Below are 72,089 nucleotides of genomic sequence, written 5' to 3'. Positions count from 1 at the left end.
TAAATTATTTCGAAAGAGTTTTTTCTCTTTTAAAGGTGAACAATAGTTCTTATTTTCATCGTAATATCCTAATGGGCATATTTAGGAAAACAGGAACAAGTTGATTTAGAGTAGTGACACCTAGTATTAACTTAGCGTAGAATATAACGCGGTAAAAGGCGGGGAACTTAAATTCGTCCGTAATAGAAGGACAAACTGCTTTTATATTCCGGCGGTATGTCATTAAAGCCAATTATAAAAATATATACACTTAACATTTAAAATGAAAGCGAGTTTATAAAGGGTTTTTTATTATTTATTTCTTTATCTTTGAACGAAAAACTCAAAAACGTTTTTGACATAGTTTATATTTCATAAAAGAGGGACGCATAAAATAAAATAATAATAAATTAGGGGGAGAACGGGTTCATTTTAATTACGCCTATTTAATGATCTATTATCGAGTAATTAAAGCCGGGCCGGATGTTACATATATATGTCTTAGATATGGAAATTACATTTATTAGGGGATTTCCCCATTTTTTTTTTTTTTTTTTTTTTTACAAAATTTTGTAAATTTAAATTATTAATTTGGAAATGTGACAAAATGTTTTGGCAAACGGTTGGTTATGTTTTATCGATGAATTTAATCGTGTTAATTAGTAAAAAAGGAAAAAAACTTATTAGTCTTTGTCTATATTGGGGTAATAGCGATCGCTCAATTTTTAGCGCCATTTTCTGAGGTGCAATGCTGCCAGACACTTTTCGGTAGCCCTGGACAAATGGCCACTTTAAAAATTAGCTGGGCCAGTTTAAAAATTAAATGCTTGGGGGTCTACTGGCCTTGTGGTCATTTAATTAAATAAAAATGTTCAAAGTGTCCAGTTTATTTAATACACCACTTTGACATTACCTAGGGCGCCACAGCGGGCTACTGCGAGCTAGTACTTATTAAGATGGGCAGGGAAAAAAACCGCGTGGGGTTGCGCTTTTGCTAGTAGGGGTAACAAAGAGCAGTTTCCAGTCTTTCCCCTTGAGGCGCTTCGAACGCGGGGCATCGGGCATGCGTACAACAGAATGTCGAAGTGGTGTATTAAAGTACTTGGGCTCTACCGGCCAACACACCACTTCGTTATTCTGTTGTGCGCATGCCCGATGCCCCGCGCTCTAACATATCGTTTGTTTTTTCGGCCTTGGTCCAAACCAAGACGTTTTTATATAATTGATTAAGGATTGAGTGGATAAAAATAACTAGAAAAAAATTTCAATATCTGAAACTTCAGTCAATTGATAAACCTCACACATATCGTTTGTTTTTTCGGCCTTGGTCCAAACCAAGACGTTTTTATATAATATCTGTCACTTCAGTCTTAAAGTAATTAAATTTTGAATAATTATGTTTGCTCTACCGTCATACATTTGCACTCTAAAATATAATGGTGCATTCAAACACCATATATGCTGTTTTTTCTAGTGCCAAAAAAGACATAATTTAGGGTGTACTTTAACGCCATTTCTATGATCAATTCACGCCATTTACTAATATTATTTGCAAGTATTAAGGAAATATTAGGCATTTATGCACCATTTACAGTGGCTTTTAACATCTTTTTTAGACAATCTGTTGAACTTCTAATATTACTTAGTTTAATGGTTTTAAAAGTAGGGAAAAAGTACGCTACCTATGTCACATTATTAAACCAAGTGAAGTGAAATAATTGTTAAATATTTATTATAACCACTTCACCACAGACACATGGTAAGTCTAAGTTTTCCAAGAGATCTAATTAATTATTATGTCGTATCACGATGGTTAAAACATGTATCTACCTGGTCTCGAACCTGGGACTTTCCGCGTGTGAAGCGGACGTGATAACCACTACACCCTAGATACGTGGTAATACTGAGTTTTCCAAGAGATCTAGCTAATTCTTTTGCCCAATCACGATGGTCAAAACATGCATCTACCAGGGCTCGAACCTGGGACCTTCCGCGTGTGAAGCGGACGTGATAACCACCACACTACCGATACGTAGTAACACTGAGTTTTCCAAGAGATCTAGCTAATTATTATTATGTCCAATCACGATGGTCAAAGCCGTACTTGTAATTAACTAAAATTAACATACTTAGACTTAATTGTTTTGATCAAACTGGCTGATAGCACACCCTGAATACTTAATTGTTAATTTAAGACAATTCCGAAGAGTAACTTCGCTGTAGCTTTTAAGTTAGCGGTGGGGAAAGATCACGAAAAACCCCATGTTAATCTCCATAGGAAATTAGCAAAACTGGTGAATTTTACTTTAACGTTACAAAACGTATCAAGTCATATCTACAAGGGCAAATGCCAACTTCTGATTACAGCAATAATGAACTATAGGTTTTTTAATTCGTTTCAGCATAAGTTTATAAGATACTAGCTGTTATTTCCGCGGCGTCGCCCGCGTGTAATAAGAATTTCCATCAAAATGATATAAAGAATGGGTAGATTTTACTGATTCGACTAATATTTTTGTAGCACCCTAGGAGGGAAGGCACTCGGCGTTGCCCGTCAGCCCCTAGGGATGCATTTATTATTACTTATCACGCAGACATTATTCCATTAAGGGTTTTTAAGTTTTTGGCCGCCATTTCAAAAGATGGCAACAAATCGAACCCAAAAGACCATCCAGCCCATCACCAGTGACAAACTTACGAAACGTATCTTATGAACTTATGATATTTTGAACGACCAAAATATTAAAACTATAAATTATATTAATAAAGAGGTTTTATAATTATACATCTCTTGGCCATCAACAATGTTTGGAGGTGTCAGGCCCTGAAATAGTTTTTATTTATAATTTTTCAAGGTTAGTTTTAATTGACATAATTTAATGGAATTGTTAAGTGGGTGTATTATTTTGCGGTGCGATTTTTCCAATTTATACTTATAGACTATAGTGAACCGATCGTGGGTGTTTATATAACATTTTAAGCTCGTGATGTAGGTAGCTTAGTCCGGGGAGAAAATGTTACTACACCCACATGTAATTAAAAGTTCGTTACGTAATAATTACTGAAAAAAAGAATATTCAAAAACCTATTCCCTTTTGGGATACCGTCGTACAAAACTATAGTTTTTCATTTTATCGAAATTTGTTGGTTGATTTGAAATAATTAAGAAATTGTCCCCTCGTTCTTTTTAACGGAGAAAGTGTACCACTTTTAATGGGGGTCAAAAGTTGAGCATTCCGAGATGTTGAAGGAAACATTTTATATTCTTTACGGACCACTTTTTTAGAAACATTAGACGGTGTTTAAATTGTTTTAACATGGAAATATTAATATATCAATTGGAGTTAAGCTTAACAATGTTGCGAAAGCTTAAAAACTTGATACATTGGAACGTAGCAATATCTTGAAATAATGGAGCCGTCAAATTCGGATTTGTATATGCTCGGAACATTCAAATGATACTTAACATTATCTTCAAAAATTGGAACATTCAAATTAGGCTTAACATTATCTCGAAACAATGGAACATTCGAATTAGCCTTAACATTATCTCGAAACAATGGAACATTCGAATTAGGCTTAACATTATCTTTAATCAATGGAACATTCGAATTACTTCTTATGAAATAATTCAACATTCGAATTAGGCTTAACATCAACATGAAACAATGGAGTGCTCATTTAAATTAGGCTTAACATCAACATGAAACAATGGAGTGCTCATTTAAATTAGGGTTAACATCAACATGAAACAATGGAGTGCTCATTTAAATTAGGCTTAACATCATCATGAAACAATGGAGTGCTCATTTAAATTAGGCTTAACATCAACATGAAACAGCGCAACATTTAAATTAGGCTTAAGATTAACATGAAACAATGGAGCATTTAAATTAGGCTTAAGAATGTCTTAAATTAGTGGAGTATTCAAATAAGGCTTAGTGATTACTTAAAATAGTTGTATATTGCGCTTAAAAACGATTAGCACACTCGAAACAGGGTTATTTGAATCAGCTCTTTAGACACTATTTTTCATTCTCCCCTTAACATTTCAAGGAAATAAAATAACTATTCGAAGAAGAAGAAGCTCTTCTCACTTTTCCACACTCAGATAGATCGTCGAGAGATTTAGATCATCATAGCTCGGCTAAGAATATTTGGCCAAATAAAATACCACGCGTAGAACGTGATTTTAGTCACGTATGTATAATCCTAAACAAGTTATAATTTTTATACCCGTCTTTGATTCGAAGATTTCCATTCGAGATTATATAACTATTTACTCTTAAACTTGGCCAGGGTTACCTTATAACTCTTAATTTGAAACGCCTAAAGTTAATTAGAATACTTGGAAAGTTCAAATATCGATCCTAGAGTGGAGAATGGGTAAATTCCAAGAATATTAGTAATATTATAAGTATATAAGATATGTTCCATAAGTATGACACTTCCTATACTTCTTACTGAGAGGTAGTTCGAGAACGACAAGCGAGAATTGCAGACTACACCCGGCGGTTTTGCAGTAGTCCATCTTCCTATTTAGTCTGTACTAAGCCTTTGACAGCGACTCACCAGGCGTCGCTTTACGAGAATTTATGACTTACCTCATTCACTTCATGACAAGCTCTCGGTAGCAAACTTATGGAGCATATCAGTTATGAACTTATGGTAATATTTTAGTTTCTGCATTTTTCGATACAAAACAAAAATGCGTAAGCCTTTTGCCAATAAATCTCCTTCAACTCTCAAAAGATTAAGAAAGAATTGGCATTTTTACCTCTCCGAGTGACGTATGTCACGGAGAGGTTCTAATTTCGACGTGTGTGTGTGTGTGGCTGTTGTTATTGACTTACACCCCACGTGACCGCGTTCGCAGTTTCCAAATCGGAGCAAACGTGTTCGCCATTTCCGAACTGCTTTCAAAAGTCTCGGAAATGGCTCCTCTACTTGAGTTCTCACACCACCATCTTCTGATCTTTGTCCATCCCACACGGACACCAGTCTGTACATACTGGCTTCTAATCACCACCATCTTCTGGTCTTCGTCCATTCCACTTGGACACCAGTCTGTACATACTGGCTTCTAATCACCACCATCTTCTGGTCTTCGTCCATTCCACTTGGACACCAGTCTGTACATACTGGCTTCTAATCACCACCATCTTCTGGTCTTCGTCCATTCCACTTGGACACCAGTCTGTACATACTGGCTTCTAATCACCACCATCTTCTGGTCTTCGTCCATTCCACTTGGACACCAGTCTGTACACCTGGCTTCTAATAACCACCATCTTCTTCTCTTCGTCCATTCCACTTGGACACCAGTCTGTACACCTGGCTTCTAATCACCACCATCTTCTGGTCTTCGTCCATTCCACTTGGACACCAGTCTGTACACCTGGCTTCTACTCCATCGTCATCGTTGGGTTTAAGACATTCGCGGCGATCAGCTAGGGTTACGAGAAACGTCTAGCCTCCCTAGGGTGGGATCACCACCAAAGGTTTTCGCAATTGCGGTTGTTCTTGCTTTTAGCTGTAGATCGACACCCTTATATACTACCTATTTGAGTAAGGCAAAGCAACCGGAGTATGCTTCATTTCAAACGCCAATATTAGTCAAGTCTCTCAAGAATGTCTAATTGTTCTTTATCAACGCGATGTAACGCTCAATAAGGCGAACAACTAACGAAGAAAATATTTAATATTAATTATATTTATTTTAATATTTAAGATAATCTAGTTTCTCAACTCAAAATTAAAACGGAAAGAGTTAAAAATTAGCCTATGTTTTAGTCTGTGTGTGTCCGTCCGTTAGTGCACCGCGTTAGCAGTTCGCTTTGTTTTGTGGAAAAAAATCCTACAAAACCTTAATATTTGGTTTTCTCATAATGTATAATTAATATATGGAAATATTTTTCGTAATTTCGATGCCTTTAGTGGTTTTGTAGCTATAAAGCTCTGTTTCATTTTGATATGCCAAGAATATTTTTTATTATTATTATTTGAAATCGATGTTTATATATTACTTAAGCTATACTACATCTGTTTATAGCATAATTTTTTCTAAAGTGATTTCAAGACGAACGCATCTATATTGGTCAAATGAACTTTTATTTGTCAATAGGCCTATCGAACCAAAAAGTAAACGCTTGGGTTTGGTTTTCGTTTCTGTAATACAGAGACATTAACGGTTCAGAGTGAGCCGAAAGTTAAATACACTTTTAAATAATTAGGCTTAGACTTTATAACCATGGTGGAAATCTGGGCCGCGTTCAGAAGAGCTCAGCGCTGTTAGCAGTGTCCTACAGAACGGGATTTTGTTATTGAATTTTGACGTCACGGTGCTCAGCGCTGAGCCAGCACGGTCTTCAAGGAAAATAGTCGGGTTTTTGGATAACGTGACGTAAAACGCGTAGTTCTCAGCTTGGCGAAAAAAGCATGGAGGAATTAATACAAATAGCTCTTGCTGATTATGATGGGACTAGAGCTATTTAATTAGCGTGAAACAAGTTGATCACGCGAGAAGTTTAAGAGACATGTTAGTTTCTAATTTTAATTATAAAAGTTGTTGTTATCTATCTCTTAAAATATGTTATCATACAATTTTTGTTAAGCCTTGGTACCTTGCACGCTTTATTGCGCTAGCGTCATTTTTAAAACACCGATGACCGGAGAAAAGCTATGACGACAGAGCTCACAGGTAAACGTTTTCCAAATCCGCTGTCTTTTTTGGTGAGCTCTGCTGAACGCAGCCCAGATCAGAGAAAGGTCTGATCGCAATCGGATTATAGCTTCGTGTTTTCATGCTTTTTATGGTGCCCATTTACCTTCAGTGTGTGTGGCCACAAATTAGCTTTGGTGTTATGTAACGTTAACAGTCATGTTGACAAACTAAGAAAATCGTTGAGGTGAAACGAGAGGATAGTGTTTACATGGCAACCCTGTTGTGAATATGGCTTTGAACATAGAGGGTATACAGTTGAGGAGTAGAAAATTGGGCCCTTACAAACACGTAAAGGTAATATCACCCCAAAGTTTTATCTCTTCATTTCCCGTTTTTCCCCCATCGGATGATTTTAATGTGTACAAGTATATCCTTATTGGATGTAAAATATCGTCTGATTTACAGTATATTTGCTATGCTTTGTATACTGCTTTAATATTTCATAAATTTTAACTTCACTATTTGCTCATAAAAAAAAAGAAACATTTCCATATCTGGGTAAATAAGTTTGTAAGTAGTCCTCTTCTAGACTCGGAGAGGTAATATTTTGGTTTTCCCAACTTGTTGAAAATTAGACACACGTCGAATTTGTTGGCCCCAAATATGACCCAAAAAAATTGCATTTATTTATCATTTTGAAAATACTAATTTATTTAGTTAAAATTAAGAGAAATTCCAATTCAAACAAGAGATTGTTTATATCAGAAGTGAGATGAGACTAGAAGTGAAGGGCTCTAGCATTGATAGTAGATCCTGGCACTAGTGAACAAATTTGAGGATTTTATTCCGCTTCCCACGCGCCAACACTACTGAGAAAAAATTGGTCGAGTTCCAAAAACATTTCCTATCCCCTTCCCCTCAACCTAAAGCGTCCGAACACGGACGCGGCTGCTTGAATCTAGTTCGGCCGTCTACCACCGCGAGCGTCTCACGTTTTGGAGGGAAAATTCAGAAACCGCTACCAGAGGGCCAACCGTTCTTGTGTTATCAAGAATATTCATTTTCGCCGAGTGAAGAATTTGGTTAGCTCAATACTTCTGGTCTCATCTCACTTCTGTTTATATTCATTTCTTTACAATTTCCCCGCTATTGACATAAAACGGGGCGACCTCTGACCTCAAATATATCGGGTCACGGATGGAATTTCAATCTAAAACGTTTTTGGCAATCTTGCCTGACTATTTCCCCACTGAAAAATTTAAAATTTTGGCAACTAGGCCTATAACAACTAAATTTGGAACTATATCAATATAATCTTAACGAGATAATGAGAATTGTGTAAATTTCACCTTTAAACTTTGCACTAAAGCGGAACTTATACTTTCATCATAAATAAATACAAAATTAGAGACAACCGAAACTGACATCTAAATAAAGCGGAAGCTTATTTTCACCGTTAAATATTCCAACCCTTCTTTTCATTTCTTTTAAAAAAATTAAAATTATTTTATATTTAGGCCTATAGGCCTAAGTATAATCTATTCCATCTGTTTAAGAAATGAAATACCATCAACCAATCAAAAGCGGTTTGTTTCTCTTTTCTTACAAAGACCCAAAGACGATGTCAAAACAAAATTTTTATTTCAAACAAAACGAAGAACTTCCACTAATTTCTTCCGCGTTTTGTAATATTTCTTTTTAACCAAACTCTTCAAAATTTGAGTGACATTGAAGATAAGAAGAACGGTGTCGTTAGGTTTTTATATTCTTTGCTTGACAAATCTCGCAAATACTCTAAGAATTTTCTTCACCCCCCTGCCTCCAGATAAACAGACAAACATATTTATATTAAAGGCCGACTTCCAGCAGCGAAAAGAGTTCTAGCGAACTGAAAACCGAGCATCGAGACTAACAATGAAGCGACCGTGCCGATTTTCCAATCCCCGCTGGGTCAAAAGTTGGAAGGGTTCTAGCTAACTGAAAGCCGTGCAATGTGGTTCTAGCGAACTGAAAATACGCAATAGAAAATTTCCTTCAAGGGAAAGCAAAAATTCGAGAGGAAATAAATTTAAAAGGATTTCTATTGTTCATCCTCAGTTCGCTAGAACCACATTGCACGGCTTTCAGTTGGCGAGAACCCTTCCATCTTTTACCCCAGCGGGGATTCGAAAATCGGCACGGTCGCTTCATTGTTAGTCTCGATGCTCGGTTTTCAGTTCGCTAGAACTCTTTTCGCTGCTGGAAGTCGGCCTTTAAGATGGTGAAAAGTTTTATTCGTAATTTTTAAACAAGAAATACTATTGTCCTTACAAAGTAGATTCGATTTGTTCCAAATTGGAAATGGGAAAAAAGTAAAATGAACTTAAGTCTAACTGATGATGTAGTGGGCGTTTTATTTTTCGATTGTTTTGACAAATTATAATTGCCCCCTTTATTTGGACAGGAATTTACAACGTCTCGACAAAAATTAAAATCATTGCCATTTTAGCGAAATAATTCTAGTTATTTTAAAGGGGTTTTTTTTTCAAAACGCTTTAATTGCCGTAACTATTTAGTTAATTAAAATATTCGTTATTAGTGGGTCGATCAAAAATATTCAAGCGCAAGCGTTGTAAAGTGCAATAAAAATACCTCGAAAGTAATAACTACTTCGAACAATTTAAGAATTTATAGTTTATTGATCTTAAATTCGTAAAACTTAAGAAGATTATGGTATCTTTTTAAGTATAGTATTTGAGTGGTTTGTCTTGCCCCGAAAGACTTATAAAAAAACCAGTTCTTTTAGTTAGAATTAAAGGACCACTTGGTTTTATTTCCAAAATTTCCCAGTAATTTTCAAAATATATTTCAAGAAAAAACATTTGAGATACGAGTGTTATTTCGGAAGTACAGGGGGTTTCTATGACCGCTTAATTTTAATTAAGAAACTGAAAGGCAATGATTTCTAATTTAATTAAGGGTTCCATCCATAAACGCTCGAAACATATAACTCTAAAACGGTGACCCGGAATATAAACTGTCATTGAAGTTACATCTTCGACGTCGAAATCGCTCAAAGAACACCACTACCCTTAATTTCTGACATTCCCTTCCTGAAACACCCTGTATTTTATATTTTGAAGGCAAGGGGGGGGCAATCGAATTTCTCACTGCCTTTTTACGTATTGGTTCTAAACAGTAAATATAAAAATATAATCTTTAAGAAGTCCACTTAATCTCTTGAACCTTTTAAAATAAAAATTCCTTGAAATTCTATAAATTTCAAGTTATTTTCTCCATTTAACTTAATTGTTCGTATCACTGTTCGTATCTTCTTTAAGTGACACCAGAAGTGGATAATAGAAGAAGGGTGACACTAGGTATCCTCTTTACGCTTTAGTTACGTAACATGATTTTTCCCAGGCTTATGCACCCTTATTGTTTGCTGTCTCGCTAATCAAACTTCATATGGCCATCGCACCGTGATAGGGTGAATTCTATAACTGTTCAAATGTATGTGATTCAGTTTAGTAACCTTGCTCGAAATGTGGGGAAAAATCATGTTACAATTACCCCGCTTTGTGGTGGTACACTTCTCTCAAAGAGAAGTATTATATACTTCTGGTGACACTTATTTAGCTCCTTTAAATAAAAATAAATTTCTATCATGGCCCTTGCTTCTCTTATAAACACGATTACTCCTCTATCACGTGACATATTTCGTACATATATTCAACGAAAAACTAAATTAGAGAAATTTAAACATTTCTTTCTAGGTATTTACATTGTTTCGTATTTCAAAACAAAGGCTAGATGCGTTATTTTTTTTTTTTTTGAAAATTACAAAAATTTTACTTTCATCTGGGTGTAATTTGCGCCAAAACTAAATGTCCCGTATAACCTTAATCATACGGTATTATTATATTCTCAATTTATATATAAAAAACAATGGTAATTATTGAGAGGTATCATTTGCTTTCTCGGAATCATTGCGTTTCCAATTTCAAACTGGTTAAGGGTTTACCCTTTTTAATGACAGTTCTTCTTAACTAACGACGTAAAAAGTGGTCGAAACAAAAACCCGAAATTTCTCGGGGAAAATATTTACTTATTTATTTAAAATATAAAAATAAATAAATAAAATGAATTAAATGATACGAATGCGTCGCCTTACTTAAACGAATAAAAGAAATTATTATACGTACCTTGATGTTGAAATTAACGGTTTTATGTTAAACGGGTCAAGGATATACGATCCCTCGTATTAGAAGTTAATGATTGGAAGTGAATTTAGGTTTTAATTGGTGTAACGGTTGTCTTTTGTTGAGCGGTATTTATATTCATCGCGTTATGGATTTCTTTCGCCATTAGAAAACCATTTTCAACTGTTATTGTGTACCAAAAGCATACGTGGGAACGATCAGGCCATATTTTTATTAATGTCTTACGCGTGGTGAAGATCAGCGGAACACTTGTAGATTTACCTAATTAGAAATACCCAAGACTAGTAGTTAGGAATTTTGTTAACAAGAATTAAGGGCGCGTTACGCGATTGGTCCGAGGTGCTAATTTCAAATTATCTATTTGAAATCAGGGATAGATTTAATTTTAGAAGTAGGAATGGAGAACAGAGTAATGTGGGTGCGCGCGTCAAAGTCCCGGACCCCCTTCCCCGGGACGGGAGGGGGGTATGAAGAAAGAGGCGGGTCATAGCGACAGAAGTAAAATGGAATTACGTATTTTTCGCCGTTCCGTCAGCAACGTCATCAAAACGTAATTTAAGTGAGCCAATAAGAAAATTTAAACTTTTCGTTACGTGTTGGAGGGAGGGGATGTATACTGGGTCGTCTATGAGTCGGAATGACTGAAGTAAATACTAACCGTTCTCCATTCCTACTTCTAAAATCAAATCTATCCCTGTTGAAATCTTGTCAAAGTGGTTTGAATATTAAAAACATTCGGGGATATTTCCTGTTTAAATTAATAGAAGAATCGATTAAAAAAACTTCCCTTTAATTATCGTCAAAGTAATTACCGATAATGCAAAAATTAACGCTTGAAGCTGAAAGTTCCAAAAACCACGTAAATATTGTAACTTTCAAGCGATTTCTTCCGCCAGTAGTATCGAAATAGTCAGCGTATTTTGTGATCTCCTCCACATTGTATAATTTCTCAAATTTCAAATTATTTCAACCATTGTTTTATCGCATTGTGAATAGCGCATTCAAGCGTGTACAATTTTACTTTGAAGTTAGTTAATTCACAGCCCCTTTATACCTAAAGAAATCGAGAATTGAACATTCTTTTGTTTCAACCGTAACTTTCATCTCTGCGGTTTTAAAAACATCACCAATTTATGCGCGCGTCCGTCTGTCCGTCTATAATTTCAGATTAAGGGCGGTTTTTTTACATTGAAAGCGACTAGGTGTTTCGAGCCGGAAGAGTGGTTTCGAATGTAAAATCTTTTTCTGACGTTTTTTTCATATTTCACTCGCCCTTGACCAATAATCAGGCACCGTAACCAGAACATTCTTCATACATCATTTACACTATCCCATTGAAGTAGCGAAGACAGCCTGCAATTGTCCTCAAATGTTGGGGTTGTTTTTTTGTTTTTAAATAATTGAGTGTTGATCTTGACCATATTAGATTGAGTCATAAGAAAATAATATACAGCTCCCTATAAGTATGAAACGTAGTATATTTTCATACTACAGCATTTGCTTCCAAATTTGGCGCGCTTACGCTTTTACGCCCCGCGGGAGAAGTTTCGGTACTACGAGTAAAAGGGGGGCGAAACCGCCGCCGCCACCTAAGGTCTCCGCGAAAGGCACGATGGGCCGGGGAAATATCGCCGCGCCCGTAGAGACTGTAAGAGACACAAGATACTCCTTACCTCGTACAAGGGATAAGGGAGGTCAGATGGATTGGAAATGATGATGGGCGACCTGCGGCACCGTATCTCTCCCAGTGTACCTCACGCACGCCCCTACCTTTCCGTAGGCGATTGCTAAGTGCTGCCGCGTAGCGCCATTTTATTTGAATGAGAAAAATTGAGAACTAGCTTCTATTTTTGAGATAGAGGGAGCGTCCTTTACAATTTCGTCCGGCACGACCCTACCTAACCGCTGGGGATGATGGGAGGACTATGGTGCCGTAGGTGGGGGTACAAAGGCAACGCTTAAGGTATGGGGGTTTCCACTCCATTACTCTCTCCTTCAAGCTCGTACCAGTGTAGGCGCGAGCCTCGTTCGTCAAAATCTCGCGCCATCTATTAATTTATTATGATAATTTTGACATGTACTTAATCAGTTATAATTATCATAATAATAACGTCTAGACCTTTAACTATTTAATTACAATATAAAACTTGAAAATTTTCTAAACAAATATTTCATCTTTTTTAACGCCAAAAACTCTTAATAGGTGGCATTAGAAACTTTTAACAAATTTCAATGGAAAAAATGCTGTTTACATGGCTTAAATGTAGAGTTTCATACTTATAGGGAGCTATATATTATTTTCTTATGATAGAACTTAAGCCTCGGTTAATGAGAGCTGCTTTCTTTGATTCTTTCAAGTTTCAAGGCTGCAGCTAAGGCTTAAGAGAAGTAAAAAGAGGGCCGGTTTGCTGGTGGGGAAAAATTATTAAAAGTACGGTACAGGCCCGTAATTAAGATAACCAGGGTTTCAAGAAACTAAGTTCGATTAATTCAAGAAATTAATGTTTTAAGATTAATCCAATGCACCCCTTTTCTCCAGTCTGTTTTTCAGTCCCTTTAATATTTTTTACTATTAAAATAAGCTTCCATTAATGTGAAAATAGTCCTCGAGTAAAACATAGGTTAGTACCATAATAATAAATGTCTTTACTTCAAAATCTAGTGGCCAATATGTCTCGGCAATTTATATTTACCGAAAACACAACGGTGACGGTGCAAGTGTATTACGGGAATGAAGCGGTAAGAGGAAGAGGGCGCGGTAGGGGCGGCCGAGGTCCTGGTCGTCGACCTGGAAGGCCCCAAGTCCCTGGCCCCATACCACCAGCGGAAGGGCCCCAAGTCCCTGGCCCCGTAGCACCCCCAGAACCGCCCCAAGGCCCTGGGGCGATACCCCCACCACGTCGAAGGCCACGTGGAAGGCCCCCGGGCCGTCCTATTGCAAATCCACAAGACCGTGGTGATGGTGAAATTATACAACCACGAGGCCGTGGTATTGCCCGGGGCGGCCGTGGTATCGGCCGGGGCGGCCGTGGTATCGGCCGGGGCGGTAGTGGTATCGGCCGGGGCAGCCGTGGAAGGCCCCCACAAGACCGTGGTGATGGTGACGACAATATACAACGCCGAGGTCGTGGTATCGGCCGGGGCGGCCGGGCCCGTCTTAGATCATGTCGGTACGGAGGACAAGTCCGTGGTATAAAAATTCATTTATTGCTTAAAGGTTAAAATTTACAATTATATTATACAATTCCGATAAAAGGGGGACCGTTGGAGGTAGCGCAACCTCAAGGCAATGAGAATGAAGAAGAACGAGCTCCAAATTTAAGTAATGTATTATTTCCAAATAGAGTGGTAAGACCGAAGTACAATGGTTGTGTTTATGGGAAATTTTTCAGTCATAAATGTTCTTTGACATTTTGCCATCCAGGTGAGAATAAAAGTCGTTGACGGATGACCCCTTAAATAAATAAATAAATAAATACGCGTAAATAAATACAGTGGCAAAACTTTCATAGAACATTTTCCGCTCACGCACATAGCCCACTGTACTTTGGTTCTACCACCCTTTGGATGGGAGGGGGAAGAAATACTGTAAGTTTCTTAGCGAGTTATCGTGATTGATAACTATAGGCTTAAGGGTTTGTGTCCATCTCATGTGTTAAATAACTTTATATTCATCTATGTACAGGGTGTTTTTGAAAAGTCTGGCCAAATTTAGGTAGCGTGTTCTTGGAGTCACTCCGAGTGAAAAATTCCAAAGAACCATGTACCTCAATAACGCCATTTCAGAGTTATGAGCTTTCAAAAGTAGCCCAAAAATCAACAAAATTGTGAAACTTGTATTATGGCTTGCTCATCTTGTTTTCGTAAACACGCTCAATTGCATAAGCCAACCGTAAGAAATGAGAGACTAAAAGTTTGGAAACAGAAGGGGGCGATTGTGTGTAGAAGTGTGCTGTCGTTAAGAAACATGTTTACATTTCATTAACACAGGTTGTTTTAATGGTCATTAACACAGGTACTTTTAATTGTTATTAACACAGTACAAGTTTCACAATTTTGTTGATTTTGGGGCTATTTTGAAAGCTCATAACTCTGAAATGGCGTAATTTAGGTACATGGTTCTTTGGAATTTTTCACTCGGAGTGACTCCAAGAACACGCTACCTAAATTTGGCCAGACTTTTCTAAAACACCCTGAATATCTCTCGCTGCCATAACATCTTGTGTTAACATCTGCAATAACTAGCTAAAAAGTTACAGAATTTCCCGCAGGTCATGATTCTAATTTTAAATCATTTCCTTACAGGAGCGCCATTTAGATTTGATCCGTTTAATTGTTCTTTATCTTAAATATTTATTTAATTTATAAGCAATTTTTTTTCAATGATACATTTCTTTTTTTGCAAATATCATAAATTGTTTTTAAATATAAAATCTCTCTTATTATCAAAATGTGTCAGACCTTTTCATTCACCCTTTACTGAAACGTGTATCTATTTTACATCATGAATTAAAAGGAAACACCCAAACTTTCAACATTACATCTACAAGAAGTCTGGGAATGTCAAAAGGGATATTTCTTCAGGATATTATTGAGCTATAATCAAGTCAACTCTTCATTTGAACCATTATCTTTTAAGCACAAATTTATCGCGCAATTTTGCATTTTTCGTAAACCCAAGAACTGTTGTTTCGAACCTAAATCAAATTGCCTCGCTAAAATTTTTCAAATTTCGTGGTATTTTTTGGAGTTCAATAACAAAACTATGCATATTCCAGGGATTCAATGATACGCGGCAGTCTAATACGCGCACCATGAAACAACCATGAGTCTTCAGCCTCTCTAAACTCCGCCAGGTAATTTCACGAAAAAGAACAAGTTGGAAAAACCAGAATATTACCTCTCCGAGTCAAGAGGTCTACTACTAAAAACTTATTTACCTAGACATGGAATTATTTCTCTTTTTTATTTGAAGTAAAATTTAACGAACTATTGAAGCAGTATTCCAAACAGCGAATATAAGGAAAGAAAACGACATTTTACATCCATTAAGGATAAATCTTGGACCCACGGAAATCAGTCAATGGGGAAAAAGAACAGGAAATGATGTGTATAAATTTTGGAGAGACATAAGCTTTATGTGTTTGTAAAGACCCAATTGTCTACGCTTCAGCTATTTACCCTATATTCTGATAGCTACATTCACTACTGGTTTGCAGTGTAAACACTATCGTCTCGTCTCACCTCAACAATATTCTTAGTTTGCCAACATGAGTGTTAAAGATAAATAACACCAAAGATGATTAGTGGCTGAACGCACTGATAGTCAATGGGGTCTATTAAAAGAATGAAAACTCTGTAGCTACTACCCGTTTACCTTTAGCCCCTTTTACTAATCTAATTGCCACCACGATCTTTTCTTCTGTTTTAAAATCTTAACCTGATTATTTAGGCGTGTATTTAACTTTCGGCTCACTCTGAACCGTTAATGTCTCTTCATTTTAGACACGAAAATCAAAACCCATAGTTCACTACACCTCGGGCCTCAATTATTTCCTATATAATTCACTAGGCCATTAAAGCAGGGATTATTCTATATACAGATGTAGTATAGCTTAAGTAATATATTAACAGCCATTTCAAATAATAATATGAAAAAATGTCCTTGGAATATCAAAATGAAACAGAGCTTTCAAGCTACAAAACTTCTAAAGGCATTGTAATTACGAAAAATAGTTCGACATATTCACTTTATATTATGGAAAAAGGGAATATTATGGTTCCGTATGATTTCTTAACACATCAACACAAGGCGAACTGCTAACACCGCGCACTAGTGTAACAATGAACGGACACACACAGACAAAAACATAGACAGCTTTTTAACTCTTTCCGTATTAATTTTGAGTTGAGAAACAAGATTATATTAAATATTAAAAAAATATAATTAATATTAAATATTTTCTTCGTTAGTTGTTCGCCTTATTGAGCGTTACATCGTTTTGATAAAGAACAATTAAACATTCTTGAGAGACTTGACTAATATTGGCGTATGAAATGAAGCATACGCCGATTGCTTCGCCATACTCAAAATAGGTAGTATAGAAGGGTGTCGAACGACAGTTAAAAGCGAGAACAACCGCATTTGCGAAAACCTTTGGTGGACAACCCACCCTAGGAAGGCTAGACGTTTCTCGTAACCCTGGACGATCGCCGCGAATGTCTTGAACTCAACGATGACGATTCCAAGTGTTTTATGGGGATGAAGCTATTCGCGCAAGAGGGCGCGCTAGAGGCCGCCGAGGTCCTAATAGGGCCATAGGGCGACCCGCCCAAGGCCGTGGAGCTGCGATAGGTCGACGACCTGGAAGGCCCCAAGGCCCAGGACCCGAGGCCGTGGTATCGTGCCACCCCAAGACCGTGGGGATATCATGCCACCTCGAGGCCGTGGTATCGTGCCACCCCAAGAACGTGGGGATATCATGCCACCCCAAGACCGTGGGGATATCATGCCACCCCGAGGCCGTGGGGATATCATGCCACCCCGAGGCCGTGGTATCGGCCGTGGGAGAGGATGTCGGTACGGCCACTCGGGCTTGCTACAAGAGAACGGAAGACGAGTCCATGGTATAAAAATTCATTTATTGCTTGCAGGTTAAATTTTACAATCATATTATACAATTCCAATAAAAAGGGCTTCTGGAAGTCAACGGGGATCCTTGGAGCCTGTCCCTGGGTACGGAGTCGTTTTGTAAAGCCTTTCCCTCTCCCAATCCGTAATGGCTATGGGGGGCTCGAAAACGGGGGAATATCCTGGTAAAAAATATGACGTCATTCATTGGATACACTGCTTCGCGCCATCTCGCCCCAGAAAAATAATAATAAAAAATATGTTAAACCCGGTTGGAAAATGTTCGATTTTGGCCCTTGGTCTGTCAAAAAGACCGTGACACGTGCATTTTCCTTACCATTGGAGATGAAGACCCGATTACTCTTTAATAAAAAAAGAATAAGAGCGTTATTATGGAAATTTCGGTAGATCATAATTATATCAAAAAATACAATTCAAAGAAACCCACAAAGGCCCAACGAAAAAAGATTGAAGAAGGTAAGTGAATATTTACAAAACTTGGGAGCCAGCTTGCCAGTACCCAACTATCTATTGACAAACTTGTATAAAGCGCGTGCTAATATAATACTTTCTTATTTTTTCAGGCATTAAACTTGATGAAAAGTACTTATAAGAAAATCTAGGGGCGATTCTTTGTATTTCTTCAGATTTACAAAAGGTGACTTTTGTTGGGAGGCCGAAGCCAATTGTTGTAAGTTCTTAGGGCCATGTTATAATGTTAGCTCCCAATTAAAAATAATATCTCTTGTGTTAGGACGCTTTAGAAGAAATCAAGAAAAGTAAAATTACAGAGCTTTCAGAAGATGGATTCGACTTTTTATCAGTATTTATGGATGACAAACCGGGGCTTTTAGATAAAAAAATTTTACAGTAAAAGACACGGGCTTTTTACCAAAGGAGAATTTGCCGAGGAGTTAAAAATGTCTTTTTTACATATGGAGCCATTTAGGATGCTTGGACCAAAGGATCAGGGTGTATCGACTTCAATTTTTACTCAACGTCTTTTCAATGAACTTTATTCTAATTATTTGGAAAAAGAAAAATTCGCTAAGAAGGTCAAAGAAACACAAATCAAAAAGTCAGACTTAAGTGATGCAGCAAGAGACAAATAATTGAAAATAATTCAACAGATATCTCGGTACACAGTGAACCAATTAATTAGCCTCTACGGAAGCCCAAAATTTTCAAGAAAGTGCTTAGTTAAGAAGAGTGATGCAACCGAAGCATATCACCGGTGGACTGCAACTCAAGATAGGGGAGGGTTGTTATATTTGTCAAAACTAGCATATGATTTTTAAATATATCTGTGATAAGATAGTTCCTTTTGTGCAGTGTGATGCACCTTTAAGAGACAATGAAAATAGAAATGCTAAGATCATTGATACTTTAGAGGAAGATATATTTATAATGGAAAATTGGGAAAAACTATGGGGGGATGAGAAGAAAAATTTGAAATCGGCCAGGAGAAAATATTTTAGAATTCTTATTAACTGTCACTTGAAGGGATTAACGAGAAGCATAAAAATGTATACCAGAATGCAAAAAAGGACAGTTTAACTAGCAGCGGTATAAGGAAAGAGCTTAAAGTTCTAACCCATAGAAATTTAAATAAGCCTTTCACTAAGAGTAAAGAAAACTTGATTGATTGATAGATGTATTTATTTATTTATTTCTCCAATAAATTTTCTGATTTATTATGGGTTTGTGCAACATCTTGTGGCTCTTCATGGAGTTCCTTAGGAGCAATTGTTTTCGGTTACACCGTTTTTTTCTGGGTTGGCGTGCAATTTCCATTTTTATCTTTAGGTATTATGGATTTCATGAGTTTAAGTCTTTTAGCCCCTTGCCCATATTGACTAACGGTGGGATTTTCCCTAGAACCACCAGATCCTCTCTGACGTCCAAAATAGTTTTCAACCAAATCCTGATTTAAATTCGCTGTTAATATGTAGGGTGCTCCTTTTTCTATCAAAAATTTTACAATCTCTATAGTTGAATAAACTAAAAGAATTAAAGAGAGTTAGAATTTGGGATTATTCTAGTTTATTTTACCTGTTATTCTTATGCCTTCAAGAGTTTCCCTACCAAGTAGCATTTTATTGTTGTCGAAATCTTCTTCAACTTCAATTTGCTTACTTCAGATTCCCATTCGTCTAAGTAACCGAGAAAATCATCCTCTAGCCACTAGAAATAATTTAAAGTTCTTAAAATTTCTGGAATTATACATTTTGTTAGTTTTTGTACTTTAATACCTTAAAACGCCAGTCAGTTAAGTTCATCAATGGTTCTAATTCAGGTTTCTTCTTTGTGAAGAATGCGTAGGTGTTAGAAATATTCAAGATGTCAAAAAAAGCGTCAAAAAGTCTTAAAAACTTGACAGCCTCTTCCGCTTTATCTCCCAACCAATTGCTCGACATCGTTGGCGGTAGTACTGCTCAGGATTTGGGTTGAAAGCTTTACTCTCATACAACTGTGTGCATTAGGATACACATGATTGTATGTCAACTCAGGCGCTAACCTTAGCAAGGACTTTGAATCAATTTCATAAGCATTAACTATATGCTGCCATAGCAAATGTTTTCCATTTTTTTAAAAGTCTGATTGGTTTAACTGAACCACCTTTGTGTTTCTTCATTTTACCACTCTTGTTTAGTCCATTTTTAGATGTTTTATGTGACAAACATCCGACACGAAATACAAGGTTTCAGCGATATTGAAGGATTTTTGGTTTTATACCCCACTCTGTGATTGTTTACTTCTTTATCAATCTCCGTAGAAATTTTAATTAATTTCATATTCGTGGAAGCTGTATCACATACCACAGCGAGAATTCGAAATCCCGCTGCTTGTAAATTCTCGATTCCCTCCCAAATTAAGGAAATAACTCTTCTGCGTATAGATTTCCACAAGGAAATAACGAGAATGGATACTTAAAATTGGTCATCAGTCCTCTGACCATGTACTGAAGAATTTGATTTGCCGAGTTTATGTTTGCAATTTCAACCTTTCCTTTAATGTTATTATCTAATTCAATGAATTTATTTCGGAATTCATTAAGATTTGCAGCTCCAATTAATTCTCCTGTACTGCTGTTGAATGCCAGTTCCTGTTTTATTTGAATTTCGTCAAGGATTAACGTGAAATACTTTTGGTGTTCGTCCATATTTTCTATATCAATTTTTCCTCTCATTTCCAAGAGACTGGCATCGTTAAATCCACTTTTTGTAGTTAGGTCCACAGAGTAATTATAAAGAGTTCGCTGAGAAGGCAATGCAATTACTTGACGCACGGCTTCGTATGCACAAGGAGACCTAGATTTTATCGAAATACACCACTGTATTATTGCTGGATGCCATTTTCTTGGCCTGGATTTTTTGGTTTGGAGTAATTTCAATTGTTCGCTCATCAATAACTTTTGGAAAACCGATTTGCTCTCAAATGGATTTTTTCTGATTATTTCTTCAAAATCAAGACTTGCCTCTACAACATAAAAATTGCGTCCTTTTTAAAGCTCTTCTTTACCTTCAATTCCAATACATTATTCCTTTTTTTAACGCCTTATTTTTTATTTAATATTTTAACTCTGTCTTTCATCTGTCCTCCCGTGATGTAACGAAAATTGGCACGTTTTCCAAAGAATTTTACTTTTCGTTTTCGATTCTCTAAAACAATCTTCGGCCAAATTGTCATTTGGATAGCTCTTTTCCCCATTTTCACCCCGTTTGTGGCCGCCATTTTTCTTTAAGGGGAAAAAATTGAGAAAGGGTCCTTTTTCGTTGTCAGTTTCATATTTTTTGAGAATTTGCACATGGCTGGATTTTAAATATAATATAAATTAGGTTTCAAGCTTTAATATAAGCCTAATTTCATAATTTTCCACCTATAATCTATTTCTAAACTTCGCACCGTCGATTTTTGGCATTTAATAAAAAATATTTTTTTGCCCCTCGTTTTAAGGCCCGATACTTGTCCATCTCGTAGCGTCGTATTTTTAAAGTTTAGACTTAAAATGAATGCTTTGTTTTCTTAAATATTACCAGAAGTATATAATACTTCTGTTCGAGAGAAGTGTACCAAAAAGCGGGGTAAGTGTAACGTCATTCTTCTCAACATCGGAACATTTGGAGCAAGGTTACTAAACCGAATCACATATATGATAAATAGTTCCATCATCATTACTCTATTAGCGTATAAATATTTGGCAAGACGCGCTTGTGGATTTTTGTCCCACGTTAGGGGACGACGTTAGGGAGTGGATTTCTGGGGATTTAGTTCCAAACAGTTAAAAAATTCATCTTACGGTGCGATGCCCGTCTGAAGTTTGAAGAGCGGGAAAGCAAACGAAAAGGGTGAGCCTGGGAAGAATGACGTTACATAACTAAAGTATTAAGAGGCTACAGAGTGTCGTCCTTCCTCTATTATCCCCTTCTGATATTACTTAATTGTATAAAATTTCAATATTATAATTGCGTAAAACGTCCGCATTTACGAATTCAATGTTTTTTGTTGAAGGCACGCGCCATGAATTTGAATTTCGTTCCCTCGAAACTACCCCCTTTAACGGGCCGGAGGGTTTTTCTTTATCGCCGGCTGTTTTCGGTCGCTTCAGCCCCGAAAACCGTTGTGGTGAGAAATTTATTAAAAATGTATGCGGTCAGTGTTTTGTTTTTACATTTTAATGCTTCTAATCGTGCTGCGCGTCGAGGTTTACGAATCCAACGTGTGTTGCGAAATGAAAATAAAGGGTTGATACTATATGATCTATGCTTTAAAAGGAATTTGACGGCGACAGTCAAGCAAAACGGTATTAGGCCTTGCCAAAAGTTGACTGAGCAGTCTGAGCTATAGTGAGCCTTCGTCAGATTATCAAATGTCAATGATATAAGAAATTGACCCTCGGATATCCTGTGATGAGGAGATGGTTATAAAGTTAACTTTCGATTTTGTAGGTAGATACTGTCTAGTGACACTTAAAGTAACGATTTAATCTTATAAACAGACTACCATCATAAGCCCATATCTTAAATTAACCGATGTTGATATCAAAGCTTAATTGAAATACCAATACCAATTTTTTTTAACTCAATAAATCTTTAATATCAACATCAAAAATTATCTACTGAAAGAGATATCTACTTATATTCAATTTAAATTTCTCGCAACATTTCAAATTAAAGACTAGAAATGTGCAAATTAAGTTCAAGCCGATTAATTGGGAAAATTGCTACATTGGTCACCGTTACCTATCACAGATAGATTTGCATCCTTCAGTAGTGTTTATTATGCTTGTGAAATGGTAAGCGAAATCTGTGATTAAAGTTTAAAATAGACATGGGCAAAAAGTTCTTTATTCATATCAACTCGATTACCTAATTTCTAAATTTGACCTAAATTAACAAAATATTCTCTTCATGATTAAAAATCTTGTTTGAAGCAGCAAGCCATCTAATCCTTATTTACCTTCTTTTTAAAAAAGTAGGTTGGTACCTCTTTCAGTAGATGATTGATTGATATTTCAGTTTCATTGATTTTTTTGGTTCAGTGTCCTTCCTCCGCCAACTAGAATCATATAGAATATCGTGGTCGGATTTAAAATACTAACTGTAAAGTCAGTTGGAATTTGGAAGGGTATTAAAGCTCCTTGCTTGTGTTTTTGAGCTAAGCCTTGGTTTTCTTGAAATTTCAAACTGATATTCGCCGTCGCGCGCCAACATATAAAAATTTTGTAATGGCACGTGCAGCCTTTTACTGGGCTAAAGTCTCGTGACTAGGATCTTCCCAACAATTCTTAAGCCTATTTAAAATTAGATTTTAAACAGCGCAGACAGTGAACGAAACCAACCCGCTTTTTTAAAAACCAAGTTTTAGTAAACCGCTTTTTGAGCCTAGAACGACTGATAGCAGTTTATACAACCGGTGAATACACCGATATGATACTAGCTTTAGGCTATTGTGAAGGAAACTACGAAGCCGCATCGCGTCGTTACGCGGAATTGTTTCCATATAATAGGCGTCACCCAGATTCTCGCGTGATATCAAGAACACAGGAAAGATTGCGGGCAACTGGAAGCGTTTTGATTCAAGGGGTGGATCGTGGACGTCCAGCATTAAGAGCAGTGGCAGTCGAGGAAAATGTTTTGGATATGGTGTCAAACGACCCCACTCTCAGCACTACACGTGTCAGTAGGATGCTCAACATTCCCCAGCCGATCGTTTGGCGAACCATTCACGATGATAATCAACACCCATACCATTACCAAAGAGTGCAGCAATTGCGACCCCTCGATTTTCCAAGGCGTTAATTGTTCTACCAATGGCTCTTGGAACATCATGATGTGGACGACCATTTCCGTGGCCGTATTCTCTGGTCGGATGAGGCACAGTTCACAAGGAAGGGCATTCTAAACTTACACAACTTGCACTATTGGGCTCACGAAAATCCGCATCTCATTCGCAACGCAAGTTTTCAAGAAAAATGGCGTATAAACATTTGGGCCGGTATGCTAGGCGACACCCTGATTGGTCCATTTATCCTTCCGTTTCGTCTTAACGCGGAACGTTATTTGGAGTTTTTGCAAACGGATGTTCAAGATGTGTTGGACGAACACTACCATTGGCTGATCGTGCGCAACTATGGTTTCAGCACAATGGGGCACCGCCGCACATTGGCCGTCAAGTGCGGTCATATCTAGACGAGATGTTTGGCCCAAGATGGATTGGCCGAGCGGGACCCACGCCTTGGCCTGCCAGATCGCCAGACCTTACACCACTCGACTACTTCCTTTGGGGCCGCGTGAAGGATTTAGTTTACGCAAGTCCCTGACGAAGAAACCCTTCCCGCGAGGATCTTTGGTGCGTTTGACATCATCAGACAAAGTGGTGAGACAAGGAGAGCATGCTTTTCCATAGTCCGACGGTCACGGCTATGCGTAGACCATGAAGGGGGACATTTCCAGCAATTCCTATAATAAGAATCCGCGAGAGGTATGCTCGACCACTTCACTTCGCCCTCGCCTGGGAAATGCTTTGGTTCATTCCTAGCTTCCTGCATTACTTCTGATTGCTGCGGTTACATTGCGCCCGATGGTAGAGAGTAAAAAGCGATTCGAGGGCGCTGGTATGGCCCTCCACTAATTACAGCGCTTAATCAAAAACTAAACTGATAATGGCCACTTGTCGTCAAGGTCGTTGCGATGCTACTTTAACTCTTGGATTCACCACAGAAAAGAATTGGCGGGTTATTACGTCCACTCTTCATAAACTTTCCAAATTACCGCCAAAGATGTCAGACAACCACTACAATTTGAACTCTTGCGCGTTTTGCAGCTTTAATACCCTTCCAAATTCCAACTGACTTTACAGTTAGTATTTTAAATCCGGCCACGAAAGCAAACAAAAGCCAGCGATGCATCAAGTTTTGAGAATCGAATGTGAGAACAGACTCTCATTCCATGAGGCAAAACACGCTACACCGTCAAAAACTGACATTTAGTTGATTTCTTAATTTGGCTTCTGACTTTACAATTTATACGTTACATTGCAGTAGAGCCCATGTGTTCCGTAACTTCTTACTCCATTGACGATCAAATTGTTAAAATTAAGTTTTGATCCGCTTTAAACAAAAATACGTGTAATTTTGCTTGAAAAGCTTCACTTCATTTTGCGATTCTCAGAAGAGAGTGGAAATAAAACATTAATCCTTTGTTGATTGTTTGTTAGGTTTTTCTCAATCCGGCAAGAATCTTCCCATTTGGTCGTTTTTTATTAAATTTTCAATGCATTTCCCATTGGGTGAGGTTTATCTCAATTCGGCACGAATCTTCCCATTTGAACCCATTTTCAAGCTTACATTGGTGGAGGACTTCTTTATGGAGTTCGCGGGGAAGTAAATCGCGAGCGCGATTACTAAACACGTGAGTACACTTAAAAATGTATTCAACCCGCTGGGCTTTTGTTTTCGAATTTAATTAATTTTAAGGGGTCATCCGTAAATGATCCTTATCAGAACTTTTAAACGGTGGCCTGGATGACAAAATGCCATAGAACATTTTCGACTTAAAATCGCTCATAGAACCCGCAGTAGTTCGGTTATACCACCATTTTAGAATCATCCTGTATATGGAATAGAGAAAAGAGGCCTTAGCACCTTCAGCCAGCTTTACTATCTTAGCACATTGGAGCCTAGCAATTTTTCGTTCTTGTATTAATTATATTCATAATTAACGATACTGTATTTTACTGACCATATACCCCGTTAATACAAATTTAGCCACAATGTGATGGGTGTATCGTTCCCAAGTTGTCGTTCAATGCACCGCGCCATGGAAAGGAACGAACCTAACAGTGTCAGTACTTTTGAAGGCCTTGTTCAAGCGCTAAACAAGGATCCCAAAGCGGAACAATACAGGTATGATAAGAACATTCTTAATCGTAATCTTTTTTGCAGGGCATTCTACCTGTGTGGAATACTTTTTCGTATCAGGGTATATGATGCAGCATTTTATGGCGGATATGAAGTCAATCTTCTTAGATGGAACTTTCGAAGTTTTTTTTTGAAGGCGGCCCACTAAAGCATTACGTCAGCGATTTTTTTCCCTTTGATCGCGATAGCAAGATTTTATTCTTATTATTTTTTAAATACGTAATCCCTTTTGTGTACGCTTTCATGACCAGAAAAACAGCGGGGGCGTATGATGAGGTTCTTGATTTCTTATGCCGAGAATACCTCGATTTTCAGTCTACTGACATCATGACTGACTTTGAAATGGGAATGCAAAGGACTTAGCATGACCATTTCCCTTTGGCGAGGCTACGTGGGTGTTGGTTCCACTACACACAGGTTATCGTTTTTAAATTCCATTTCAAAAAAATAGAAAAATGCCAACCCCGTGAAAATTTCTTCAGGCAATTTATCGCAGAGTCGCCGCGAGCCCTGAACTTCACCGTCATTATAAGACAGAGAGGGACTAGCCACGGGAACAGAACAACATCCGCGATTTAATCAAATGATGATGGTGTTGCCTCTTTTGCCAGCTGTCCAAATTCAAGAGGGAATGGACGTAATATGGGATGGCATTGGTAGACCCTTTCGTGACCATGCGCTAAAAATTTACAGAACGTTTTCGGTCGAGCTTTATAGCCATTTTTTGGCAAAAGTTTAATTTTTTTAATTGAATTTAGTAATACTAAATAGTATCAATACATTGGGTCATACGTTCAAGATTATTGAATAGATACTGTGACACCTTTTGTAATTTCCGTCCACAAGGCGAACAAACAACGATGTGGAGTCTTTCCACGCATATGGTTGTTTACAAGTAAATACGTTAAAAACATTTCAATTTCGATTCTTAAGCTAACGTTGTGTATATTAAACAAAAAATCTGGGATCAATTGAAGACAGAGAGCGTTGAGACATTGAAATATCAGAAGAGAGGAGGTCCATTCGAACAGGGCATAACGCGTCCCATCTAAATAACAAGTAAGTCGGGATAACACAAACAATGTAAATACCTTTGTAAAGATAAACTTAAATCAATCCGAATTTTATAGTCGCCTAGCAATAGTAACTGAACAGCTAGCTCGTGATGAGATAAATGTTCAACAGTTCTTACGTCATGTAAGACATCTAATAAATATCCTGATGTTGGAGAACCAGAAATTGGATTGTAATATTAACATAAATTAAACCTAAAGCCATAATTGGGTCTGTTTCAGCAAGCTATAGAAATGAACACTGTTTTGGATGTTGTTGAATCATGTCTCTGGTTCTATATTCGAATAGATTTTCAATATAATAGTTTTATGGTTGTCCCAATTTTAACAATTTGCAGAGAAAATAAAAATGTAAATTCGATACCCCCTATTCCTGTCGCCCAGCGCATCCAGAATCTTTGTCGCCCAACCCCGAACACTAGGTTTCAAAAACCCAGATATTCTCAGTCCCCAAACACTAGGTTTCAAAAACCCAGATATTCTCAGTCCCCAAACACTAGGTTTCAAAAACCCAGATATTCTCAGTCCCCAAACACTAGGTTTCAAAAACCCAGATATTCTCAGTCCCCAAACACTAGGTTTCAAAAACCCAGATATTCTCAGTCCCCGAACACTAGGTTTCAAAAACCCAGATATTCTCAGTCCCCGAACACTAGGTTTCAAAAACCCAGATAATCTCAGTCCCCAAACACTAGTTTTCAAAAACCCAGATATACTCATTCCCCAAACACTAGGTTTCAAAAACCCAGATATTCTCAGCCCCAAACACTAGGTTTCAAAAACCCAGATATTCTCAGTCCCCAAACACTAGGTTTCATAAACCCAGATATTCTCAGTCCCCAAACACTAGGCTTTAAAAACCCAGATATTCTCAGTCCCCAAACAGTAGGTTTCAAAAACCCAGATATTCTCTATCCCCAAACACTAGGTTTCAAAAACCCAGATATTCTCAATCCCCAAACACTAGGTTTCAAAAACCCAGATATTCTCAATCCCCAAACACTAGGTTTCAAAAACCCAGATATTCTCAGTCCCCAAACACTAGGTTTCATAAACCCAGAAATTCTCAGTTCCCAAACACTAGGCTTTAAAAACCCAGAAATTCTCAATCCCCAAACACTAGGCTTTAAAAACCCAGATATTCTCAATCCCCAAACACTAGGTTTCAAAAACCCAGATATTCTCAATCCCCAAACACTAGGTTTCAAAAACCCAGATTTTCTCAATCCCCAAACACTAGGTTTCAAAAACCCAGATATTCTCAGTCCCCAAACACTAGGTTTCAAAAACCCAGATATTCTCAGTCCCCAAACACTAGGTTTCAAAAACCCAGATATTCTCAATCCCCAAACACTAGGTTTCAAAAACCCAGATATTCTCAATCCCCAAACACTAGGTTTCAAAAACCCAGATTTTCTCAATCCCCAAACACTAGGTTTCAAAAACCCAGATATTCTCAATCCACAAACACTAGGTTTCATAAACCCAGAAATTCTCAGTTCCCAAACACTAGGCTTTAAAAACCCAGATATTCTCAGTCCCCAAACACTAGGCTTTAAAAACCCAGATATTCTCAGTCCCCAAACAGTAGGTTTCAAAAACCCAGATATTCTCTATCCCCAAACACTAGGTTTCAAAAACCCAGATATTCTCAATCCCCAAACACTAGGTTTCAAAAACCCAGATATTCTCAATCCCCAAACACTAGGTTTCAAAAACCCAGATATTCTCAGTCCCCAAACACTAGGTTTCATAAACCCAGAAATTCTCAGTTCCCAAACACTAGGCTTTAAAAACCCAGAAATTCTCAGTTCCCAAACACTAGGCTTTAAAAACCCAGATATTCTCAATCCCCAAACACTAGGTTTCAAAAACCCAGATATTCTCAATCCCCAAACACTAGGTTTCAAAAACCCAGATTTTCTCAATCCCCAAACACTAGGTTTCAAAAACCCAGATATTCTCAGTCCCCAAACACTAGGTTTCAAAAACCCAGATATTCTCAGTCCCCAAACACTAGGTTTCAAAAACCCAGATATTCTCAATCCCCAAACACTAGGTTTCAAAAACCCAGATATTCTCAATCCCCAAACACTAGGTTTCAAAAACCCAGATTTTCTCAATCCCCAAACACTAGGTTTCAAAAACCCAGATATTCTCAATCCACAAACACTAGGTTTCATAAACCCAGAAATTCTCAGTTCCCAAACACTAGGCTTTAAAAACCCAGAAATTCTCAGTTCCCAAACACTAGGCTTTAAAAACCCAGATATTCTCAATCCCCAAACACTAGGTTTCAAAAATCCAGATATTCTCAATCCCCAAACACTAGGTTTCAAAAACCCAGATTTTCTCAATCCCCAAACACTAGGTTTCAAAAACCCAGATATTCTCAGTCCCCAAACACTAGGTTTCAAAAACCCAGATATTCTCAGTCCCCAAACACTAGGTTTCAAAAACCCAGATATTCTCAATCCCCAAACACTAGGTTTCAAAAACCCAGATATTCTCAATCCCCAAACACTAGGTTTCAAAAACCCAGATTTTCTCAATCCCCAAACACTAGGTTTCAAAAACCCAGATATTCTCAATCCACAAACACTAGGTTTCATAAACCCAGAAATTCTCAGTTCCCAAACACTAGGCTTTAAAAACCCAGAAATTCTCAGTTCCCAAACACTAGGCTTTAAAAACCCAGATATTCTCAATCCCCAAACACTAGGTTTCAAAAACCCAGATATTCTCAATCCCCAAACACTAGGTTTCAAAAACCCAGATTTTCTCAATCCCCAAACACTAGGTTTCAAAAACCCAGATATTCTCAATCCCCAAACACTAGGTTTCAAAAACCCAGATATTCTCAGTCCCCAAACACTAGGTTTCAAAAACCCAGATATTCTCAGTCCCCAAAAACACTAGGTTTCAAAAACCCAGATATTCTCAATCCCCAAACACTAGGTTTCAAAAACCCAGATATTCTCAATCCCCAAACACTAGGTTTCATAAACCCAGATATTCTCAGTCCCCAAACACTAGGCTTTAAAAACCCAGATATTCTCAGTCCCCAAACACTAGGTTTCAAAAACCCAGATATTCTCAGTCCCCAAACACTAGGTTTCAAAAACCCAGATATTCTCAATCCCCAAACACTAGGTTTCAAAAACCCAGATATTCTCAATCCCCAAACACTAGGTTTCAAAAACCCAGATATTCTCAATCCACAAACACTAGGTTTCAAAAACCCAGATATTCTCAGTTCGCAAACACTAGGTTTCAAAAACCCAGATATTCTCAGTTCGCAAACACTAGGTTTCAAAAACCCAGACGTTCCTAGTTTTCAAACACTACGTTTTAAAAACAAAGCTATTCCCATTTCCGAAACTCAAGGTTTCAATTCCAGGTATTTGCAACCTAGAAATGGGTCTTAACGCCCAGATATTCCCAGATGCAGAACACTTGCTTCAAATCCCATAAATTTCCTTTTTTCAAAACCGATTTCGAGTCAAAGGTATTTCTATTATTTTCAATTCAAGGTATATCTAAACTAGATTAAATACCTCTTTATTTGCAATATTAAAAACTATTCATATCCTTATATCTGAAACATGTCTACTCATAAAAACATTGCATTGAAACAAAGATTTCAAATCGCAATTTATGTTTTTCAATCAAATTGGAAGGGAGAAGTTCGTCTGACGTGGCTTACAAAGCCAAACCTTCCATACCACGATATTGAAATATTTAAAAAATATTAAGCATTAATGCCATAAATCCTTACGAAAAAACTTTCCTTGTTTCACAGCCTCCTATTCGTTCTACAGAAGTTTGTATGTTTACACATAATTTTGAAATATTTAATCCTTCATCGGCAACTTCGAGAGACAAAGGTTTCTGTGTTCTAACTAAGAAAGCCGTTTTTACGTTCCGAGAGCGCATTAAGGCTCCTCAGAGAAGTCCGCACTTCTCTCGGAACTTCATATACTTTTACTTCAATTGAATTTAATCAACTTAACGTCACTTTATTACAATATAACCTAATTTCAACCCATGTTAAGCGGCACGGTGACTATCGAGTACCACCCTGCCCCGCGGTCCTCGAAGAAGTGAAAACGAAGAACTTATTGCTGAGTAACGTAGAGACTAGAGAGAGAGAGGCGAGAATCAGGGAGTGGCGATTTTGTCAGCGTGCTTACCAAAGCAGGTGTACTATAGAAGGGATAAGACACATTACCTAGAAATCATTACACTTCTCGTCTCTCGTGCCTTTTGGATTATGGTTTTAATTGCTTCTGACATACTTCGGCGGTTTTCGATGCATGTTTCAAAAAAATGATAGTTTCTATACAATTCTCAGTTCTTTGATTCTTTGACAATAAATTAATATGAAAACGCCAGGGAAGATAACGTATCCGACTACACACGAATAATTTCCCCATAACGACCCGGGAGCAGGGCAGGAAATAATCTCAGGACACTGGACATTGTCCAATAAAATTTCAATATGTGCCATAATTTTTTTTAATTTAGGGGGGTCACTGGACAGTTTGACCAATAAAGTTTCCGAAGTTTTGATATCTTGGCCATGGAGAAATGACTCAATTTTTGCATAATTCAGCAGACAAAATCCTATAAATTTTCCATTCAAACGGGGGGTCACTGGACACTTGTCCCATAAGAAATGTTTCTTATTTCCGGCCCTGCCCGTGAGTCAGTTATCGCCATAGAACTGTAAAGGTTCTATTATCCCCTCTGACACTATTTTACCCCGAAAAGCCGAAGCCGAAGCTCGAAGTCATTTAGAATATTTTAGCAGACGACGTATAGGATGAATTCTCCAATTTTAGATTTTGAGGTACTTCGGGAATATGTTAGTTATGGGTTTTGGGGTAATATAGTGTTCCCCCATTTGCCATTAAGAACTTAAGGCTGGCGAAGCTGGGTAAACGTAATACTTGACTTGTAAATGATATTCCTTAAGTTTAACTGTAGGTTTTGTGGTTTTAAATAGCGCTGTTATAATTTTGTTACTATTTTAAACATGGAGCTAAGTTTTATTATTGTTATTCGTACAGTTAGGCAGGAAAATAGGTCTTTCAAAGTGAGATATAAAAAGCCCATATTCATCCCCTTACTCATCTTTTTCAATGGGAAAGGAAAAGAACCAAGGCTTAATGATTCTAAGCTTTGTTAATTTATAATAACACATCATTCAGGAATAACAACTATAGAGAGCTTTCATTTGGGGAAGGGGGTTGAAATACGTGACGTAGACAATTGAAGATGTAGCGCCATCTTTTGGGACATGAAACGTTCCTTTTAAATTTAAATATCGCGGCTTTCAAGCCGCCATATTGGAGGGTGGTCTGTATCGTTTTTCGACTGTTTCGAAGGCAGGAAACGTGAGCCAGAGACGCTCGCTAATTGAATGTACGCCACCAACGCCGGCGAGACCGACGTAAAAAGTTCAGCTCGGCGAACATTTTTTCTCTCTACGCCTCCTTCGACCAGCGCGGTTGGCGCGAAAATTTGCCAAGTGCGGACAGTGGTTTTTCTCGGCGTGCGTGGCGAGCGAGAATTTACGCCAAGTGCGGACATACCTTTACTCTTTTTCCGCTTACGCTTTGTCGCGTCCTCCTAGAATTAATGACCTAGATGGCATCACTAGAAATGTAAACATAACACACCATCCTTAGAAAGGTATAAAAACAGGACCCCTTGATTAGATAAGGCATTCGAGTACCGGGCACGTGGCTCCACAACTTCGGACTATGAACTATTGACTCTACTCAACTAAGCCGCGTTTACACGAGACTCTTTGAAACCGTTTTAAACCGTTTTGAAATGTACAAAAAATAATATTTAGCTGATAAAACGACATAATTTTCACGAGAAAATGCAAATATTATTTTTTAAAAAGTGTTAGGCCTTTCCAAAACAGTTGAAAACGGTTCCAAAGTGTCTCGTGTAAACGCGGCTCTAGTAAACTCGCGCTAGTAATTAATTTAGTATATCTTTTACTTGTTATTTAATAAACTATAATTATTGCACATACGCCTATTTATTCACGTTTATCAGTACATAACAGAATGGCGACGGAGGCAAGATCGTAAGTTAGCGGGAAATATTTATTTTGAACTCTAGATACCGGAAACCGATCCCGCGTAAAAAGACCCCTTAGTTCAGTACGTTATAGACCTTTCAATAAATTTCTCTCTTCGTGGTTCCCCCCCCCGGCACGACAGAAGAGGGGAAACTTTGATAGAAATTTTTTGGCATAGCGCACCTGTCCACGCGCTTCACGAGGCAAGCTGCTCGCGCCACAGTCGGTTAAAAAATCGGTCGCGCCATGCCAAAAATCCAGTTTTTAACGGGTTCTTCTTTGGGAAACCGATGAAAACTTATATTTTTATTTGAAAATGTGTAACTATAGCATTCGGGAATGCAACAGGCATTTCCCCTAACATGGTTGCACGACTTAAGTCTTGTGCTTGAAGTTTACATCATAGAGATACATAGAGTCACAATTCATATCGCGAATAGAAGCCGCTTATCAGTGGCGTCACGTGTTTTCTGAAGAGTAGGGAAGAAACGCTAAATAAACTAAAATTAAGTAATAATTATTTCGAATAAAATATAATGACGATATAAATAAAGTTTAGGAATGTGTAATTATTTGTGGTCAAGTCGAAAATTAACGGTAAGCAAATGATTTTAATAATTTTTCTCCATAGATAAAAATAGGAGTTATTTATTTTCTTTTGAAAGGCGTGAATTTTTTTAATTTATTGCCCTTGAAAGAGAATTAATTTGGTAAGCTTTTTTCTCACTGCGTCTTTTTTGAGTTCATTGTTTATATCCATGCTGATTTTGTGTAAACGAATCTTCTTTTGACGATCCGTTTTAACAAAGAATTCACATGATGCTGCGAACCTAGTTCATCATCGAACATATGTTCAGACAAAGATGGAAATACATCAGCATTGAGAAGCTGCCTTAAAACCAAACACTCAATCCTCAAATCTATGTTCTTGGCAGAGGTGTTTATCGGCCCACAATATCTTAAAGCCTTCTCGGTTAAACCGCAAATCTTTACTACACTGTCGGACGGATGGCGAAGTCCTCCGTTGTCTTTCAAATGTAGGAAAAGTTGGTTTGGGTGTTTCTCATAGGTTTCATTTGAAAAGTTAGAATGTCTTTCAGTTTCGAGCAAAGCGGCTACGCATTTCTGGCATTTTAGTTCTTTTTGAAGTTTTTTTACCACATAACCACTCATATAAAAAATTATATTTTCTCTGAAAATGTTAGATGATGATGACGTTTCATCATTAAGAAAGATAATAAAGTTGTCAATGTCATCTAAATCAAAAGAGTCTTTCTGAGCTTCAGCTATGTTGGTTTCTGTGATTGGAACCAAGACCTCGCATAGATTTGGGACGTGAGTATTGTCTAAAGCAATGACATTTCCACTTCTTGACGTTTCAATTTTTGTCACTAGTGTGTTTTTGTACGCTGCGGTGAATTGCCGACAGCTTGGATTGTTGTTCCAGCTTCCTCTCTGACGGATTGTATTAAAATACAACTCTAGATGGTCTTGTGACAGTTTGTACGTCAAAACGTACTTTTAAAATTAACAAATAGTTTGACATTGATCATGAGAGCTTTAGTTTATTTAACATTATACTTCAGTGGTGCGTCATTGAGAGCAACATATTTCTCCGCAATATCCAACACACTGTGAATGACGAGTGTGAAGCCCAAAATGGCTGTTTTTCTTGGACTTTCAAGAATTAAGTTGCCTTCTATATCTGTCAAATTTAACAACAGTTCCCTCGTCTTTAATAGATCTCTTTTAGTAATATCTAGGTTGGAAGGTTGGATTGCTGCCTTAAAACCTTTAGCCATTGGGTTTCTCGAGTTTAAAACATCAAACAATCTATACAAGACAAAGTGAAGTTGCATCTCAAAGTTTTCAAGACTGGACAATGAAGTGCAAGTAGTACCTATCAATGGATGATATAAATCTTGATGTTAGGGCACTGCCTTGGTATACTGGATCCCCTCCCTCCTTCAGAAACTCATTCCCTTTGCTACGGAGCTACTTATGGTTTGCGCTGCTAAGTTCACTTTCATTTTTTGACTCTTGAAATTAATATGGAATTTGGAAAGCTTGTTTGCCAAGAATAAACCCTCGTATGCTTGGTAGGCATGTAGGGTGGCTACGTACCCTCAGTCAATTCGCTAAGTAATTATGCAGATTATTAGCAAAAATGAAAAACCATTTAGAAAGTGTTAGTTTTGTGTACTTCGGCCGTGCGTTGGTCAATTAAAACACCATAATGCTCCCATAAATTTCTCTACAGTTTACGCATGTGGCATGCATCGAGAAGAAAGTGTACTCTTTCACTGGGATCCACTGGAAGGGGACAAATAACATAGTTGGGAATAGTTTATGTCCGAAGCGAAAACTAAAGAAAATAGGACCATATCAATTGTACCTGGGTTTGGGGAACTGCTCTGTACGGCGTCTTTTGTGATGGTAACCCCAAGTAACTGAGCCATCGTGATATTGCTTTTTAGTCCATCACACACAAGAGCATTACATTTGGAACCTGTTTTGTGTACATTGAAAAGACACTCAGTTACGAGAGTTTTTAGCAAAGAGCTAGGGGTTCCGTGAACGAGGAAATAGCCGACTGGCACTTTCCAATGGCCATTTATTGCTACAGCCATGAAAACTAGGACCGATGTAGCAATCTCGTCAGAATCTTGGGCATTGTGGCCTAACCCCAAGTTTACGTAACCGGAGAACTCTTTCCCTGTCCATTCTGTATGTTTTTTGATGGACATTTCATCCAAAGCTAACGCTATTAATAGCGGGTGTTTTGATTTTAGCACCTCATTTTTGATGTATGCAAAGCTTTTAGCAGTGAAACCAGGTTGGCCATCAATTTTATTTACCCATTCACGTAAAGTGTTTGGGTGGGGCAAACAAAGCGTTTTCCTCAAATGTTCATACGCTTTGGGCGAATGAAAGTGGACCGTCAAGGCAACGCTTCGAATTAACTGAGGGTATTTTTGTTTTGTTGGATTTTTCTCTCCTGAATGTCGTAAAAGTTTAAACATTTCTTTCGCAGTTGGTCCAAAGCGCTCTTGAATATCCACCGCATTTAATTCTAAAAGAAGATTTTGCTTCCTCACTTCCTTGAGGCAAGAAAGTTTTAAATTCTTTCGCCGTCGTGTTTGGTGAGCGACCTTGAGCTTTTTTCGAAGAGTTTTGTTTTTGTTTTTTTTCTTTTTGTAGTGCATATTGTAGCGCCATCAAATGCATGGATGTTTGACTGGATTTCTGTTTATTGGAAAGTAAATTTCACGACGAAGAATTTAATATTGTTAGGTATGTTTTAGATAATTGATTTTTCAAACCTCGCGTTTTTCTTTTTTTTTTATGAACTGATGGAGAATCACAGGTACTGTGCCTCCTGAAATATGTCTTAAAAACAGCGGAAAAAAACCTACTGTATGCACTGAGATCGTAATTATTACTCGTAGCTCAGCCACCTACATGATCATATTTGTTTTATGTCTTGGTAATCATGAACCCCATCAGGTTCTTGTACATCCATGGTGTTTCCTGGGTCATCAATTGTAGGATTACCTTCTCCCACATCATCGACCATTTCACTTTTTTCAGCCTCAATTAATGAATTGTGGTCAAAAATCTCCGCAGACTTCCCATTGCAAATAATATATTATTAACCAAGCTGGGTCTTAATTATTATTATTATTTTTTTAATTATATTATTATTTTTCAAGATATGTACTTCGACGTTGTCGACGGCTGATGTACAGACTTCTACTTCGTGGGTAAAGAACAGAAAATCTGGGATCGATGATGAAGACTCTGTTGCGCGATGTTGGGTGGGTATTGTACTAAGCAATGCACTGTCAATGTGTGGTTTCTGCGAATATCTCGCGCCCAATTTGCCATAGGTGCGCTATTATGTTACATACTATGTACTGACACTCCGAACTTAATATGTTATTCAATTGTTATATATACTTGTGAACCGGCTTCATTAAATCTTAAATAAAACAAAGAAGGTATTGCCTCGTCCTTTAGTAATTTCAGAGTTTTGTGGTTTCTGTCTTCGCTTACACGAAAATCACTTTCTTGAAAGTGGTTACCATATACAAAATGGTCCAACCGTTTTGTAGCCACGAGCCATTTATGACATAACCGTTTGATTAATTGTGAAAATCTTAATTACATGAAAGCAACGAGTATAAATTATTTCATATTTAGAAAAAGTGCAAAAAATATTTAGAAAAAGTGCAACCAACATGCCTGTGAAATGATATTTTATTTGATGTTGAAAGGCTTTTGCAGTCAGGAACGGCACAAACTTAAACCATTTCTAAGCCTACTCATTAAATGAGATATTTAATCAACTTCAGGTTTTTATTGCATTAAAAATGTTTAAAAAGACATTCTAACGGTTTTACTAGTTAGTTCAATTCACTTTCCACTTACCGATTATCCTTTTTAACAACGCCAAAAGCTTTTAAGTTTTAAAAATATGAAAGTTGCAATTGAATTTCCCGCCTTTTTTCAATAATTTGTATACGAAAAAAATAAAAAACAAAAAAACCAGAACATTTTTATTTTTAGTTTCCCCGTCCGCCGTTAGGTGGCTAGTGTCGCTTTATTCCCTACCCTACCGATCATACATGCCGAGGGGCAAAATTCGATTTTTGGCTTTATTGAGTCTCGAGCGTTGAATCAAAGGTAGTGTATCTGGCTATAATAGTGTATTTCTATATCTATGGTTTACATATTTCTAGTTTTTCTTCTATATCTCACTCCAGAATGAGTAGCAGACGACGCGTTCTCCAAAGTACAAAGATAAATAGGTTGTCTATCTCCTGCCCTCGCGTAAGATTCTTACTCCTAATTGAAACTTTGATAGAAAATTTATTGAAAGGTCTATAGGAAACCGATATTTTTAGAAAAAGTCGCAATAAAGTTCGCATAGGAAACCGATAAGTTTTTCGTTTTGCCGCTCTTTAGAGCTGGAAAACGATTGTTCCGACCTCTGTTGGAAGGTTGGCTGGTCGGCTGGCTGGATTTGATGTGAACTGATGAGATTCGTCATAAATGAACAATTTAAATTTCGAATTTCTCGTTCAAATTTCACCTTTAGTTCACGTTACACCACATAAGTGGCGTAACACATTTTATTTCAAATGCAATTATTTTTCAGACACACCCAGGAACCGATCCCGCGACCTCCTGATCCACACTCGACGCTAGTGAAAACGCCTGCCTTAGCCAACTGAGCCACGCTCGGTTAGTACATAAATCGAGTTAAGTTAGAGTCAAGAGAAGAGAGAGGAAGAATTGATCAAAGATAATTATAAAATACAACTCAACGATAACAGGAGTAAGAAATGCGAAACTCTGGCTAACGTGAAACTAAATTAACATATTCAAGAATTGATTACGTTAATATCAAGGTATCAAACAAAAAGTATTCAATTATAATTTGAAATTTCAATTTAAATGTATCCCAGTTTTTTAAATACCCATTGAGTCTGTCACTCAACGTTGCCACCTCCAGTCTCAAGGTATCAAACAAAAAGTATTTAATTATAATTTGGAATTTCAATTTAAATTTATCCCAGTTTGAAAAGGGAAACTTAATTCACGCGATTTACAAACTGACATCATCCTTAAATTAAGTTATCATTCTAAAAACTATGCTACTCAAGTATAAATTAAAAGGTATTGAAGGTTAAAATAACGTTACTATGAATGTATGAAATAAAAATCTTCAACTTAAGGCTTCTCCATAAAATGAACATTAAAATAATTAGGGAGAATACATAGTTTACAGACTAAGAGGATTCATTGCATTTAAACAGGGAGGCCTGGGCTTCAAGTGTTACACTAAGAGGCCTGACTCACTGGCTGAGTCTAGAGCTGGGTCTCCTTGCGTAAAGTTAATATGAAAAATTTATAGTACAGGAAAAATAGGTTTTAACCCGCAACAAATTGAAACAAAGCTGAAAATTTCAGATCTTATAGCTTTTTGGGCGCTCTTTAACGTGATGTGGTCTCCCACACTCTCCCATTGGAGGAATTTCCGCCATATTGGAAAATGGCGGACAAAATCGAGAAAACTTTTGATAACTCCGGTTCTACTTAACCGATTAACACGTAATTAGGCTTCAATTGTAGATCGCCTTCAAACACATAATTCACCTTTCAAGATATTTTGTCCTATCACTAACCGGAAGTTCACAATCTGACCCTGAAGATTAGCCTCATATAAAAAATGGGGATTTAAAGCCTTTATGGTTTCTATTTTCAGAATACGTTTCCAAAATTAAACATATAGTTCCTATTACTGACAAATTTTGTTACTTTTCTGACAAGAGCTATAATGTATAGTACGGAAGAGGGTAAAACAGCCTTTTAACTTAATGTTTTAATATATACCATTGTTCGCCCACATTTGTCAATACGGCTAAAGTTGAGTTAAAGCGTGTGAAACAAAGTTGACATAACCAAGAGTATACTTTAAATGAAGATTATGGAATTTAGCTTTTGAATTAGCTTCTCTTCCACCAACAAGTGCGGCAGCAAAGCAACATTCAAATAGAGATTATCACCAAGTTCAAACATGGCTTGGAAGCAGCCTAAATGCTAGAGAATGGGGTTGGAGACAGGTAGGATCTGAACTCAAACCAATCGTTACCACTCTACAACCTGCTCCAGCTGAGCTTCTGCGGATGATCCCTCGTAAATGCAATTAAGTCTGTGATTTGAAATGTGAATGCGGTAAAACTGGTCCAGTCGGTTCATCAATTTGTAGACAATGCAAGGGAGTATCTTGTTCAAATGAACATAGAGATTTTGAGGGTCAACCTCAAGTAGAGGACTATGATTAAACTTAAGCTTAACCAATGTTGATAAATATACTAATATACAAGTTGGTAAACCAAAATAAACCTCTCCGATACGGGACGCAATTAATAATATTAAGAAAATAATTAAGAAAATATAATTGATATTAATTACTTTAGTCGTCAGTAGTTAAACGTAATTCTACTGAAGTCGTTTTAAGAAACTTAATTCCTAAAATAATTTTAAACATAACTATTGTTGACGTTTGAATTCTAGCGTATGCCTCTTTAACAATTTTTGGAAATTTAGGGTATATAATTCGATTCATTCACAATAAATGATTAGAAATCCGCAATTGCATGAACCTTTGGTTGAAGCCCTGCAATTGGAAGGCTAGACGTTTCTCGTAACCCTAGCCGATCGCCACGCACTTCTTTATTCTAACGTTGGGAGTAGAAGCAAAACGTTTGCTCCGATTTGCCAACTGCGGACGCGGTGACCGACACACAGACAGACAGACACCCCCCCCCACACACACACGTCCAGTATAATACCTCTCCGTGACGTCATCGTCACTTAAAGAGGTAAAAATATAGTGGGAATAATATATTTTAGGTTTTAAACCCTCTTTGCATTTATTTCGCTTGAAAGCGTTTCGAAATACTCAAAAATTAGATTTGCCTTACCTTCTGGGCTGGATTGTGAACTTCCGGTTAGTTGTACGACAACATACCTTCTGGGCTGGATTGTGAACTTCCGGTTAGTTGTACGACAACATATCTGTTGTATTAATTATGTGTTTGAAAGTAATCTACAATTGAAGCCTAATAACTTGTTAATCGGGTTAGTAGAATCAGAGTTATTAAACTTTTTCTCGATTTTGGAAATGTACTCTGAATATAGAAACCATGAAATGCTTTAAATTCCCATTTTTAAATGAGGCTAATCTTCAGAGTCAGATTGTGAACTTCTGGTTAGTTGTAGGACAAAATATTGTAAAAGGTGAATTATGTGTTTGAAGGCGATCTACAATTGAAGCCTAATTACGTGTTAATCGGTAATTAGAACCGGAGTTATTAAACGTTTTCTCGATTTTGTCCGCCATTTTCCAATATGGCGGAAATTCCTCCAATGGGAGAGTGGGAGACCACACCACGTTAAAGAGCGCCCAAAAATCTATAAGATCTGAAATTTTCAGCTTTGTTTCAATTTGTTGCGGGTTCCCTCTATTTTTGGGCTAAAATGACTGTACTATACGTTCAACGTTCTTCCTACATAAATCCGTTTTTGGTACCGGTTCATCCCTAAACAGATGTATTAACGTTATATTATTGAGATTTTTAGATAACCTAGCTAGGTTAAACATTCTTCCTACAAAAATCCGTTTTTGGTACCGGTTCATCCCTAAACAGATGTATTAACGTTAAATTATTAAGATTTTTAGATAACCTTGGCAGGATTTATATAAGGCCTAGTTTAGATTCGATATATCGGAAGTAGATAATTGTAAACAGTAATTTTTTGGAAAAACAATATTATTATTTGGGAAATCAATGAAGATAAACAACAATATTTTAGAAAGGGCGTAACATTGTTACACTATTTTCAAAACATTACTAACCTAAATCTAACCAAACGAAACAATACCTAAAAAACATAACCGAACTCTAACGGTACGCTGCGTTTACGAGAACCGCTGTATCGGTTTTTGCTGTAACGGGTAAACTGCCATTTCGGGAACCGCTATTTAGGGAACTGCTGTTATGAGGACCGCTTTTATGAAATCCGCTCATACGGTAACTGCTCATGTGAGGGCTTCCCAATGTCACAGACTTGTGCACGAATAGTTGTCATAGACTTGTGCACACAAAGATTCAGTGATGTCATAGATCAGTGTACAAAAGCTGTCATAGATTTTTGCACAAACAGATGTCATAGACCTGTGCACAAACAGATGTCATAGATCAGTGTACAAAAGCTGTCATAGATTTTTGCACAAACAGATGTCATAGACCTGTGCACAAACAGATGTCATAGACTTGTGCACAAACAGATGTCATAGACTTGTGCACAAACAGATGTCATAGACTTGTGCACAAACAGATGTCATAGATTAGTGTACAAAAAGATGCCAAAGACTTTTGCACAAACAGATGTAATAAACTTGTGCACAAACAGATGTCAAAGACTTTTACATAAACAGATGTCATAGATTTGTGCACAGATGTCATAGATTTGTACACAGATGTCATAGATTTGTACACAGATGTCATAGATTTGTACACAGATGTCATAGATTTGTACACAGATGTCATAGATTTGTACACAGATGTCATAGATTTGTGCACAGATGTCATAGATTTGTGCACAGATGTCATAGATTTGTGCACAGATGTCATAGATTTGTGCACAGATGCCATAGACTTCGGCACAAATAGTTGTCATAGACCCCTGCTTAAAGGGATGTCATTGACTTGAGCACAAGCAGATGTCAAAAACCTGTGCACAAACAGATGTCATAGACTTGAGCACAAAAAGATGGAATACACTTGTTAGCACAAAGATGTTATATATTTGTGCACTAAGAGATGTCAACGACCTGTGCACAAAAAGATGTCATAGTCTTGAGCACAAACAGATGTCATAGACTTGTGAACGCGGAGTTGACATAGACTTGTGAACACGGAGATGACATAGACTTGTGAACACGGAGATGACATAGACTTGTGAACACGGAGATGTCATAGATTTGTGCATAAACAGATGTCATAGATATTAAAGATCAATAGTTGCATGTTCAAGTAAATAAGTGGGTACCTCGACTAGGAGAGGTAAAAAATTTTGCTTGCCAACTTGTTTTATAAACGATATATTTATCAGTTTCGCTTTCAGGTATGCAAATGCTACAACCGGAAAAGTCGGAATTCTGGAAGTATGAGTTTAAAAAATTTCTTCAAATTTAAATTAGTCTTTGCCAGAAACTGAAACGTTTTGTTTTTGATATTAAGATTAACACATGCTATCTTTTTCACACAGGCGTTACTTTATCACAATTCATTTTTAAATATGTACCAATATATGGCGGCTATTATCCTACAATTATTAAACATAAGGTAAGTCTCCAGACTACAACGACATAGATTGGTAAATTTTTCGTTAGCGGTTTCTTGTGAATCCGTTTACCGTTAGTAATTTACCAAATACCGTAAAAATTTACCGATTTTCAAATACCATATTTTTGCCTTGTAAATTACCTCCGTAAATAACCCTAAATTATCATTACCTCTACGGGTGTTGATGACATAATGGAGAGGTATTACACTAGACGTGTCTGTTTGTGTGTGTGTGTGCGTCGGTCAGTGTGTTTGTCTGTCGCCGCGTTCGCAGTTGGCAAATCGGAGCAAACGTACCTCCGGACCGCGTTAGCAGTTCTACTCCATTATCATCGTTAGGGTTAAGATGTACGCTGCGATGGGCTAGGGTTACGAGAAACGTCTAGCCTCTCAATGGCAGGGCTTAGTGAAAATAGCGAGTTTTAAGCGCGTACGCATAAGAACAAAACTCCAACAGTTGGATAATCTCATACAGTACATTAGCGAGTTAGAAAACATGGTATTGTTCTGCCTTAGCACACAATAAACCAGAATGCCATCCTTACCACCAATATCACTGGGCTAATCCGGGTATCCTAATTTGCTTGACTTGTTACTCATCTAAAACAGATTTGCTTTAAAGCCCATAGAAGTAGAAGGGAAAAATGCGACAAGTATACTTCAAGGCTATGAGGTAACACGGTCTTAATAGGTGTTTCTTCGGGTTTTCCCAAGATAGTCATAAATGTGCTTGGAATTTTCTCTTAGGATTTTGAATTTATCATATGGTTGTTTAATGTGGAAGATTTCTACCAAATTGAAAACTGGTTACCGACACCGACCTATGTGGAGACTGATCTACTTCTAGTCTCACGCCCTCCTGACAAGTTCCCGAAGTATTCGACTAATTTCATCAACTTTGATACTTGGGTATGTTGTTAAAATAGCAAGTCTCGTTTAATCGGCTCATTTTAAATTAGAGATGGCCGATACCGGTGCAAACATAAACCGATACCAATATTTACTCACTATGATCCAAAGCCCGATACTTCAACCGATACCGATATTTTTAGTAGTACAGTGCCATTTACATATATGTATTAAAAATACAAGGAAATAGTTATAATTTCATGAATTATACTACAATTACAACGTTTAGCGGTACTTCAAAAAATAATACAGAGGCTTGTCTTTTTTGACTAGTATATGCTAAGAGGTCCTTTTATCCTCATACTTCTAGTAACTAATAGTGATTTATCATTGCATTATTGAAAGCAAATGTTAAATTAATTCAAAATATTCACGAAACTAAATTTTTTCCTTTTTTTTTATTTCAAAATATGATGAAATAAAATATTTATTTTTATCAACAGTTTCATAGCTATTTTCGCTTATTAGTTATTAGATGAACTAAAATCTGGTACTTTTTATATAAATGAGAAGTCATCGCGATTGACATTTATAAAAATGAGATATTATCACCATCAATTCGTTACTGAAAGACCTAAAATGTCATGTAGCGCCATATAACGCATTTTGAATGAGTATCGGCTAGTGCTGTGCGAGTACTCGATAAGACTCGAGTACTCGATAAGAGATTTTCTGAGACTCGAAAAAGTTACGAGTATCAAACCAAGGCTCGATAAATACTCGAACCTGCTTTTGGAAAGCCTTGAACTCTGAAAATAGGATGTAGTAGCTATAAAATTCCACAAGAAAGTAACGCTTATTGGTTAACAGACGCACATTAGTGCTCATTGGGTAGTTTAGATCATAATGCCAGTGCAATGTAGTAGGGTAGTAGCTCCTAGCTGGTAAAATAGTGTAAGTAAAAGTAATGAAATACCATTAATGGCGCGTTTACTACTTTTATTTTATTTATTTATTTATTTATTTATTTTTTAAGTTTATGTTAGAAATTTTTGTTTAAAACTTTGCGCGAAGTATAACAATGGCAACAAGTGACTTCGGTGAGGAATGAGATTCCGAAGAAGATATTAATGAGGAATTAAGTTAGTTAAATTTAAAGGGAAGAAGACTAATACCGTCTGGGAATTGATGGAAGTTGTTGTCGATGATCAAAATTACACCAAATGAGAGCAATAAATTAACAGAAAGTGTGAAAACACTAGAAAATCAATTCCCAATTACTCGATAAATACTCGAAACAAATTTTCCAACTACTCGATACTCGATTCGAGTACTCGAGACTCGGCTCGATACTCGATAAGGGAAAATTTCAATACTCGAGACTCGACTCGAAACCAAAAATTTAAGGCTCGCACAGCCCTAGTATCGGCTTAGTATCGTATAAAACCAACCGATCCGGTACTGAAGATTAAAATCTTTAATATCAATAATATTTATTTAGTTATCTAAGAAAAACCTCTTTAGTGGATGATAGATAGCTCTCGTCTCGACTCTGAGAAGGTTATTTTGGTTTCCCAATATGTTAATAAAACGTAATTTCGATTTTAGCGCCTGTGGGTGCTTTTAAATAAATAGCATTAGAAAATAGCATAATAGCATATTCAGGTGGGTATATCCCTCTCTACTCGGAGAGGTATTATTTTGGATCCCAATTTGTTTTACTTCATTATCTTAATTTTTACAAGTGACAACAGAAAGTTGTATATTCCTGTTAGTTAAGTAGGTTGACAGTTCTCGTTCTGACTCGGAGAGGTAGTAATTTGATTTTCCCATTTGTCATTTTTACCTCTCCGAGTGACGTATGTCACGGAGAGGTTCTGTAACGATCGTGTGTGTCTGTTTGTGTGTTTGTGTGTGTGTTTGTGTGTTTGTGTGTGTGTCTGTTGTTACACCCACGTGACCGCGTTCGCAATTTCCAAATCGGAGCAAACGTGTTCGCCATTTCCGAACTGCATTCACAGTCTCGGAAATGGCTCCTCTACTTGAGTTCTCACACCACCATCTTCTGGTCTTTGTCCATTCCACACGGACACCAAACTGTACATACTGGCTTCCAATCACCACCATCTTCTGGTCTTCGTCCATCCCACTTGACACCAGTCTGTACACCTGGCTTCGACACCACCATCTTCTGGTCTTTGTTTTTGTCCATCCCACATGGACACCAGTCTGCACACCTGGCTTCTACTCCATCGTCCTCGTTGACATTCGCGGCGATCAGCTAGGGTTACGAGAAACGTCTAGCCTCCCTAGGGTGGGTTGTCCACGATAGGTTTTCGCAATTGCGGTTGTTCTTGCTTTTAGCTGTAGTTCGACACCCTTATATACTACCTATTTGATTAAGGCGAAGCAACCGGCGTATGCTTCATTTCAAACGCCAATATTAGTCAAGTCTCTCAAGAATGTTTAATTGTTCTTTTTTAAAACGATGTAAGGTTCAATAAGGCGAATAACTAACGAAGAAAATATTAAATATTAATTATATTTATTTTAAAATTTAAGATAATCTTGTTTCTCAATTCAAAATTAATACGGAAAGAGTTAAAAAGCAGTCTATGTTTTTGTCTGTGTGTGTCCGTCCGTTGTTACAGTAGTGCGCTGCGTTAGAAGTTCGTTTTGTTTTGATGTGTATAGAAATCCTACTGAACCATAATATTCCCTTTATCCTTAATATAAAGTGAAAATGTGGAAATATTTTTCGTAATTATGATGCATTTAGTACTTTTGTAGCTTTAAAGCTCTATTTCATTTTGATATTCCAAAGATTTTTTTTAATATTATTATTTAAAATGGATGTTTATATATTACTTAAGCTATACTACATCTGTTTATAGCATAATCCTTTCTAAAGTGAATACAAGCACAACGTTACTATGTTGGTCAAATGAACTTTTATTAGTCAATAGGCCTAGTGAACCAAAAAGTAAACGCTTGAGTTTGGTTTTCGTTTCTGTAATGCAGAGACATTAACGGTTCATAGTGAGCCGAAAATTAAATACACTTATAAATAATTAGGCTTAGATTTTATGGTCATGGTGGAAATCTGGGCCGCGTTCAGCAGAGCTCAGCGCTGTTAGCAGTGTCCTACATAACGGGATTTTGTTTTTGAATTTTGACGTCACGGTGCATAGCGCTGAGCTAGCGCGGTCTTCAAAGAAAATAGTCGGCTTTTTGGATAACGTGACGTAAAACGCGTAGTTCTCAGCTTGGCGAAAAGACCATGGAGGAGTTAATACAAATAGCTCTATGGGACTATAGCTATTTAATTGGCGTGAAACCAGTTGATCACGCGAGAATTTTAAGAGATATGTTAGTTTAATTATAAAAGTTGTTAGCTATCTCTATAAAAATGTTATCATACAATTTTTGTTAAGCCTTGGTACCTTGCACGCTTTATTGCGCTAGCGTCATTTATAAAACGCCGATGACCGGAGAAAAGCTATGACGACAGACCTCACCGGTAAACATTTCCAAAATCCGCTGTCTTTTTTGGTGAGCTCTGCTGAACGCAGCCCAGACCAGTGAAAGGTCTGATCGTAATCGGATAATAGCTTCGTGTTTTCATGCTTTTTATGGTACGCATTTACTTTCAGTGTGTGTAGCCACAAATAAGCTTTGGTGTTATGTAACGTTAACAGTCATGTTGACAAACTAAGAAAATCGTTGAGATGAAACGAGAGGATAGTGTTTACATGGCAACCCTGTTGTGAATATGGCTTTGAACATAGAGGGCATACAGTTGAGGAGTAGAAAATCGGGCCTTTACAAACACGTAAAGGTAATATCCCTCCAAAGTTTTATCTCTTCATTTCCCGTTTTTACCCCATCGGATGATTTTAATGTGTACAAGTATATCATTATTGGATGTAATCGTTTATCCTGTGTGGTTTTAGTTAGTAGGTAGCTATCTGTAGCACTGGAAAAATATGATATCGGTATAAATATAACCAAAGGTATAGGTAAAGATTACATAAAAAGAAATACGTTTCAGTACCAATGGTTTGTTGTATTCATTTCCATTCATTACCAGTTAAACGAAGAAGGTCACACTTAACTTAACCCCCCCCCCCAAGAAAGTCTAAAGTACGAAGAGGGAAATTGCAGTGCAACCTTTGTTTCATAGTCGCGGCATTAGAAATGTAGCATTTCGAAAAACGAAATTAAATGTATGAATTCGTGCAACACCCTGGTTTGGCATCCACTATTAAATATTTACATTTTCCTTTCGAATTATGTCAAAGTTCGCTTGGTCTTTTTAGACAGAGTGTTTCAAATATTCAATACTGAGCTCTCAACACGTGCTCCCTTCAAAATAATTAATTTCATGATAAAATGTTTTCGGAAAATGTAATTGTTCTTGAAAAAGCGTAGATATGTAATTTTTTAAATTAATTTAGAGGGAATAGATCGATTAACAGTAAAATCAGTTGATTGAATTTAATATTGATTAAGGATTAAATGGATAAAAATAACTAAAAAAATTGCAATATCTGTAACTTCAGCCAATTGATAAACCTCACACATATCGTTTGTTTTTTCGGCCTTGGTCCAAACCAAGACGTTTTTTTATAATATCTGTTACTTCAGTCTTAATGTAATTAAATTTTGAATAATTATGTTTGCTTTACCGTCATACATTTGGGGTTGATCTATTTCTAATTGCTTAAAGAAGTACTTAAGTATCGTTAATTACATTTAACTTATATCCAATAACATTTATTTCGATAAGCATATAATGTTGCACTTTATTTATGAAAGAAGCTTAAAAACGACGGTATTTGAAATATGGAAGAAAAATACAGTGGTGTCGAGATCAGACCAACAGCTCCCTTTATGTATAACCCCCAATACTGCCAACGGGTGATGTCATACTAAATTATTAAGGGTGTAAATAAATGTTTAGAATTCATGTTTTATTGTATGCAAGTGACAACGAGTGACAAGGTACAAAAAGAATACTGGAGAATGCAACAAAATATTTTAAAGCACTGTCCTATGATTAGTCTTAGAACGTGGGCCTCAAATTGCAACCTCTTAACTGTTTGGTAAACACCTCAACGTAAATATTCGACGTTTCTACCATTGTGGTCTAGGCACTCTTCCAGACGACTGTCCATGTCTTGCAATACATTTGCAGGCAGTAAACTCATGACTCATGGTAAGACTAATGGTATTGCCGTCTTGGGAAATCCTCGTCCGTTAAGGCTTGATGTAGGGGGTTTGATAATGCCAGTAATGATGCCCTTGTAAACTGGCACAAACAGTAGAATGGCTTAGTGCAACTTCTTGTTCCACCGCTCTACTATTAGCATGAGTTGGCTTCAAAACGTGCTACGATGTCAAAATCTATATCCTCATTACAGACTATACAGTCTCTTCTACGTTCATGATCTTGCACTACCGAAATCACGAAGGTGCTCGCCAATGTCGGAAAAGGTGCTTCGCACCGGATGTTGTCGGTGTGGAAACCGTTCGGCATAAAGCACTACCATTAGTTGAACGTTACTGCGACCTTCACCCAAAACAAACATCCTGTCCAATTTGTCCTGGTTAGAACAGGTTGGCATTTTGCTAGGAAACGAGACTAACTACTGTAATTCTTATACTTAGCTCCAACACTGAAGACCCTGTATATCAAAAGGGACCGGAAGTACCTCAAAGTTGAGTTTTCAAAGATTGCCAGATTGAGCAGGTCATGGGATTTAAAGTGATGAAGGTCGCTTTAACGTTCAACAAGTGACACCGCGGTATGTTTTTGGTGCTCCAATGTCCTCACCCGATAGGTCCCAACAATTACCATCCTGGTTTTTCGGCTCAGCGTTGCGGTATTGCCGGTTCCATTAGAAATACAAGGTCTGTAGTGTTACAATTGTAACAATACTCCTGTTAAAAATGCACACATACTGTACCCCCCCCCCCAAAAAAATTTTTAAATTTCGCGCCTTTTCAATAGCTCTCTTTTCAATATGGGAAAAATGATTTTAAATGACAATTTCTTAAGTGTAAGGATTAAACAGGAAAATGGAGGCTGAGTGAAAGATAGGTGTAGTTTTAATTATAATTTGTTAGTTTAATTATAAGGTATCCATGAATTTACCAAAAACATTCGTGTTTTGGGTTAATTTCACATTAATTATACTTGATTAAGTTTAATTTAACGGTTTATCTAGTGTGGATTTAGTTTATAATACAATTTTCAATGAAATATTAACTTTAATTGCAATTACTCTAAAATATGTATGCGCTTTTGATGTATTTTAATGATGAATTAAATTAATTCGAAAGTGAAATAGGAAACATCTGTGGCTGTGCGAAAAACTTTTGTTGTTTTAATCTTAATTTGAGCGCAGTTCGGGAGAGTCGTTTAAGCTTAAAAGTATAATTTATTGGAATTTTTTACCCTAATTGGAACGTTTTGTGCAGTTTAACATTTTTGCCACAGTCATTATTTTACCCTAAACTTTTGAATTTCGCGCCAATTAATGTACTTTAAACGTAGTTGAAATTAACTGAAGTGTGAAATAGAAAAAATTGGGATTTACTAACGGCTTGGTAGTTTTAATCTTAATTAAACAGTTTATTGTAAAGTTATTTGAGCTTTTAATCCAAAAAATGAATATTTTCGGTTTAATTCTACGTTAATTTTATTTAATTGATTTAAAATTAACGTAGGATTGTGTTTCGGCAGTGTACATTTAGGTTATAAATGACTTTCAATATATACTTAACCTTAATTGCAATTTTTAGTGGGTTTTGAATCTTATTTTACCTTAAACTTTCCAATTTCGCGCCTATTAATGTACTTTAAAGAAAATTTAAATTAACTAAGTATGAGATAGAAAACATGGGGCTATACTAAGAGCTTGTGCAGTTTATATCTTAATTAAGTATTTTATTTCAAAGTTACTCGAGTTCTCATCCAAATATGTATATTTCATGTTTGAATTCACGCTAATTATACTTAATTAAGTTGAAATTAATGAAGGATTGGGGTTGGCAATGTTGATTTAGCTTATAAAATGAGTTTCAAATCACCTTAATTGTAAAGTTTAGAAGAGTTTTTCATTCTTGCCAACGCAATGTGTTAAATATTTATCATACCACGTGCTAAATTTGAGGTAACATAAAGATCATCTATAACATATGTTAATGAATGATGTGATTCTATAGTTTATCAGCTTTGGCTTCAAAAACAGTAATTAAATTAAATACCTAAACAATTCATAGAAATTTAGACAAATAAACAAACGGCAACGTGAACTGTGGAGATAGCCAACAACGTAACCCTCCGTTGCTGACGTGGTTACGTTGGAAAAATCTGCGCTGATGTAAACATGGAAATTATTTGACCACCACTGTTACTTATATTTATGAATTAACAAAATCCACTGTTGGTAACAAATGGTTTTTAAAATGATTAACGTAACATAACATACTGACTGGTTCAATAGTACAGAAATTCTTTTAATGAATGATCTGGTCCTCTAGGTTGGTTGAGTTTCAGGAATTATCTCACACACCTTCACAATTAGTAGCATTTTAGTGAGATTAACAAATAATGAAACCTTGTATACCTCAAATGAGAATGTTGAATTAACTGCGCTAACGTAAACACGACGACTCTTAAAACTGCCGTAAGGAAAACACATTGAACTTTTTGTCATCTTACCAGTAGTATTTTGAAGTTGTCGATCTTTTCACAGGGTGAAAAGCATTATCTTTATTTCAACACGTTAATAATTTGAATAGGTATGCCATTTATTGGAAGCGCACACGGTAAATACAGCATAAAAAGCCTAGTGTTAACCCCATAGAGATACGGTTAACCCGGTTAGGCTATGTTTCTAGCATAAAATTGAGCAGACTATACACAGGATTCCAAAACAAATGAGAGCTGGAAATCAGCCCTTAAAATAATCTTTAAAGAGTAACTAAAATAGGGTAATGGCAGCCCTCTGCCTTCGACTGTATTAAGCTCTATGGGGAAATAACATGGAGTGCTATTAGTCGATACAACTTAAGCCTTGGCCATAAAGAATGTCGAAAAACTTACTTCAAAAGATATAAAAACCTCTATTAACTGTAATAATTTACCTGAATTACTTTTCTAGACGAAAATTCGACCTGATAGCGACCTATTTCTTATCAAGGATGCTACAGTTAATTAGAAAATACATATAAAGGTGCTCAAGCTCGGACGAAATACCAAAGTAATTTGTTAGAGTCTACTGCTAAGAAATTAGGAAAATCAGCAAGAAAGCCAACATTTACAATTAGTCAACGTAACTTGTTAGCACCCACAAACTTAGGACCTTCTAGTTGTCAACGAGAACGAAATGAAGAAAATAAGTTTAAGCGCGCTATAAGGTTAGGCTGACCTCTGACCCAAAAGTAATTTTTTGACGTACTATCTTAATTAGTTAAATTGCAAAAATTAGAATTCATTAATTAAAAATCGAAACAGGTAAGTTTCCCATTTAATAAATGCTTGTTAATTTAGATGTATTCCGAAAACTAACTTCGCTATACTTTTTCCGTATGGCCTGTCTCAATTGCCTTAAAAAACCGAAACATTTTTAATGCTTTTTCTATGGGACGCTAACCCTAAAAGGTGTGACTTTTTCTTTAACATTACGGAAGGGTGTCATGTCATATCTACAAGGGCCTACCGGCCCTGTAGAATAATTTAATATTTTGGCTCCACACATAGATATTTCATCTATTATCAGAAGTTTCAAGCCTAAAAGAGAACATCTTTTTCTGTTCAAAGTGTCGTTGTCCATTGGGTTCATCTTGCCAGAAAATTGGTTAGTTGGCAAATTAAAGGCAGAGTGAAGAGTGACACCATCAATATTAAAAGCCGCTTTCCCGGTGAAAGCCATTCTTAGAAAAGATAATTGTGATGGATCTGCACCAGGCTTGTTTTTTTCATGCCTAGAAAAAATGGCTTGAATCAAAAGACTTTTTCCAACACCAGCACCTCCTGTTATCAGAATCCTCAAAGGTTGTTCTTGAGATGTTTTGAAATGATTAAGTACGTAGTAGAAAATCTCTCGCTGCTTCGATTTAAGTTTTCGAAGCATGCTGTAATATTCTTCATTGTTGACCAGAGTAATTGTTGGAGTGAAGTTGGCAGCGCTTCTCTGTTGAATATCAGAAGTTATGTCACAAACGGCTTCTTGAAGAGAGTTGACGAAATATTGCAGATCATCGAATGAGAAACTTCTATCACGCTCGTTTTGATGTTCAATCATAGGTTGTATATTTTGAACGTTATTTGTGTGTTGGTTTTCTCTTATTTCTTGAATCATTTGGTCCAGATCCAAATAATCGACTTGATTTATAAATTCAATTCTAACTCGAGATATTTCCAGCTTACGGGTTTCATAGACTTCTTCTACGTTAGCTTCCAGCAATTCAGTTTCCTCACAACGCCAAGGTAAAAACAACATTAGTTCCACTCGACAGTATTTTTTGAGATTTTTCACCATACTGTACTTTTTGAATCAGATTACTTTGGCCAGTATCCTTTTCCTGACGTATCCTGAAGAATCTTTCAGTTCAAGAGACGTTTCAACTGAAATCGTGTCATTTCCTTCATCTTCATCTTCGTTTAAATTTAGGGTTCTTCTATTGCGTTTGGTTCGGGAAAACTAATACCACGAGGCGAAAGCGGCTAGACTGAGATTTTCCAAGTCATCCGGTCTCGCAATGTAGTGCTCGATGATGCCATCAGAAAAAACGTCAGTACTATCATCAGGCAATAATTCCAATTCCGATGGTGTTTTCAGAATGTGCACCCTTTCTTACGGGGGTGAAGTGTTTATGAAAATATGAGCACGACTGCTCCGGCAAATTGGAATGGAAATTAAGATGTAGCAGCATTCTTGAGCGCTAATTTCTTCACAGTGGATAAATTTATTAGCAATAACCTTTAATCTCTCTTTTATACCACTGCCTTTATTTTTTGCGTCTTTGATAACTTCTCTAAGGAGCATTGACATACCCTTTTGGTTTTTACCAATGTACGAAACGATGTACATGAGACAGGCGTACGGAGTCTAAGACGTATTGGAGATCCATATTAGCGTTCCATAACTCCAAAATCATCTTGTTGTATGGGTTTATTCTAATTTCATTTGGCGATCTTTTAAGAAGTACAGTGCACCTTCTAATTGGATAAGTTACAGCTGCAATATATTGCTCTTCCGTCATGTTCAGAGTCCCCAAAAATTCTTCAAATGTTTCCGGTGCAGTTTCAACTTTCAAATTCTCGATAGATTTTCGCACCAATTTGCTTAAGCCTTCAACCTTTTCAACGCTTTCGTTTCCATCACGTTTTGAAGGGTCGTAAATAACGGTTCTTCCCATTGGCGGAAAAGGTATTCCCAAACGACACGATGACTGTCCACTATCATTCTTCTTACGACAGGTTTTGGAATGCTTGTGGGTTTGCAGCTTGACCAAGTTGTTCCATTTTACACTTCCATCCCCTTTCGAGCAAGTAATGTTGGAATCAATGAATATCATAACCTCTTCCAGATTGGAGTTATCGGTTCTCAATTGTGGAGCGTTTTTATTCCAGAGGAGAATATGAGCGTGTGGTGATCCCCTCATTTGGAACTCTATTCCAATATAGTAATCATCAATGGTACCAGTCGGTGACTCCTTGCTTCGTAGAAACATGAAAAATTCTCTCAAACGATAATCAAAATATCGGCTGCAGGTGACAGGGTCCTCGTTGACAAGCTAAGCTCTCTCCATAAATCCCAAGGTTTTCACATATTCTTTCGCAGTTTCTCGAGGGTGCCCAGCAATGACGCACAAGGACTCCAAAAGCTCTTCCCATTTCGTCTCAGCCGCACTCAGAGTGAAGAACCATGTAGGATAACCAAGTTGGCGAACCATAGCCAGAAGATCTTTTTCACGCTGTTGTAAATGGCCAGGGTAAGATCTGACGCTATCCAAAACTTTGTAACCATCATCGTGTTTCACCAGAGAATCCAAACTTCCAGGTGCTGTTAAGGCTCCCGCTGTGTATGATTGGCCAGCTTTGCACTTGGTTTTTCTCATGAAAATATTAGTAGCGCTCGGTAGTTTTGACGATACTAATTTAACGTAGGAATAAAATATTTTCGGAATACTAGACGCACAACGCCTATCGCTGCATCTGAATTCCCATTTTATTTGCTGTGTGTACGTTGCCTTAGGTGGAAGCCTCAAATCTTAGCCAGCATAAATACCCGGGGAAGAAAGGTATTCGGAGTCCTCATCATAAAGAATAGATTGTGGTGTCTGCCCTCCTCCAGGAGCATAAGCTATACATTCAATCTGAGGTGTAATTAGATCTTCAGACAAAAGCAATAGGGTATCTTTATTGCCATTATTTAATTGCGTTTCTTCAGAAATTTCTTCCCATTTCTCGTCACTGTAAGGTACGTGTTGAGGTTCTGCAACGGCACTCTCTCGTGCATCTGTACCAATAGAGGGCGTGTGCTCTACTTGAGTTGCCATATCTTCTTCATTTAAAAGGAAATCAATGCTATTTGATTGACTGAATTCCAAAGCCAGGTCATCTGGAACTGTAACTTCATGTTTTAAATATAGTGAAGTTGTTATTAGGAACTTTAAGGCATCCATAATTTTTCTGGGACGAACTGTTTCAAACATATAGTGGTGTTGATATTCCTTCTTCCTCATGAGTTTAATTTGAACAACTTGAGTGTCAGTGGGACTCCTTGGTAAAATAGAAACCGAAGAGTCGATTGAAACTGGTTCGTTTACGACATTACCGCGAATGCCACTTTGCTGGTCAACTCCTAGTTTTCTTATCTGCATAAACGGTAATCGAGGCGAAACCATTCTACACTCCAGTTCTGTAAGATTTTTCAATTCCGGAGGTAAATCGGGAAAACAATAGCCATTTATTTAGCTAGTGGTGGTACTTTCTTTCGAGAAACATAGTTGAAGCAAGAAGTACACAACAAAATATATGATGGAAGCTCTCTCTGATTTATTCCTTCAACCGATTAGTATTTAACCGACTCTGTTTTCTTAACAGAAGTACGGAAAAATAGTCCTGAAGAGCATTCGCATTTCTGATCTGGACCATCGCTTATATTTTGGAGCTAAGTGTTTTCATAATATTGCGGGTGTTGTTTCGTAATGGTCCAGTTGGCATTATTTCTACCAATCTCCAATTCAGAGATGTTTTCATGAAGTCTTCGAATCTGTCTTGTAGCGTTGTCCCTCCGGAGCTCAGCTTCTGCATATATAGAGTTTTCACGTCTATGAAGTCTCGTCAAATTATCTCTCTGCAGTTCAGCTTGTCTATAGTCCTCATTTTCCCTTCTTAATTTTTTAGACTCTCTATCTCTTTCCAACTTAGAAAGAATATTATTGGGATTATTACGCTTTTTAATATTTGTCACACTAACAACTTATTAAGTTTCATCATTTGTTGTGGGCTTTTGACTGGTTGACGGATGATCAAAATTTGTAATGTCTGCTCTTGTTGAATCAGGACCAAAAATGGCAGGGTTTCCGCCTGTACAAGGGCCGTTGAAAATGGTAGGGTTTCCGCTTGTAGAAAGGCCATCGAAAATGGTAGGGTTTTCGCTTGTAGAAGGGCCATCGAAAATGGTAGTCATCAAACTGCTAATTTTCTTCTTTTTCTCAGCATATCTTTGACGAGAACGGGCGTTTTCTTATTGTCTATATTCTGGATTTTGACGCAATTTTCTCATTCTTTCTTTCGACGTTTCATTGGCATTAGACGCCACAAAAATAATACTTAGCTACAATAATTGATTAATTTATGTTGAAGTGAAACTTGCTTATAATATAGCAGAATTTTTAAATCTAATTAAATAAACCTAATAGAAATATTAACTTACAAAATAACAATTGGAAAATGTATAAGTCTAGAAATAATACTTAGCTACAACAATTGATTATTTTCTTTTTGTAGTGAAACTTGCTTATTCAGCAAACCTTAAACAACAACGAGTAAACGATACATGACGTTTACTAACAAAGGAGCTCACAAGTAAACGACAAGGGTGATGGGGGTAGAATACTCGGAGAGTAGGATTATAGCCTACTCGATCACGCGCATCACGACGCAAGCTGCACGCGCTATAGATATAGCAGCTATAGCGCGAGCAGCGAAGCGTCCGTGAGCGTGGATTGAGTTGGATATGCTAGGAATAAAGGCGTGTTATCTACTTCAGATCTATGCTATATTTAGCGCCATCATGTCAGCCTAATTTTAAATGCATATGCCAAAGTTATTTTAAACTCTTTTGTTCATACATAAAATTTACAATAGAAAAACTAAATTTAATATGGAGTTAGCAATTAACAATTATTGCTTCCAAATTGTTCCTAAAATAGTAGTGTACGTAGATGGCGCTACAATTGGGCAACGCCGGTAGGCATAGCCTCTGCAATCTGCGAGGAAGTGAATTCGAAGATAGTTTGTGCAAATTTTGAAACTTGGTTCATAACTGTTGCGTTTACGAATGGGATGATGATATTGATATTGTTTCTTGATGTCTAGATAACTGTTTTCCTTCTGGTGAGAGAAACAAGTACATTTATTTCTGAACTCGTTACTTAATGTGAAGTTGTAGTATTAGGTTTTTAATTATCACGTTAACAATGCTTATTTTGATTACGTTTATAAAAATAATATTGAACTTTTTTTCTTAAAGTTAGTGATCATAAGTGATGATTAGTAATTGATTACTCTTATTAGTTAATATTAAGAAAAATTATCATTAACGTTTATAGGTAAATTTAAACTTGAAACGATATTTTGTCATTGGCAAATATGTAACTGAAAAGAACCCAATTAAGAGTTAATGAAATAAATTATAATTATCGTTTTTAGGCAAATTTAAACTAGAAATGATAATTTTTCATTGTCAAAATTTGTTACTGAAAAGTGAAAAGAACCTTAGAAAGTGCTTGTGCTTTGAAAAATTTATTATTAGGATTATTTGAGTAATCAAACGTTAATAGAAAGATTTTATTGCGAATGCCAATACTTAAAATTGGACATCAAATTATCATTTTTGTTTGTCCAAAATTGTAACGCGCTTAAAGAGAAAAAATAAGTTTTTAGACTTTAGCTTATCTAATCTCAAAACCAAAATTCCCAAATTAAATGTACAGGTATAGTTAACCTCAAAAATGTGTCTGTCTAGAAGCACTTGCAAGTTAATTTAATAAACTTATAATATAAATATATATTTATTTAATTCGAACACTTTCAGAGATGGTAATATCATAAACTTGCTTAGTTACAGAGGTTTCCCTGATACACTCTCCAGAGACTACGGTATTAATTTCTTTAGGTTTACAAATCAAATATCTCTTACTTAAAAAATGTGTTTAGTTTTTATTATATTTCAGACTTTCCGACGAGTACAATTCTTAAAATAATTTTGCAAACCTTCTAATGCTAAAAACGCGACGTATTTTTACCTCTCCGAGTGACGATGACGTCACGGAGAGGTAATACACTGACCGTGTCTGTGTGTGAGTGTGTGTGTCTGTAAAAGCGTGTGTCTGTCTGTCTGTCAGACCCCACGTGACCGCGTTCGCAGTTTACAAATCGGAGCAAACGTGTTCGCCATTTCCGAACTGCTTTCACAGTCACGGAAATGGCTCCTCTACTCGAGTTCTCACACCACCATCTTCTGGTCTTTGTCCATCCCACACGGACACCAGTCTGTACTTACTGGCTTCTAATCACCACCATCTTTTGATCTTCGTCCATCCCACATGGACACCAGTCTGTAAATACTGGCTTCTAATCACCACCATCTTCTGGTCTTTGTCCATCCCACTTGTACACCACTCTGTACATTCTAGCTTCTAAACACCACCATCTACTGGTCTTCCGTCTATTCCACATTGACACCAATCTGTCTCATTGGCTTCTACTCCATTATCATCGTTTGGTTTTAGGATATACGCGGCGATCAGCTAGCGTTACGAGAAACGTCTAGCCTCCCTAAGGTGGGATCGCCACCAAAGGTTTTCGCAATTCCGCTTTTCCCTTACTATTATAATGGAAACGAATCGTATATATACCCCAAAATTTGAAGAAAGCGGGCAAGAGGGGTACCCTTCACTTTAAACGTCAATATTAGCAAAGTTTGAGATGATAATAGGTATAACTTTATTTTAAACGATTTAACTATTATTAATGTTAATTATTGAAGATTAAAATAATTAAAAATAATTATATTTATTTAAATATTAAAGATAATCTTGTTTCTCAACTCAAAATTAATACGGAAAGAGTTAAAAAGCAGTCTATGTTTTTGTCTGTGTGTGTCCGTCCATTGTTACACTAGTGCGTCGCGTTAGCAGTTAGCCTTGTGTTGATGTGTTAAGAAATCATACAGAACCTTAATATTCCCTTTTTCCATAATATAAAGTGAATATGTGGAAGTATTTTTCGTAATTATGATGCATTTAGTACTTTTGTAGCTTTAAAGCTCTGTTTCATTTTGATATTCCAAAGAATTTTTTAATATTGTTATTTGAAATGGCTGTTTATATATTACTTAAGCTATACTACATCTGTATATAGAATAATCCTTGGTTGAGTGATTTCATGAAGAAAACAAAGTCCTAGACTCCGGCGGGTATATTAAGTATCATAAATAATTGAGGCCTGAGGTGAAGTAAACTTTGGGCTTTGATTTTCGTGTCTGAAGTGAAGAGACATCAACGGTTCAGAGTGAGCCGAAAGTTAAATACACTATTAAATAATCAGGTTAAGATTTTATAATAGAAGAAAATATCATGGTGGCAACATAGATAATTAACACCAGGATCAGAAGGTCGGGGCAGAGCTTGCCGCGCTTTGTACAAACTGGGTAGGTTCTACTTCCGGAAACCAGCGCATGCGTACAGCGTAGAATCATGGTTAAATAATGCACGTGTGGAAAAACAAATTTCCCCACGTGCATTCTTTAAAGTTTTTATATAAACATTAGGCCTATCGGTTATCATCTTATAGTATCATATGAGCATATCTTGGCACTATGGCTTTAACTGACTATAAACTACTTACTAGAAATAGAAGAAGGATAACACTTATAGGTCAGGTTAATTGATACTTTAGTATTTTCAATAATTATTGAAAAACATCCTAAGCCTCGGTTTAGATTAAGGGGTCACACGGGTGCCACGGGGCGGCGCGAACAACGAGCAGGCAGACCTCGTCTGCGCATAAGCGGAAGTCAACTGCAGAAGTTTGGCGTGCGCCCCCCCCCCGCACAAGCGCGGCAAAGAGAGATACACTACGGAAGGCATACCTTCCGATCCCTGTGTATATTATCTATGGTGGCAATTAGAATAGTGAAAGGGCTAATGTTAAACGGGTAGTAGCTACTGACTTTTTATTCTCTTTATGGTGCGCATTGATAATTAGTGCGTCTAGCTACAATTTAGCTTTGGTGTTATTTAACGTTAACATTCATGTTGGCAAACTAAGAATATTGTTGAGGTGAGACGAGACGATAGTGTTTACACTGCAAACCAGTTGTGAATGTAGCTATCAGAATATACGGTAAACAGCTGAAGCGTAGACTTCATTTCCTGATCTTTTCCCTATTGACTGATTTCCATGTGTCCAAGATTTATCCTTATTGGATGTAAAATGTCGTCTGCTTTACTGTATTATTCGCTATGGTTGGAATACTGCTTCAATATTTCGTAAATTTTTACTTCAAAAAAGAGAAATAATTCCATATCTAGGTAAATAAGTTTGACTCGGAGAGGTAATATTTTGGTTTTCCCAACTTGTATAGTTGTAGCGCTACCCGTTTTAAACTGCCTATCTACCATTCGCGAATTTCCCGCCAAGAGATTTCAATTCTCGGCATGTATAGTTGTATGGGCGCGCTACCATGGAAACGCAAGACTCACCGCCTCGAACAAAGTTCCCTCCTCCCTGTCCCAACTAAGCAAGACGTGAGAGGAACGCGCCGGCCGCCGACGTGAAAGAGATGCTAGGTTTAAGAAACATAACTCGAGCTTGTTAATAAGACTAGACGGCCGAGAGCGTAAAGGCGTCAATTCGTGGATTGATAGCTCTGTGCGATGGTGCGGGATCGAAACCCGGTTGAGGAGGAAAATAATTTCTTAATTAAGTGAAATTCTTCCACATTGCAGAGCCTCCTAAGTGTGGTACTGAGTTCTTTTTAATAATTTCCGAATTCCGCACGGGAAAAAAACGCGCGCCCAGCCGTAATGAAATGGTCGGACTAAACCTTTACGCCATCCACTAGATGGCGCAAAGCAATAAATTTAAAAATCGTTGACCAAAAAATTATGGAGCCGTCGCCACCTAGAAGTGGTTTTACTTCTACGCCATCTAGATGTCGTGTGCAAAAATAAAAATTGGTCGAGTTCCAAGAACATTTCCTACACCCTTCCCCTCAACCTAAAGCCGCAGAACACGGACGCGGGTGCTTGAATCTAGTTTGGCCGTCTACCGCCGCGAGCGTCTCGCGTTTTTGAGGGAAAATTCAGAAACCGCTACCAGAGGGCCAACCGTTGGTGTGTTATCAAGAATATTCACTTTCGCCAAGTGAAGAATCTGGTTCGCTCAGTACTTCTAGTCCCCTTATCTTACTTCTGGTGTTGCGCATTTGTTTCCTTAGCACGAATACAACATTTTGACGAAAAAATTCCAATTGAATCATTACCATTTTGGGGAAAGACTTCACGTTGAATTCCTTTTGTTTCCGAACGGGAGGTAATTTTTTTCCAACGTTTACATGAACAATTTTACCGTAGTACATAATTTTTTTGTATTTCTCTATTTCAGGGTAAATATTACTTTCATACCTGTAATGGAAAAAAGCGACGCGACGGTATACTTTTTCCTACAAGCATATACCTCTTGTGGAAAATTATATTGATTTTATGTTTCGTTTTAGTACACCGATCTGGACATGGTGACTCGTACACTTAGCAATTATCCGATTGATGTTATGGCGAAGCGTAACAAAACTTGCACGCACCCATTTTGGTTCACAGAGCACAACATGCTTTCTAATTTCCGCGAAGCCGAATACGTAATATCATTCACTGGAGTCCTTCAAGTCTTTCATCCTCAGGCATGTCTCTTCTCTAATTAATTATTTCTGGTCAGTCGGTGGTTCAATATGACTAGACCACGGTGTTCCAGAATTTTACATTTCATAAGAAGCGAACCGTATTTACATTTAAGGTGGCATTTTGACTTTTTAGGTCTGGCTTTTTACCAGTCTTTTCCTCATCTTGTTCAGCTTCAAACTTTGGAATCTCATGTTGGGCTGTAACAATCGATTCGTACCCGGACTACGACGGGTCTCTCTTATCTTGGCCAACAAATGCCAAACTACCAAGAAGTTTATATGTGTGATCTATTTTGTCGGTTGTTTCTTTTTGGTAGAAAACTTCAGGGCCAACCTGTCAACAAAATTAACGGTGCACGTTGATCGCAACATAAATTACTTCGATGATATCTTGAAATACCCGGACTTGCGTATTCTTTTACATCGAGGGAAAAACAGCTACGATTTTATTGAGGTACTTGCTGATACCCAGGGCGTCTCTCGCGTGTAATAAGAACTTCCATCAAAATGATATAACGAATGGGTAGATTTTACTGATAACTAATATTTTTGTAGCACCCTAGGAGCGAAGGCATTCGGCGTTGCCCGGTAGGACATTTTTCATAACTTTTCGTTCTGACATTATTCCATAAAGAAGGGTTTTTAAATTTCTGGCTGCCATTTAGAAAGATGGCAAAAAATCGAGCCCAAAAGACCATCCAGCCCGTTTATATTGTTAAAGAAAACCAGTGTACAAAATATTTCTGAAATCGATTGAAACGCCATTTATTAAGATGGTGGTGAATTGGAAAAATATTAGTACGCGCCTACTACTTATGAGTATCGTTCCTGCAAATTTTCAGCCTTCTAGGGCAAGCATTTTTTGCTGGCCGATGACTATCAGTCAGTCAGGAATTTGATTTATATAGGTATTAAAAAAGCGGTTTCAAGTGCAGTACAATATTAAATTCTTTTATTCCTGAAGTAAAGGCTGGGAGGTATCATAATCCTCATTATTTACTTCGGGAATAGTAAGACTCTAGGGATAGAGATAAAACTAGATCACCGATTTCTGGAAGGAAGCAGAAAACATTATCATGTCAATCTAGCTTAAAATAAATATGGTTGAGTATAAAGAAACACCTTCATTAACAGGTCAACCGTCCGGATATATTTAAAGAATACGAAAAAAGATTGAAGGAATTCTCGCCGAACAACCCAAATGACATAGATGCTATCTTCAACAAAGGAAACGCAGTATATATCAGCAGTCTAACTCATTTGGAATATTTTTGTCGTAACAGTTACAAGCAAAATAAGGCATTACATTACGGAAAAGATCCTTTCTTGTCGATTTTTCAAAGTGTTGCAATGTCAAACAACGCATCAAATTTCATCAAAAACGTCATAAACATGAGGTAACAAATTTCACTGGTTATTAAGGAACAGGTATTTCATTAGATGTGCACTTTACGCACCAATATCTCCAAAACAAGGACGCCGGAAGCTTAAGAAAAAATTTAAAAAATGGTTTTTTCGACCTAAACCTGAAACAGCAAAATACTTAAATAATGATTTGTATGATTTATTTTACGTAGTTATTTTGTAAATCATCGTCTGAAAGAGCGCGTACTGTTATTCGAAAGCGTAATAACTAGATTATATCCTTGTTTAAAAATAAAGGGCAAACAGAAGATGTTGTTTACCCATCCGATATGTCGATCCAAAGAAACGACTTCAATCAAAATTCATATGGACTTGGGTGGACTGGTGAATTTAAAGCCCTAGCTAAAGTCTTTGGACCAATATACCGGATTATCCGTCTTAACCCTATATGAAGCAGAGGATACTGCGGCTCCCCTTTTTAGAAGGATCTATTGCATGGTTTAGGAAATAGCGTGGGTGATCTCATGTGCAAAGGACTTAATATTTCATTCCAGGTTTATTGTACGCTTTCATAAATACTACATGAAATCGTTAGGCTGTGAGGCTTATGCTAGCCAGAGCATGCGTTAACATTTCCGTTCTAAGTTCTCCAACCTAACGTACTTGCTAAACCTGTTTCGGGAAAGATAAGGGGGTTCGGTCGAACGCGGCATACCCCGATGCAAAAGTATACATATAATAAAAGTAAGGCCTCAATTAAGGGGACGAAAGGGTACCAAGTCACACTTTCCATGAATTCTCTACCCTGTTTTAAGCCAAACGTACATTTGAGATGGCTGATGGATAAATGTTTGGCGAGAGATTCAAATGTCGATTTGGATTTGGGTTAGATAAATAGGAAAATACGGTTATAAGTACTCTCTCCGTGTGGAACCAACCCTATTGTTTAGATTTGGATTTGGGGTCCTAATCATTTAAATGTTTAGAGAAAGTGTCCCTGGATATCTTGGAAGTGTTTTGATTATTTACGGTCCTTTTCACTTCTTTCTTGCTGTGAGTTATTATGTCGGTTATCTTTTAAGCAGGGACGGATATAACATAGCTTTGAGATAGGGGTCACTGCCTCACTGGACCAATGTCCTATAAATTGATAGACTATCGTCGTCAATGGTCAAGCTAAAATTCCTCTTAAAGTAGTAAATAAACGACACTTGACGCAATCTTCTAAGGATCTATTAACAAAAGAATATAATATGAACAAAAATGGTCTCAATTGGATCACAAAAAAATTATACTTAGCTTGAAAAATTAATATTTAAACCCTAGAATATTGAGTTAAAGGAATGCTTCACCCATTAACATTTTTGTCTCTTAGCTCAATAGTACTTTTATAAAGATAGTGGTACTACTGAAGTTAAATTATTAGCGATAGTTTACATTTTATAATTAAAATAAAATTTTATATGGACATCACCATTAACCCTATCTCTAAACTTCACTGTCGTGCTTGGCCAGACCTGCACCTGCCAGATGACTGGCTGGTTTAAATAGACGTTTAGCCAATGAGATTTTAGCACTCCAAGCAGAAGAATTTAGGTCGGGTTTTTTTTGGTCTGACAAGTAGTCTTCAAGTATATTTAGCTCTCGTTAGTCGTTTCGTTGGTCAATTTGAATCAAAATTAATTGCCGAAATGCCAATTTGTATTATAAAAGACTCAGAGTGTTAACTCTAGGTGTGAGGTTAGTTTTTATACTGTTCCCGATCACTGTAAGTACCCTTATAGACGTGCATCAAAATGGTTACGATATGCCACGATTCGCTAGCGTACTATGTCTTGGCTACAGCGGTCTACGGTCTTGACTACGGCTCTACCACCATAGTATCTCTACGGGCGCTGCCAACGTACCTTGTCGCCGGTCTTGCGCTCAAACGCGTAATAGTTTACTTTTTAGTTGAAGCTTGTCCTATAGATTCCTCGGCCAATAAGATAGAGGACTGAATTATTTTATGAGAGCAACGTATCGCATTCTCTCTGGCTTTGCGGAAAAGCACCATATAGGCGCCAAAAGGTCCTCAATGCAATTAGTTTTCTGATTTAATTTAAAATATGCTTAATGTAAAATTTTTTAAACTCTGGAAATCTTGGTTTTGGGTGTATTTTTTTTTTTTATTTTAAGTGTGTCCACATTAAATAACAATAGAATGTTACAATTTTATGTAAGTGAACGCGATCCCCACCCATGTAAGCTAAGCTTGAGGTTGGGCGGGGTTGTAATTAACACTATTTTGGTTTATATAATTGAAATATGTAGTTAGCGACAATTAAATTAGTATTTCTATGAGTATAGTATTTAGTAAATTAATATATAACAATAAAATAACCATAAGTTAAGGTCAGGTACAGACATCGGGAACTATGCAGTCTTGAGATATCTCTTGAGTTTAAGACGTAATAAATTATAATTTGTGATTGTTCTTATATTGGAACTTAGGTTGTTGTATAATTTTGGTCCAAAAATATCGGCGTTTCTATCTCTAATTGATTTATAACTATGTGGGATCAGGACTTTTTGAGCGCTCTGGAATCTGGTGGTGTAATAGGGATTTTGAGTTAATTTTGGTGTTTTAAAATAATTTAATAGAATAATTCTGTGGAATAATTTTTCAAGTGGCAGTACATCAAATTCTTTGTAAATCAGGGAGGTTGGATAGCGCCAGGGGCGAACGAGACATAGTTTAATTATTCTGTTTTGAAGACGTTTTATAACTTTGAGGTTTGTTTCTTGAGCACTTCCCCAGCAGAGTAAACCATACGTCAGGAGGGATTCACATAAACTATAGTAAAGGGTACGCATTTTTAAGGTTCCGAGTATGGGCTTTAGTTTACTCAAGTTGAACAGAGTATATCGAAGTTTTTTAGCCAGATAAGCCGTGTGCTTATTCCACTTTAAATGTTGGTCTACCATAACCCCTAAGTATTTAGTGTCCTCCACCTTAGTCAAGGGAGCACAAGGGCATGAAGCAGTCCCCAAGCAGCAGGAGATATTTTCGTGCAACTTTAATGTTAATAGGGGCAAATCCACTTTCGTGAGGGAGAAAGTTATGTAGTTAGTTTTCTTCGCATTTAAACTTAGTAAATTCACTTCCAGCCATATCTTAGTTAATGTTAAGCCACGACTTGCTTTAGAGAACACTTCATGCCATGTGTCTCCTGTAAAAATTAGCACCGTATCGTCTGCAAAAGCAACGATATGATCGCTTATATCGTTGTCGAGTAACCCATTAATATAAATTAGGAATAAAACGGGACCTAATATCGTGCCTTGGGGAATCCAGTATGAATATTTTTTAAATTTACTAAATATCCCTTCTAATTTAACCGCGGCCTGTCTGTTACTATGGTAACTTTCGAACCATTTTAGTGGAAGACCTCTTATACCCATGTTTTGAAGTTTTTTCAGTAAGATTGGGTGACTTACAGTGTCGAATGCCTTTGCTAAATCGAGGAAGACCGCCAAGGTTTTTTTATTTTTATCTAAGTTATTTATAATGAATTTCCTAAATGAGTAAAGTGCATCTTCCGTTGATCTGCCTTTCTGAAATCCGAATTGGGATTTGGATATTAAGTTAAACTTTGTTAAAAACCCGTCAAGTTGAAATTTAACACATTTTTCTAAAATTTTTGCAAGACTCGGTAAGATTGAAATCGGCCTGTAATTTGAAATTTTGGTTGTTTCTTCACCTTTGTGTATAGGGGTTATAGATGCGCACTTACAGAGGTTAGGGAAGATTCCTTTCTCCAAGCTTAAGTTAGCAATGTGCAGGATGGGACCTATAATGTGATGAGAGATCTTTTTCAAAGAGAATGAACTAATTTTGTCAGTACTACATGATTTGCTATTTTTTAGACTATGAATAATATTAAGAATGTCACAGGGACTAACTGGCTTCAAAAAGAAATTGTTGCTATTAACAGTTTCACGAATAAGTTGCGAATTTTGATTGGTCAAGGAGGGCAGATCTTTAGATCTTTGGATTGCGCTAGCTAAGTTAGGACCAACCTCTGAAAAGTATTTATTAAATTCTTCAGCTATTTTTGTTTTATCTTTGATGTTAATGCCATCTAACTCGATCTGTTCCGGATCATTTTTAGATTTATTATTAGGGTTTATGATTTCATTTATAACTGACCACATTTTAGCCGAGTCTGTACCCGCACTTTTAATTCTAGCTTCATAAAATCTATTTTTAGTTTCTCTTATTAAAAAATTTAACTTATTTCTATGACGTACGTATTTTTGTTTTAAGTTATCATTAAATGGGTCTTTTTGTAATTTAAGATATAAATGCTCTCGTGTTTTCATACTTTTTAATAAGCCATTTGTAATCCACGGTTTTAATTTTTTAGTATTTAGTTTTGAGCCTGGGCGGGGGCCATTTTCTTCACATAAATTAGAGTAAAAGTTAAGGGAATTAATAAACGAGCATGTCGCGATATCAACGTTATCACTCGAATAGACCCCCATCCAGGATTCAAATGATAAGAGACAATTTAGTTTGTTATAATTAATTTTGGTAAAGATATTTGGTGGGAGATATTCTTTTTTAGTTTTAACGCTTGATAGTTCTAAGATAATAGGGAAGTGGTCAGTAATTGAGATTTTAAGGATATAAGAATTTTTGGCTAATTTTAATTTAGATTTAACTAAAAAGTGGTCTAGACAAGTTTTCGTCAAGTTTGTAACTCTCGTAGGTTTGTCGATCCAGGAGGTAAATTGGTGAGCGTTAAGCAACTCGAGGTATAAACTTACGTCATTATTGAGATCGCAGTTTAAGATATCGATGTTAAAATCTCCACATAAAATGACCTCATTGTGTTTTATAAGAGTATCTAAGATTTTTTAAGGCCATTATAAAGGGGTAAGGCTCAGAGTTCGGCGAACGATATATGGCGATTAATGTCACTGGGAGATTGTTTAAATTAAAGTCGATTTTTAAGCAATTGGAATCGTGTATGGTTATCTCTGAACTTTTGATTTTGAGTTGATTTTTTACAAATATAACAATACCATCAACTTTATTTTTAAAGATTGTGGTAGTTACTAGGTTAAAGCCCGGTAAGTTAAAAAATGTAGTTTTAATATTTTGTAGCCAACACTCAGTGAGTATTATAATGTCGAAGGTTGTATTTAAGTTATTCAAAAGTATTAACAGCTCATCAAAGTTTTTGTTAATACTGCGGATATTGAAATGTATTAATTTAAAGTTTGTATTAGTTTGATAACGATTTGATAAGTTAAGGACGGTCGAATAATTTGAGTATTCTTTCATATTTGGTGTAGAAACATTTAGTACTTAGAAGTAATTTCTGGTTTAAAGTTATTCTATTTCAAGATCCTCATTTTTTTTAATTCTTATGGCGCGGCCTCCGTCATTTTTCTTAATGTATATTTTACCTTTTGTAATCCAATAGTATTTGAATGATTTTTTTGTGCTTGTTGTTTTACATCATAAAATAATTTTTTATTTTTTGGGGTTAATCTTTCATTTATATAAATATTAGTTTTATCAAGTGATTTATGAATATCAGAGGCAAGCAGACCTTTTGCTTTAATACTTTTGAATTTGGTAAGGAATTCGTTTCTAACTCCTTCATCTTTAGTTTTAACAATTATAATTTTAGGCCTTGTATGAAGGGTGTTTGTTATTCCAAATGGGAAGCGGTTTGCGCTTACAATATCGTTTCCCAGAAGATTAATATTTAATAATTTTGCAATTGCTTGAATAATTAACATTAGGTTTTCACTGGGGGTTTCCTTGACTCCGGTTATTTCAAATTCGTGCGATAATTGTTGTTGCTTTAAGTCTTCCAGATCAGTTTTTATCTCAGCTATTTCCCGTTTAAGGTTAGTATTACTGGCTTTAAGGTTTAAATTTTCTTCCTTGATTTCCTTTAAAGAGGCTGATTGTTTCGACAGTTCGGTATTGAAATCATCGATTTTATTTGAGCAAAAATCTATAGAAGCTTGGAAATCTTCCATTTTTTGTTCGATTATATCTAGCTTGTTTAGTTTAAATAAAATTTGACTTATCTGGCTCGAGAGATTTGATGCTGTATCTTCTGCAGAATTGTCCTTGTTACTAGAACTCTTGCAGTATTCACATTTCCAGGTAGCTTTCTTGCTGCCCAGTTTTCTCAGGTTGTCGATGGTTTTTATGGGAGTGCACGTTGCGTGAAAAAATCTGTCGCATTCGCCTTTGCATTGAATAACCTCTTTTAGGTTGAGTAATTCCTCTTCACATTCCGCACAGTACTCAGGCGTAATTAATTAAGAATAAATTGCAAAGCCGAAAAACAAGCGTGAAAAACCGTAGAAGGTAAACTTGAAGCGGCCGAGGCTTAAGACCGAGAAACAGGAGCAAAAACAAAGCGACTGCACTCGACGACGTCCCAATTATCTAGGAAAGGGATTACAGCAAAAACCTTTTATGGGTGTACCATTCCTTTAAGCTTTGATATTTACGATATAGGCTCACGATGCTAGTCTTTCATAATAATAACATCCAAAATTCAATAGACTCTAAGACTTTACTTAAACCACACTAATGTTTTGAAGGGTAAACAACACTAAAATAATCACATCACAATACTTCCTGGCACGAATCCACGATCATTCGATCGGCTCTAAGCCTTTTCCACTCGCCGCTATTCAGTCTGCAATGAAAATACGAGTTTCCCCGTATAAAATATAAGATTCCCGTGATTTCTCATCACAGTCATTATTATTATTGTAACTACTATTATTATAATTATATTCGAATGTTGTTTGGTTCTTTTGCTCGACAATATTACATGTGTGAGTCAAATAATTGTAAAATGTAATGTTGTGAAGGGAAAGTTAGCGCACTCTTGAAAGCGATTTCAATGAGACGCCAGGTCGCTGAGGTTCTTTCTGCATCATTAGTACTATAAGTCTGCTATTCTGATTGCAGAATTATGAATTATTGGGAAACTGGACATCAAATCCGAGCGAATACCCTTCTCAATAATCAATGGTGCTCGAAATATCTGATTGAAAAAAGAAATATGGAATTTTCGAAGACGTCCTTCCATGATGTCAGCGTCATGTTCATAGTGTTCCCTACTTTGAACATGATATCCATCTTGGTCTTGATCGGTGAAATCTGGTACGCTTCGAAGAAATCAAATTTTGAATGGGCTCTGAGAGAAATGGAACTGCATACGTATTTAGATTAAATAACGATAATTGCTTTTCGTGTAACTACATTTTACTCAAAGCTTTTCGGTACGTTCCCTTTCAACCGAATTCCCAATGGACCGAAATCCCATTCGACCGAATATCCCGCAATGGTTTTAGATTTCCATCCCAATGGCTATTATCCCGATGGACCGAAATCCCAATCGTTCGAATATGCCCCTAAAAATACATCAATATAACTTGAAACACTATTCGGTGCTGTAGTGCATACGGTGTTGGACTACGAAGCGATAGGTTGTTGGTTCGAATTTACGAAAGGTACGTTAATAATATTAAAAGTAAATGTTTCGTGATACTAATTTAAACGCTCATTTTCATTCCTTTTAAGGCAAGCAATATTTAGAATTAATAAACAAATTGTGCTTAAAATGAAGTATAGTCTTAACGGTAGTTCCATCAATGTCTTTAAGTTTTAAATTAAAATTTTAATATTTTGGTTTCGGGTAGGTTAGGTTATTTCCGGTTTGGTTTGGTTTGTTTAGGCCAGGCCAGGTTAGGTTCGGTTTGGTTTGGTTTGATTAGGCCAGGCCAGGTTAGGTGAGGTTAGGAATGGTTTGGTTTGTTTAGGCAAGGTTAGGTTAGGCTAGGCTAGGTTAGGTTTGGTTAGGTTAGGTTTGGTTAGGTTAGGTTAGGTTACGTTAGGTTAGGTTTGGTTACGTTTGGTTAGGTTAGGTTAGGTTAGGTTAGGCTAGGTTAGGTTAGGTTAGGCTAGGGTAGGTGAGGTTCGCCGAAAGTAAAACATAGCTAAAATAAGTGCAGTAATACATTTTCAACTCACATTTATTTCAACAAAAATAAGTTGTGAAATTAAAAATATATTTAATACAAAACCACACAGAATGTCTTCTTCCAGTTCAATAAAATTTTGGTCCATTGGGACCATATTATAAGTAAAATCGCACCTTTTGGCTACGTTCAGTCGAATGGGACACCACCAAAAAACCGTTCTGTCGAATGGAAGTTCGGTTCAATGGGACCAAAGCGTTTTTTCCCTTCATATTTATTCTAGTTTAAACTTTGCAAAGAGTGTTGTCTCAAACTTACCACCCGTTGATTGACAGCACTTGACCAACTAAACCTATTTTTTTTAGGACAAGAAACTATTTTTAGTTCACTCTCCATTTGGGCAACCTATCCCAAAGAACTCTCACCTACTTTTGATTAGTACATTTGAATTTCCTAAAAGTTTTTAAGATGACGTTCATCACAAAATAATAAAAATTCAATTTTGAATCTAGCGTTCAAGATCAACATAATTCACTCTGACTTTGACTACAAGGTAAAAAGTCTCCGGCAAATCGACAGGGTTTTTAGGTGTCCCTCAGTTTTTATTTCTTCAATATATGGTTCTTACGCGTTAAATCTGATACTGGCTTATTTGGAAAAGCTTTTTGGCT

At 36.8% G+C, this 72,089-nt stretch overlaps 4 long non-coding RNA genes across 6 annotated transcripts; 2 read left to right on the top strand and 2 right to left on the bottom strand.

Annotated features, from left to right (window-relative positions):
* Nucleotides 1-19,308: 19,308 nt before the first annotated feature.
* On the bottom strand, nt 19,309-21,348 carry LOC149644084 (uncharacterized). 3 transcript variants are annotated; one of them, XR_016372049.1, is made up of 3 exons: nt 19,729-21,348; nt 19,529-19,660; nt 19,309-19,441 (listed from the first exon to the last, which is right to left on the bottom strand). It is a non-coding gene; the product is annotated as an uncharacterized LOC149644084 (long non-coding RNA). The 3 variants fall into 3 exon arrangements; XR_016372048.1 differs by having other exon boundaries at nt 19,316-19,462; XR_016372047.1 differs by having other exon boundaries at nt 19,316-19,660.
* A 4,784-nt stretch (nt 21,349-26,132) lies between these two features.
* Nucleotides 26,133-27,341, top strand: LOC149644083 (uncharacterized). The gene is made up of 4 exons (XR_016372046.1): nt 26,133-26,315; nt 26,381-26,793; nt 26,876-26,957; nt 27,029-27,341. It is a non-coding gene; the product is annotated as an uncharacterized LOC149644083 (long non-coding RNA).
* Nucleotides 27,342-33,306: 5,965 nt separating this feature from the next.
* On the top strand, nt 33,307-34,557 carry LOC149644082 (uncharacterized). Its single transcript, XR_016372045.1, has 3 exons — nt 33,307-33,781; nt 33,881-34,406; nt 34,501-34,557. It is a non-coding gene; the product is annotated as an uncharacterized LOC149644082 (long non-coding RNA).
* A 14,237-nt stretch (nt 34,558-48,794) lies between these two features.
* On the bottom strand, nt 48,795-49,694 carry LOC149644081 (uncharacterized). The gene is made up of 2 exons (XR_016372044.1): nt 49,555-49,694; nt 48,795-49,471 (listed from the first exon to the last, which is right to left on the bottom strand). It is a non-coding gene; the product is annotated as an uncharacterized LOC149644081 (long non-coding RNA).
* Between the last annotated feature and the right edge of the window lie 22,395 nt (nt 49,695-72,089).

The sequence above is a fragment of the Phalangium opilio genome, unplaced genomic scaffold, assembly GCF_054372755.1.
Source record: "Phalangium opilio isolate 3A_F unplaced genomic scaffold, DU_Popi_V2 ptg000091l_1, whole genome shotgun sequence".
Taxonomy (NCBI): domain Eukaryota; kingdom Metazoa; phylum Arthropoda; class Arachnida; order Opiliones; family Phalangiidae; genus Phalangium; species Phalangium opilio.
This window is presented reverse-complemented; position numbering and strand designations above follow the sequence as displayed.